The sequence below is a fragment of the Lytechinus pictus genome, chromosome 4, assembly GCF_037042905.1.
Source record: "Lytechinus pictus isolate F3 Inbred chromosome 4, Lp3.0, whole genome shotgun sequence".
Classification (NCBI taxonomy): domain Eukaryota; kingdom Metazoa; phylum Echinodermata; class Echinoidea; order Temnopleuroida; family Toxopneustidae; genus Lytechinus; species Lytechinus pictus.
Window position 1 is genome coordinate 429,229 of NC_087248.1, and position 72,089 is coordinate 501,317.

Sequence of the window (72,089 nt, forward strand, 5' to 3'; positions counted from 1 at the left end):
CTGAATGTATTAAGAATGCGCGTGTTGAGGAAGACGAGGAACTAGGATCATATGACGTGACAGCTCTTTTCACTTCAGTTCCTATCGACAAGTCCCCGAAGATTATCCAATCCAAACTTCACAGCGTGAACACTTGGAAAGATAGGACCCGCTTATTAGTGGGCCACACTGTGAAACTGTTGGATGTTTGCCTGCGATGTACTTATTTTGTTCACAATGGCACAGATCCATGGAGCAGCGATGGGATCCCCAATTTCCCCCATTGTTTGTAACATGGAACATTTTGAACAATAATTAGCTCTTGAGTCAGCACCTCATCATCCAATATGGTGGTTTCGATATGTTGATGATACACACACTAAACTCAAGAAAAAATTCTCGCAGGAATTTACTGATCATCTGAACTTAATTGATCCGGACATTCAATTCACCACTGAATGTGAGGAAGGACGGTCACTGGCATTTCTCGACACTTTGACGGTCATTCAACCAGACGGCAACTTGGATATCAAAGTTTACCGTAAACCCACGCACACCGACCAATACCCGAACTGTTCCTCTAATCACCCACTTGAACACAAGCTTGGTGTGATCAAGACTCTTTTCCATCGAGCGGAAGCGGTTATCACGGATCCAGTCACCGTTTCTGAGGAAAAAGCTCACGTTAAACAGGCTCTCTCCAAGTGCGGCTATCCTAGTTGGGTCTTCAACAAGATCGATAACTCAGCTAAAGGAAAGTCTCCGCCTAAAAGAATAACCCCAAGCCACCCAAAGGACAGATTGTACTTCCGTACGTTAAAGGATTATCAGAAGCCCTTCGTAGAAATTCCAGTCAATTTGCCATTAGGGTGTGCTACAAACCGTTGCGCCGAAAGATAAGACAGAGCAGAAGGATATCACCGGTCCTATTTATTTGATTCCTTGTCAAGGACAGCCGACCAAGGGTTTATGTCAGGAATCATATATAGGAGAGACAAAACGTTCCCTTAAGACAAGATTCCTTGAACATCGACGCCCTAGCTCCACTTCCTCCGAGGTATCTCAGCACATCCACATCGAATCCCCTGGCCATCGTGTTGACATCAACAAGGTACACGTGCTGGACAGGGAGCCGCGGTACTTCGAGAGAGGTGTGAAAGAGGCCATCTACATCCGGGCGTTCAGACCTTCTCTCAACAGAGACGGGGGGGGGGGCGATACAATCTTCCGAATATCTACGACCCGATCATCGACCATACGTCACTAAGGTCAAATCGGGTCACATCGCTGACAAAGGTTGCAGTTAGCTGCCGAAGATTTCGAGGTAACTCTTCGTTATTTTATGTTTTTGTGTTGTGAACCAAAGTTCAACAAAATCGTTATCTTTTACCAACACAGATGAACTTTCATGATAGAAAAGCTATATAGCTAAACAATTGATAATTTGATGCGAGCGCGAAGTGCGAGCGGGAAAAAAATCGTTATTTTATGTTTTTTGTGTTGTGAACCAAAGTTCAACAAAATCGTTATATAGCTATCCTGTTCACGATTACAAAAATTGATTAAAATTATCCATTATTTACGTAGAAATGTCAAGAATTTTAAGCTCGCATTATTTGATTGTTGAAATATGTAACGTCTTCATGGCTAAGTGCTAGCAGTCATCAATAGGTACCTTTTCGATCAGCTCGCATTATTAATGTAAGCAAGATCCCAATTACTCATACTTTTCATGATTTACAAAACATGAATAGAGCGTCTCGTTCAGTAGGTTTAAATCTCGAAATTTTCCGCTCGCGCTTCGCGCTCGCATTAATTGTTTAGTTTTTTATTTATTTATTCTGTTTAAGTTACAAAAAGTGCTTAGAATTTCCATTCTTTAGGTAAAAATGTCATAGAATTTTTCAGCTCACGCTTCGCGCTCGCATTATTATTTTTTTTTGAAATATGTAACGCCTTTATGGCTAACTGCATGCAGTCTTTAACAGGTACCTTTTCAATCAATTCATGTCTGCTTGCGCTTCGCGTTCGTAGTAACTATTTAGTTGCATACACATCTTTTTCAGGATAACAAACATTGCCCAGAATGTTAAAATTTTAGGAAAAAATACGTAGGATCTCAAAAAAAATTATCTCGCACTTCGCGCTCGCATGATATAAATAAGGATTAAGATATCATATATTTATGTTGATTTATAAGAATAAAGCTAAGAAGTGACTATTATGACTACCCCTTCAAAAAAACCAAAAATCATCATAGAACGGCCGATCGGGAAAAATATGGCTGAAAAAATCCCCCCCCCCTTTTGGCGAAGGCTGGATCCGCCCCTGATAGGGGACTTGTTTTTTCACGGATCCTCTACTGACTTAATTTAAGCTTCCAGCTCATTTCTCATGAAACCATCCAAATACAATTATACGTATCATCTGTTTATATTTCGATATATCTATTATGCTTTTCACACTGCACTTCCTTAACCCTGGACTATCCTTGACCCCATACTATTTTTTTTCGATTCACACTGTCTTTCTTAACCCCATACTATTTGGTTAGCCGGGGTTAACGCCTTAACCCCGGACTATGGCACAGCTCATGAATATTGATGATTTTACCTTACAGAGCGCTATAAACGTGCAATTTCGACTTCTGTGATTGGCTAATGCTTAGCTCCACTTTTCCTTAGCCCTGTTTTGTTTCACACTGCATCTCTTAGTACCGCAATTGTGGTGATAGCACCACAATAAGCCGGCTAACCCTGCTTTTTTGCAGGGCCAGATAGTACTGTATTATTTACCGTGCTAGCCCACTTTGCTAAAACGTAGTGTGAAAACGAAGTGGGCTAAGCTTAACCCCGGGAAATTGGTGGGGCTAAGACCCCCCTTAGCCCCACCAATTTCACACAGTATAGAATTATACAAAGAATAAAGTTAAGCTGGCGATTAAATCCCCATATGAACACAGTTGCACTCACTCTGTGCAGTGCACTACTATATAGTATTCCACCAATAAACATATTAGCCGTGTGAACATAACTACATTCCAACACAGTCACTCATTCCCGGGGGGGGGGGGGGCACTCGACCAAAAAAGTGGTAGGGGTGTGCCGCGGGCGAGGCAAAAAACGGGGGCCTTGGAGCGGGCTTATTGTAAAAAGGAGGGTCCTCGGAACGGGCTTCGGAACTACAAATGTTTGTGAAAACGGGGGTCCTCGGAACGGATCTCCGTATCTCTGTGAGTGCGTATGCATCCCTATGGAACGGGCAATCGTGCATGACGTAGCTAGCGCGGCCTCCGCCGGGTGCGCTCGCGCTTAGGCGATGGTCGAAAAGCGCTCTACGGCCGCTTTTCACCAAAATTGCAGCTCCTTGTAGCAGATCAATGCGACCGGAACGGCGTAACGAAAAATATGCGAAGCTTTGGAACGGATTTCTTTCTTCGTTTTTCTCGATAAGAAGGAAATGCTATGCCTTGGAGCGGCTTCCTTTGTTCTTTTTCTCAAAAAGACAAAAATGCTATGCCTTGGAACGGAAATTTGAGTGTAAAAATGGGGGTCCCCTCCGCGGCAAATACCCACTATGCATTATATACTGAGTGCCCCCCCCCCCCCGGGCACTCATTCAAGGTTTCTCCCTAAATCACTCACAATACAAAGGAAAGTTCTTTCTCCCCGAAGAAAGTCTTAGTTTTGGTTTAAATTACAAATTGATCATGAATTACATGTAAGAACAGTAATCTACATTACCACATATTAAACATTTGATCAACACTGAATCATTAACTATATAAATGCACAATTATACTTTATATCAACATAAAAGAAGGAAATCTACTCCATTCTGCGAAATACTTCGCACACAGTATGCATGACTCATCTCTCTGTCTACTACTAACAGGTAGGCTATATACTGGTAGCACCTCAGTAAAATTATATCTCTACCAAACCTTTCTGTATTCATATAAAATGACAATTATTTACAATAAATACTATACTTGAGGACAGTATTGATATATTCAAATTGCAGTTGGACCTTTGTCATGTTTGTAGATGTTCCACAACTAACTTTTAAAGATTTCTGATGCAGTGTTATATAACGTTAACCTTACTACATCACTTCGATAATGAGAATGACTAATACTCTTCTCAAAATGAAAGTATCTAGATGAGATGAACAAAGAAATTTTAACTTTGTGTGACTTATTAGTAAAGCCCATAAGGAATTTTCTAGAATTTTCATTGTAGTCTTGTCTTAAGACTTTTTATAACTAAGATATTACATTTTCATCACTACATCCTGATGTAGTCACATCTATATACTTTTTAGATATAGAAAAAATACATCAAACTGAATTATAATAATCTTTGCTAAGTTTCTGTAAAAGGAGCAATATGCCATTTATTTGCATTTTCTTTAACCAACTATACATACAATTTATGTATATACATGTATATGGGTGCACGTTCATGCATTGTCATGGAAGGATGCATATATCTTTTAAACCCATGTTAATAATTTGTATTTCCTTTTTAACTGTTTTTCTTTCGTTTTTTCTGTATTTAAATGAAAATTCAAAGCTGTATATATTTTAGGTCATAAATTTATCAGTCTTCCGCAATTAATTACTTACAACTTATGCCACCGTGGCCTGCAGTTTTTACAAGCTTACGTTTATGTATTGCCATCATATTTCTCTGACTTGAATTAAGCTTTTATCTTAAAACTCAACTTATTGCATTATTATATTATGATATTGTATACTTCTGAGTTATTCATAACTTAAAAAATTATGCACTATTGTTACAGCTATTTATGTGAATCAAATATCAATGAGAAATGTGAAAATGAATAAAATGATAATGAAATACAGATCTTTAATATCTTAATTTCAAGTACTGTCTGCTTGTAAGACACTTGTTGCTTATGTGGTACAGCTGCTGCTACTACTTTACTACGGCTATTAGGCAGCGTAAAGGTTTATGTTGAACACGAATGCCAGCTGTGGTTAAAAAAACAAAAAAAACGTTTGAATAGATAGCAATAAACTGCATGCCAAAGTTTGTATTTATAGATGCCATATTATTCTTATCATGCTTATAGGAATGTTTAATTCGGGATTCCCAAAATGGTATACGAAACATATCGAATACAGTGAACAGGCCAAATTTTTAACTTCGGGGCCAGCATCGCGCGCAGGTGCAGCGCCCGTTTGCTAGTGTACTGTTATATGAGTGAGATGCTTCAAAAATGCAAACGATTTGGCAAAAGCGTAGGACTCACCAAAAACGGTCTAACTTTCGTCAAGAAATATGCGGCAAATATCTCTTCCACCCCCTTTTGCAACCAAACTGAAATGGACCTAACCCCTTTTGAAAAAAGAGTGATTTTTCTTTGCCATTTTAGTTCACTTTTTAATCGGAATTTCAATTTTTCTTTGGTATGATCTTATACAGCTAATAAAAAACATTACATTGAGACAAAAAAATAATCAAATTTGATGAATAATGGACCTAACCCCTTTTGCAAGTGAGCTCTCCATATGTTAACTTTTATTTTCATCATAATGAGGGTGAAATCATGTCCATGCATAAACATAATTGTATGCATTGAGAGGCGGAAACAATATATTTCATCAGTTCACACAAAACTTTGTATTCATTTCCTGTGGGAACTTCATTAGTTTTGTCTACGCCAATCGATATACACATACCCAATCGCTCATATCATGATAACCGGCACCGTTAACTTACACATAATATTAATTTCCTGCGAAAACCTATACCTGTCCATATGCTTTTTGTTTCACGTCGATAAAAATGGACACACACCCATGAACAGACTTAATTATTATTATTTTTCTTTTGGTAAACACAATTTCCGTTTTGGAATTAACAAGAGAATATTCAACGTTATAATGATACCAAGTCTGAAAACGTATATTTCAATGTTACTGCAGTAAGTTCACTTCGAAGTTGTAAATATAAATTTTTACAATTATCGGATATCAAATAGCAACAAATTTTCAGTAAGGGATTTAATAATTATCATAAACCTCTCTTTAAGAATGTCGAATAATCCGTTCCTCTGATTGGTCAAAACTGAGGTCATGTAAACGACCATGCCTTCAAAACAACAAGCTAAGGTGGTAACCAAGGGCAACGGGCATAGTTAACAAGATTTCTGCCCGTTGCCCCCTGACCCGCCCCTTAACGACAGGCATAGCAAAATTTGGCTGAGATCCCCATTTGATTGCATGGAAAATGTTGCTTTCTGCGGTGATTGCGGATACCATAAATATCCGCGCGATTTGATCGAAAGTTTGAGACAATTCGCGCATTTACGCGCTTATTGCGCAAGTGCGCCCAACGGATATATCATATCATTTCAGGTTTTTGCCACGCGAGCCGATTCTGCACCTCGAGCTGTGACAGCGTGCAGTGCAAGATAAACCAAAAGCCTATACTGAATCGGCTTTTGGTTCTGAACCAAGAGCCGATGCACGTGTAAACACGGTACAAGTTGAGACAACGCTGGACACTGGGTCCCCAGGCCAGGGACGCGTCATTTTACATACATCACACTAGTAAAGTTCAGGGACCCAGTCTGCTCAACATGACAAAAAGATTCCCGTTCTTAAACTACAAAATATCTACATTTTCACGATTTTGCTCTAGATGTCCGATTTGGTTAATAATAGCAATATTGACTATCCTGGAGGCGAAAAGACATATATCGCCCTAACTAAATTGATTTTACCCTCGTCTACGACTCGGGCAATATAAGTCTAGTTTCGGCGATATATGTCGTATCGCCCCGAGGCCAGTCAATATGGCTCTAACATTGTATCATGCAGAATGAAGAGAGCAATATCTTCATTATTCTGTAAATTGATACCCTCTTTTTTTTTATAAAGTTTTTATTGATTTAAAGCTACGCTTTAAGAAGGCGTATAAAAACAACCAAAGCTCAAGCTCAAGTAAAAGTCGGACTATAGATACCGGTAAAGAGTGTTTGGCTAACCTATATATATATATAAATATATATGTACCGTAATATTTGGTAATTATGAACACATTCTTTATGGCTAAACATATATTCACCACCATGACCAACACTCCACCTTTTACTGCATCAAATCAGATCCGACATTTTCTTCTAACCATTCACGTGCTTCATGTGTCATCAATGTTGAAGGGTCTTGCATTTGTTCTAAGATGTTTTTACCAAAATACACGATCTTCCCTTCGCGGATAAATATCACTCGATCTGGGTACGCGTTGAACATTCTAGAGAAAAGGTTGTCCATTTGGTCAACGACGATACGGAACTTTGACACATCAGTGACGTCATCGGTCATGCAATTGTGTGTGTCTGCATCAATCTTCAGAAGGTTTCTTCAAAAATAAAAATAATTTCATACAGGGCAAATGACACATATGACGATAATTGCTTAAGTAGTGGTCACACCGCCAGAACTTTCCTGGAGCGGGACTTGAACGGTAGGGAGAGGGGGGTCGAATTTCGACAACGCTCGTTACCGCGCGCAAAATGGGGGAAAAAACAAAACCTAAACATGGGCGTTGCTTTTAGCGTAAGCACACCTCTATACCAACGCCAAACCAAAGTACATCACCGCAATTGATCGGTGCTTCAACGCCCGACACCGTTCCAGCAATCCCGTGTACGCTCGTAAAACGCATACGACCGCTCTACCGATGTTTGTGCAACGTTTAATCACCGCAGCGGTGGTCAAGCTTTCAAGATTTCTGCGTTGGCATATAGCGGACCCAAGCGTTCACGAAATTGCGTCTAGCGGTGCCAAACTTTGGCTGGGCGTTGTTGGAGCGGGTGTAAACTTTGCGAGAGCGGAAAATTGCTGGCTCCTCACCGTTCGCAATATTTTGTGTAGCTCAAAACGTTCGGAGCGGTATAGGTGGGACCATCGGCGTTGACCGAGCGTTTAATACGACGTTGCCTTCACGGTGCCCAACTTCGGTTAAACGGTGGTTAATGGTAACGAGCGGTGATGATTTTTTTCCCGCTCCAGGTCCGCTCCAGCAAAGTTCTGGCGGTGTAACCACTACTTTAGATTGAAAATTCTACAACAAACTGGCACTATTAGATCTTGCTTAATCCAATTTCAGTTGTGATTAATCTGCTCATACATGTGAAAGGTGCTTGATAGGATTTTTTTAATGATGTTCTGAGGAAAGTCATGAATCTTGCCGGTGTATCTTGAATTTTAACATGTTCATCTGCATGTTCATATGTATCGATAGATAATTGAGAGAAGCATTTTCAAGATTTTGGGTTGGTTTGGTTTTATTTACCGTATATAAATCACAATAAAATACATTGTACAAGATATGAGATTAAAAATATAAATTTATAAACATGCACATACAAATATGCGGATAGATCACTCTATTCAGAGCCATTGATATAATGGCTCTGTTCTTCCTCGAGGTCCAGTGAGGAAAATAATGTATAAAAAGCAGATTTAAAGTTATAAAATGTTTATGTGTATGTTCATCTCTAAAAATGTTTATCTGCACTGTTTACCCTTATATGACTAAGTTGATAATAATAATAATAGGCATTTATATAGCGCCATCTATCTAGAAATATTCTATTCCGAGGCGCGTTGTTATTATTATTATTACCCCGGCTTTAGCTCGAGCTGCCATTCAGCGCTCATGCATTCAAGGAATTAATCCTGCCGGGTACCCATTCACCTCACCTGGGTCGAGTACAGCACAAAGTTAATATCGTTTGATTAACTAATTTTGTTTTATTATTGTATCAAGGCGTAGAATTGAATTCATTTGAAGGAAAATAAATTAATATACTTGTGCTTGTATACGTGATTATAAACATAAATAAACGCGACCCTGAACGTACTTAGCTGCAGTGATTCTTTCTTGAAGAGACTTGTGCTCTTTCGTGTAGCTGTTATTACTTCCTAGAGGCCATTGTCCCTCGGCATGGGCTTCGGCGAGATAAGAAATTGACCTGGATTCGGTAGTCACGAACAATATCTGCAAGCGTACCACCTATTAAACAAGCCTGCATAGGATAAAAAGTTAAATAATTATGTTCTTCGCCGCTATCATAAGCCTTATTTTTAGAGGTTTACTAACAATTGTAATTGTATAACATTCTATTTTTCATGAAATTTTATTGACATTAATTTGAATTGAAAGGCGGTCCACCTCTGAACAAAAAATCTATTAATAACTAAAAACGTGATTGCTTCAATTGATTTGAATGAATGAAAAATGTGAATACCATTGTTTCATTCATAGCGACACTCTTATTGGATTATAAAAAGCAAACTTCTTTCCGAAAACTACTTTATTCTTCCATTATAGCAAGCAATTCTCAATATTATGACTACCTCCCATTTACATTAGAGTATTTTTTGTATAGCAAATTATTGGTTAAAATAGGCGGTGGTAAGAGCGATAGTTACGAATGGTGGTCGTTAAAACCTCAGCCACATTTGCTCGAAGGCGAGCCGAAAACAGACACTTTATTTTTTATTCAAACCACCTACATGTAACAATTACCGGGAGCAATTTACAACAAAGGATTCACTTGTAAACAACGCTACTGCCGAAGTTACTACCAGTAAATCGGAAGAGGTTCCGTCATGTAAAGTTCAGGTAGAGCGGCCAAAGCTGCCTCGATTTATTTGAGACGTACGAGATTACGTGACATTTAAATCAGATTTTAAGCACATAATCAACTCGAGGTATAGCAAGAGAGATCTGCTCTAGTGGGAAAACCTCTTGATCTCATATGTGGTTTTGGGAACGATTATGACTCTGCATGGTTTCATCTTGACAAAATTTACGGAGACCCGATATTGGCAGCTGATGCTATGACTTGGAAGAAGTTTCGACCTCTCAAAGATGGAGGTGACCTTGTCCATCTTATCAGGAGAAGCAATAACTCACTGCAGGAAGTAGGAAACGCGAATGATATGGACAACAATCGTAGGATTTCTTTAATAGAGAGAAAATTAAGCAGTGACGACAGGAATCTATGGCTGATATTAATTGACCGAGAGCGAACAGATGCATCACCCCCATGCACTACTTCATTGAATGAAATGGAATTAAAGACTAGAGTAAGAGCATCTGCTCCGCTTCGTGACAGTAGAAGTTCTAAAATTGGCCATATCTCTCAGGATGACGGAAGCGATGAAAGAAAGCCCGACTTTAAATGCTGGTTATGTGAGACGTCTGATCATTGGATCGATCAGTGCAAGAAAGTGCTTTCGAAAACCCTCGAAGGGCGATTTCAACTGATGAAAGACAACAGGGCGTGCTTCAGCTGCCTCAAGAGAGATGATAAGGACCACAACGTGAAGACATGCAAGCGCATGAAAAGATGTAACAAGGTAATCAATACTGGCGAGCAGTGTTCTTTTTTTTTTATAATTCTGTTTTTATTATACAAATTGAAATAAATCACAAAATTTACAAATGATTAATAGGTGATTGCAAATCACATAAACACAATTTAGTTACACAAAAAAATAACAACCATAATAATAATTATAAAAAAAAAAAAAAAAAAAAAAAAAAACCTACCCACTTATCCTCCCCCACCCCCCCAAAAAAAAGGAATGTGGCAATGTGTTTGGTAAATATACAAGCTATGATTATATGAAGTGGTTTCCAAACAACTATTCATAGGATTAAAAAGCATAACTGGTTATCCAAGACGACATAATTATAGAGGTTTTTAAACGAATACTAGTAAGTATATCAAGGTGACTGAGATACAAGTTGCATGAAAAAATGGGATCTGAAGTCTACAACCATATAACCAATACAGTGCAGTATTATTAAAAAATGGGACACTAAACCTGTTATACAAAATATACAGTGTTAGTTATCGTGTAACCTGCTGACATTTTTGACAACCAAATTATAAGGTGAATCGCCACTTCTTAAAGTGAGCGGGCAACTTATTTTTTTTCTTAGCTATCAAATATTCCAAGTCTTGTTGCAGTGTTCTTCTTATCACCACCCTTTACTTCATAACCAGATTGAGACAGGGAGTGTGGGTATTGCCAGTATTACAGGAACATACGTGCTTCTGCCTGTCATGCTTGTGGGCCCGAATGGAAATCGCTAAGGAAATTGTCTCCTAGACTCGGGAGCTCAGATGATCCAGTCTCGTAAGAAATGCTTAGCAGGAGAGTAATTTGGGACTGAAAGGGAATCCCATTGTCGCGATTGTTACTAAGGTAGGATATGAAGCAGAGTAATACAACACTATGCTGTACAAGTTGAAAGTTCAAGGGATTAATGGTCATCAAAATTATACTATTTCTGCGATATGACTTGATGTCATTAATAACGGCATTACCCGAAATAGTCCCGACCTTTCGTTGGAGAACGCGAACGCTTATTTGCGATGGTAGTTGATTTTGGAAGAGACTTTTGGGCCCGTCGTCATGGTCGTAAAACTCTGTCCTGCAATGCAAATTGTGTGACATGAAATTTTTTTTCGTTTCGCATCTGGAACGGAAACATTCACTCTGCGTTTCGTGTGCAAAATTCTTGTTGCTTCTATGGTAACAGCGATATATCCGATTTAGGACGACTTTCCAAAGCCACATTTGGTTCCTCCCAGAGCTCGAGAGGCCGCCCGGGGGGCCCACTTCCATTGAAGAGTGGATACCAGGCGCGACCACGCGTAAAAAGGAAAGAGTGGGCAAGTACGTTACGTATAGGCCTATGTAACGTTATAAGGGTGTCAAAAACGTTGTTTAAAATACTGAAAAGGAGGATATGTTTTTAATACTTGTAGGGTTTCACAAGCTAAATACTTGTTAAGAGATGCATTTTCATAATCTGGAAAAGCCTTGCTTCCCTTGTTTAGGGTGCTTTTCGAAACCGCATGGTCGTGCCTGGTATCCACTCATCAATTGAAGTGGTCCCCCCGGGAATTCGAATCTGATCCCCATTTCTGGGGAAAGTAAAACATAATGCCCATTACATTGTGTGCTAGGGGCATATCGTTTGTGTAGGAGTAAACAAAATAAAAACTGTGTTCAGACGTATACATGCTGTGTACATTATCAACGCATGCGAAATGGTTTCGGCTGGAGAGGTGATTTGACCCATGGAATCAATTGCCAGAGATCCACCAATAATCCACATTAAATGCAATATCGATTCGATGGACTGTAATGATCTATATCTAAGCCTTAATTCAGTAACTTTTTCCTCTCTCAATATGTACTCGATTTGTTTGAAAAACCACTTTCTTATCCATGTCATAATCTATTGTAGGTCCTGCATTTCGAATATCTCCAGCCATCAGTCGTAATGTACATGCATGTATGGTGCGAGTGTCGCGGGAAAGAATTTTGCACACGAAAAGCAGATCTGCAGGGCCTGTAACCCTGTAACACAAAGCTTAGCATTGATTGTAGAGCAGATTTCTACGTTTGATTTTATTGACTATAATGTACAATCAATCTTAAAAATCAAGTGTATGATTAAGCGTTAACTTTTGTGTTAGGGGACCCTAACATTAGCGTCCGTGAGGATGGCGAAAGGTGGCTAGTGTTGAAAGACTGGGGCGGATCTTCAACCTGAGAAAAGATGAAATTCACAGGGTAGGTGGGCCGATTGATATCCTCATGGGAATTGACCATTGCATGTAGGGTACACGATAAGACAAGGGAAACTCGTGGCCCGTTGCTCATCGTTAGGCTGGGCCATTTTCGGAAATACTAAAGAAGGATACTCGGGAGGAGCAGTTCTCCATGTCACGGTACACGATCCTTTAGATCTCAGAAAATTCTGGACAACGGAAGGAATGAAAGTAATCCACAATATGTCAACCCAGTTTCGAATCATCAGTTCTTCCTGTGAGAAGATGTAAAAGCAATGGCTCGACCGATATCCTCGGCGGAAAGACCCTGGCCAGTGGTTGTAACAAATTAACTTCAGCAAAGGTTTTAGCCTGGACAAGCTAAATGGTAGATGGAGACAAGGTCTTGACTTCCTTCGTAAACGAGTGACAGAACGGTCTGCAATGGCAAAACCAGAGGAAAAATGTCCCAAAGGTTCAGAAAGAAGTGCGGAGGGAGAAACCAGTTTTGACTGTACAATATGAAAATTCCAAAGATGTGATCGACTGTAAGCAGTTATATAACTGGATGAGATTCGTGAGGGTGACTTCATACGTCCTCAAATTCATTAGAAAGCTAAAGTCAAAGTCGAAAATAATGGTAGATGGGGACGCAGACGTTCCAACTGGTAACTTGACACCAACTGATATACATAAATAATAATAATATGGAGCTTTTATATAGCGCTTAATCCAAAACAGTTTCTAAGCGCAAAGGAGGGGACCATTAAAGCGTGCTCAGGTGTCTTTGAAGTCTAGAGTAGACATAGGAGAACTGAAGACACTCAGCCAGTATAGGGATGAAGCAGGAATTATCCGAGTTCGATGGACAGTAGATCGTTTTGACATGCCCTTCGTAATGAAACACCCAGCTTCACTCCCTTGCGAACACTGGATCCCAACCTTGAATATTAGGCATGTTCATGTGGATGTCATAACGATGTTGCTGCGACTACAGCAAAGGTCAGGAGAAAATACTGGATCTTGAAAGCTCATAATCTGGCCAAGACGGTAAAGTTCAGGTGTACAACATGCATAACATTTGAACACAGGCTAGAATCCCAGGAGATGGCGGAGCTACCGAGGGAAAGGCTACGGCAGCGTTTACCGCCATTCCACTACTCATTTTGTGATTATCAGAGGCTGATTGGCACAATACACACATACCCTGACGACGGGAGCTACTTAAGTCCTAATGACATGCTGTTAGGACGAGCTTCAAGTGGTGTAGCTCAAGCACCATTTAGAGAAATCAAGGAGATATCACCTCTCCATCTGTCCTGCGGAAGGTATGAAGACTAAACTCAAGAACAGAAGATTCAGAAGAAGAAGAAAACAAACTATAGTTAAGTTTAATGTAATGTACATGTATAAATCGTAAGACTAACAATATATAATATATCTCGAACTAATCATGACAAAGTCTAACAAAAAAAAAAGAGCCTAAGATCTGGAAACTCGAGCCTAAGATCTGGAAACGTTATGTCGACGACACCTTTATCATCGTCAACAAGCACAGATCTAAGGATCTCTTGGACTTCATGAATCGAAGGGAAACCTACGGAAGCTTAAACGTGCAGCGCGAAGGCTAGTTGTTCAACTCGCCAAGGCGCCTTGTTTCGGCAAAAAAGGCGAGAAGGCGACTTGTACAAACTCGCCAAGGCGCCTTGTTTAAGACGAGAAGACGAGAAGGCGACTTGTACAAACTCGCCTAAGCGCCTTATCTAAGACGAGAAGGCGAGAAGGCGACTTGTACAAACTCGCCAAGACGCCTTGTTTAAGACGAGAAGACGAGAAGGCGACTTGTACAAACTCGCCTAGGCGCTTTGTCTGATAAGAGAAGGCGAGAAGGTGACTTGTACAAACTCGCCTAGGCGCTTTGTCTTTGATGAAAAGGCGTCTAGGCGACTTGTGCAAACTCGCCAAGGCGCCTTGTTTTAGACGAGAAGGTAATAAGGCGACTTGTACAAACTCGCCTAGGCGCTTTGTCTTTGATGAGAAGGCGTCTAGGCGACTTGTACAAACTCGCCAAGGCGCCTTGTTTAAGACGAGAAGGCGAGAAGGCGACTTGTACAAACTCGCCAAAGCGCCTTGTTTAAGACGAGAAGGCGACTTGTACAAACTCGCCAAGGCGCCTTGTTTAAGGCGAGAAGGCGAGAAAGCGACTTGTACAAACTTACCAATAGTGGAGCGGTTATGTGACAAAAAATGGCCAAGATGCTCGGATCTGGCAGAAAGTGTAAAATTTGGCATACAGGGGTATTTTTGGGCGCTTATTTCAAAATAATTATTTTGCCGGCCCCAAGCGATTTGACCATCGGGTCGGCCGCCATTTTGTCCAGCAGCAAAATGGCCGCCATCTTAAAATCCAAGATGGCCGCCATGATATATTATTGCAATCATTTTCTCGAGTTTTATATGAACTGCGGTATTGAAATTTGGCATATAGGCTTAATTTGGGGTGCTGATATCAAATATTGCGGGCCCCAAGTGATTTGACCATCGGGTCGGCCGCCATTTTAAAATCCAAGATGGCCGCCATGAGAAATCATTAATGTCATTTTCTTGAGTTTTACATGACGTGTGACACTGAAATTTGGCATATAGGGGTATTTTTAGGCACTGATTTCAAATATTGCCGGCCCCCAGCAATTTGACAATTTGGCCGGCGGCAAAATGGCCGCCATTTTGAAATCCAAGATGGCCGCCATGAAAACTCATTAAATGTCATTTTCTTGAGTTTTACATGATATATGACACTGAAATTTGGCATATAGGGGTATTTTGAGGCACTGATGTCAAATATTGCCGGCCCCCAGCAATTTGACCTTCAGGTCAGCGACAAAACGGCCGCCATCTTAAAATTCAAAATGGCCGCCATGAAAGATAATTTGCTCAAGTCTTACGTATGGCCTGTAACACTTTAGATTTGGAGAAAAACTTGATCTTTGCATCCTTAATCAATGAAAAGAACATAATAAATAGATGCTATTTTGAATTCCAATATGGTTACCAAGTATGAATGATGTACAACATTATAATGGTGAGTAAAACCCATTGTATAGGCACTGAAAACAAACCCAACACAAGCACATCTTTCTCTGTTGCAAGGATTACAATACTTTGGCACCCTTAATTGCTGATATAGATGTTACTTATATATAAAGCACCATACATACACAAACCAGCTAGCTTCTTCTGCAGTTACACATTTGAAGTGGCTTTGGTTGAATAATAACCATCCGGAACAATCATTTTTCTGTTGAGAGGCTGTAAATTATTTCTTCATATGATCTGCAGTATTGCACTTTGACATATCGACGTAGTGTGGGGTGCTTATTTAAAATATTGCTGGCCCTCAGTGATCTGATCCCGAGTCAGAAGCAAAATGTCAGCCATCTTGAAATCCAAGATGGCTGCCATGAAAAAAAATCATTGAAAAAAATCACTTTATCTAGTATCACATAACGTATTATTTTAAAGTTTGGCATCTAGGGATATTGAAAATGCCCCCAGTAATCTGTCCAATAGATATGCTGCAAAATGGCCACCATCTTGAAATCTAGAGAGGATCTACTGTCATGAAAATTCATCAAAATCTTTTTCTTGGTTTTAAATAATTTGAGGCACTGCATTTTAGACATACAGGCAAGTTTTTGGCCTGCTGGTTTGAAAATATTGCTCCAATAATTGCAATATTTCATTACAAATCAACATGAAGAAAACCAGTGGCGTAGCTACGGGGGAGCCTGGGGGGGCACGTGCCCCCCCTGAGATCTGGTGTGCCCCCCCAGGTGCCCCCCCCCAGAGTATACTGTAATAGTCAAAGCATACAGCCGATAATGGATGTACAGGAAATATTACAGATTATTACATAATTATCAGACACAAATCGACGTTTGAATCAAATCAAGCCCAAGTCCGTCCATGCAACACTTCATAATAGCTAACCCCTTTCATACAAAAAAAATAACTGACAATACCGTATTTTCCCACAGCAGTGAAGATACTTGTTCGGTGTGGCAATTGACTCACTGACATAGACTAGTGTGACCTAACCTAACATAAACATGCCTTTTGAACAGCAATATTGAGATAACAAATAATTCATATAGCCGACGCCAGTTTGTGTATTGAAGGCACAATGATAACAGTGTGAATTCTCACGAGCAATGTGAACAATATATGTAAAATATACAGCTCTTACAATATCTTTAGTGTATGGCTATGATATTTTAGATTCCTCTCCTGCAATGTGGCACTGTCATTAGGATATTAACATGCCCTACTTATTAACAGTTGAGAATAAGTTGGGTTTAGATATCAATGAAAACACAAGGAGAAAGAGGTATATATATTTGCATATTTTTCTGGCAGCCAAGCCAAAACATTTCACAAATTATGCTATTTTAAAATCAATTAGGGGAAATTGTTAATTGTTGAAGTTCTTGTAAATAGATTCACTTTATACTAGAATAAAAAAACTTGTTTTTCACCTCACCACCTGATTGCCCACCTCGTTTATACCATGCCTAAATGAATAGATGATTTTCATATGTACAGTATGACTGAAAATGATCAAATCGTTTGAAGATTTCGGGGGTTGGATCCACACTACCTCTGTGACTAGATATATAGGGCTACCTAATCTTGTGAATAGTAAAATATGGACGTATATTTACCATGCTTACCACAGTGCTATTGATGATTGAATCCACAGCAGATTAGGGGAAACAAGGACAATTTAAGACGTAAAAGGGTCATTTATTAAACAAGGAGGTAACATGGATGACAAAATAGGCAATACCAATATACTTAGTCAAATGATATCTACTGCAGGGATCACAAATGCTATTTTCCCACCAGGTTAGCTTCTAGTCAGCCCAATACCTTTTATTATTTGTTTACGTTACCTGTGCCTGGGATACGGGGTGGGCTTACAAAACGCTGTTTAAAATGAAGAAAGAAAAGTTTACTATACGAACCCGACAGTAGTTGAATACAGCAAAGTTTAATTGTAATATTCAACTTTCAATAAAGTAAAAATGGTTGTTTAAACTGTTAATCAACTACTAATCAGGTTAATATATTACTAGGGGTGCATTCAATAAAAAAAAACGGTGACTGAATCCCCCATCCACGCAATAATCAATTGGGGTGTGCAGTTGGACCACTGAATCGTAAAATAAGTCTTTATCTGTTCGTCTGTTCATAAACTTTTACGGATATAGTAAAATATTGGATGCTACTAGGTTATTGGACGTACCAATGACCCCTGTGAAAGATATAACTTTCGGAAAAATAGAACTCCAAGAACCGTAACACATAATCGTTCATTTTAAAGAGCAATTCTTATTGGTTTTTAATCAATATACTGAGCAAATTGCGCGTACAACGATTTCATGTTGTATTGTAACTATGTTTTCACTCTTAATCTTTTTGTACCTTGTAAATATGTATACGTTTACTTTAGTTATTTAGCATTTTTTTGTAATTTGATTTTAATATGAAAAAAAAAAAAACAATGATAAGACCTCCATAATCATGTTTTAATGACGTTAACTGGCAGTTGTTGGTATAATTAGTCTTCATCCTTCACTGATTCTAATGTGTTTGTCTATTTCTAAGTATTTATATTTATTATGCTGGTGTTATTTTTTGTTTTCTGGTTATAGTTGATTACATTTTCTCTGTATGTTGTTTGTAATGTTTTACTCTCTTTTATTGTATATTTATTGTAATATGTTTGTATTTTAACGGAGCTCTCTTATAAAGCAGTTTTGTACTGAAGAGACCACCGTGGGTAAATAAAACAAATAAATGAATGAATAAATAACATTAGCGATTTATCGCTAACCTTTGTGTTACGAGGCCGTATTACCATAATGACCTTGTATCTCAGCATAAGAGACAGCTCTGTGACGTCTATAAAGACACTGCAAACGCGGGGAACATAACATTTATTTCGGTCTATCATCATGGATATCTAATGGAGATCTCATGGAGAAAAATAAAAGAAATATGGCTCTTCAATATCCTGTAATGAACATCCCAAAATGTATGAATTAAATGGAGATCATAAGATGACAAAGTCGGGTGTAAAGCGCAATAAAGGGCCTTGGCAAGTTCATTAGGGATGTTTAAGATGACTCGGGGCCTATTATTTATTTATTACCAATGGGTAGATTTTCTTGACGATTGAACATGAATAGACTCATCCACCAATTTGACAAAGTACAACATTATGTTGATCGAAACTTTACATTCCAGATATCATGAAAATGTACTTCTTTAAAATACTGCTCACGCAAAATAGACAAGAATGAACACATCTTAAAAGGCACTAAATATTGACGGAAAATGAAACAAAATGACAAATGCATTATTGTTGTTCTTCGTTTATTGAATATCAAAGCACAAAAATGTACGAGCGACAGAGGATTTTATTTCATACAATATATTGACCATGACAAATGTGTGTATCTGCATCCAAGGCTTACATTTTTCCTCGGACACGTCATTGAAAATGTCATGTCAACCAATATGAAAAAATACCCGCTTATCGTACATTCCAATAAAAACACAATTTACCTAAATTTACCATCAAGAATGTAAAAACAAATTATCAAACTCTTCTTACTAGTACATACCCATTAATAAGATACAGATATAGCCATATAAAGAAGAAATCTGGGGAAAATCACCCGGTAACGGTTGCCTAGTAATTCAAGACTGCTGTATTACAAATAAAAAGCAAGTACAATATCATACTCTCCCATCATGGCCATGTTCACTCTGTCAATGTACAAGTAAAAAAAATGAACCGACATTTTCATATTATTGGGTTATTTATTTTCATTTTAAACGATTGCAATATAATGCTTACTTTCATACATCTTGATAAACATTAAAACAAAAATGATATGGTCAAGATTATCATACATAAAGTTTGGGAAGGGGGGGGGGGGGCTGCTAAAAGGCGCTGGTGACGTGTAAAACAGTGAAGGATGAATAGTTGTTTCCTCTCAGGACGTAAAGTGTTTTAACATTTGGTATATGAGGTAAAGTAGGACATTTTATGGGGCCTTTTCTATAAAGCGGTTGAAATGACCCTAATAGGTCACACCGAGATACCCTATTTCGGAAGAAGACACCCGATTAGTATAATTAGGGGTACTCCGGGCTGAAAAATATGTATATCTAAATAGATAGAGTAAAATTCACAAAGCAAAATGCTGAAAAGTTCTTCAAAATCGGAAAACAAATAATGAAGTTATTGAATTTTAAAACTGAACATTATTTCGTGAGCATGAATATGCACGTCATCATGCAAATTCATTAGGTGGGCTGATGATGTCACATTCCCACTTTCCTTTTGCTTATGTTTGAACATGAAATTATAATTAATTCATTTTTTATACATGTGCGAATAATGTGTCTCCTTTATAATTAAATATGTTGCAGCAATGAATATCTCAACCTTACCCTATGGATGATCTTTTTCCAGTTCTCTGTAGAAAAGATTTGAATAAACCTAATTTCGAAAATGCAAAAGAACAAGTGGAGATATGACATCATGAATATGCTCATTAGTTGAATATTCATGAAGACATGCCTAAAACTGTTTTACTGAAATGATGCAATTTTTTTAAATGCCATAAAATTTGGTATTCTGTGTTCTCCGGTTTTTATCAAGTTTTCAGTGTTTTATTTGTCTGATTTTTACGTATCTTTTGAAATCATATGATTTTCAGCCCGGAGCATCCCTTTAAGTTACGAGCGACCTTACAAACAACTGGTGATCCTTTCTTGCGTTTACAAAAATCTTGGACTTACCAAAACGTTGTCGATCCAACGTATACTAACCAGTGGCAATAACTGCTTTATAATATACACGAATAATAGGCCTACTTATATGAAGACCAGACCCAGGGGCGGAAATCTCTCCCAAAAGGTAGGGGGGACACAGGGGCGGATCCAGCCTTCGCCAATAAGGGGTGAGCGGAAATTTGTTTCAGCCATATTTTCCCCGATCGGCAGCTCGAAGATGATTTTTGTTTGTTTCTTTGAAGGGGTAGTCCTCATTAGTCACTTCTTAGCTTTATTCTTATAAATTAATATATAATATCATAATCCTTATTTATATGGTGCGAGCGCGAAGCGCGAGCTAATTTTTTGGGAAATTTTATGTATTTTTTCCTAAAATTTGATTATTCTGGGCAATGTTTGTTATCCTGAAAAAATGTGTATGCAACTTAATAATTACTACAAACGCAAAGCGCGAGCAGAAATGAACTGATGGAAAAGATACCTGTTAAAGACTGCGTGCAGTTAGCATTTAACAATCAAATATTTTCGAGCGCGAGCTGATTTTTTTTGACATTTTCACCTAAAGAATGGAAATTCTAAGCACTTTTTGTAACTCAAGCAGAATAGGCATATACGTCAACAATTAATGCGAGCGCGAAGCGCGAGCGGAAAATTTCGAGATTTAGTCCTATAATATTTACTGAACGAGACACTCTATTCATGTTTTGTAAATCCTGAAAATTAATAATGCGAGCGCAAAGCGCGAGCAGAACAATTTTATATACGTTTTGAACTGGTACCAGTTGAAAAGGTACCTGTTAAGGACTGCTTGCACTTAGCCATGAAGGCGTTACATATTTCAGCAATGAGCGCGAAGCGCGAGCTGAAAATTTTTGAACTTTCTAAAGAAAAAATGGAAAATTTTAATCAGTTTTTGTAATCGTGAACAGGATAGGAATATAATTTGACGATTGATGCGAGCGCAAAGCGCGAGCTGAAAAAAAAATCGAGATTTAGCCCTAAAAATGGGCCACTCTGTTCATGTTTTGTAAATCATCAAAAGGATGGGTAATATGGGGTCTTCCTACATTAATAATGCGATCACAAAGCGCGAGCAGAAAAATTTTGATATTGTGATCTGAAACTGGATAATGATTTGAATTAGAGAACAAGTTGAGTATCTGAATAAACATGCGCGAGCGTGTTTCATATTTAGACCTAGAATCTAGGCATTCTAAATACAACTTTAATCATGAAAATCATGAAACTTTGATATTCCGATCTGAAAAAAGAGTCAATTTCAGCTTTATATTTCAAGCACTTTGTATAAAAATTGTAAGGTGGATATGGATCGCACTTAAAAAAGAGCTGATATTATTATTACTTTGAGTTTTGACATAGGACCGGGACATCCTTACGACATGTCATCATATGAAAATGATGACTATCCTCCTATTCCTCTTGCTAAGCGCGAGATGAAACAAAAGGGACAATTTCATTATTAAATTAATATCATATTGATCATAATGAGGGCGCGAAATCTGATGATATCATGGCATAAAAACTGGACATTTCACTTTTGTGATTATAAATAGGATGCATCAGTTAATATATTTCTAACCATTAATGCGAGCACAAATCGCGAGCTGAAATTTTTGATAAACTGTAATGAAAAGGGGATTTTAAGTAGTTTGTTGTATAATCAATATTGAAACATTTATATAACTCGCCAATCAAAATGCGAGCGTGCAGCGCGCTAGCTGATACGTCTTGACAATCAGACCTGAAAAGGGATATTTTGAAAACTTTATTAAATACACGAAAATAATAGGTACCTGATAAATCAAAATTTGCGAGCAAGCAGCGCAAGCAGCAAATGTTAACATTCAGACCATAAAACTGACATTTTTACAAAGCACTTGTTAAAAACCAATTTGTAAATTACACAAAATAATGAATGTTCGATTTCCGAGGTGAAATATGTTTTGTATATTGACTTCCAAACATGATATTCGAACTCCATATTGAACAAGATATGTTAATCACATAACAGGCAATGCGAGCGCGAAGCTTGAGCGAAAATTTTATATAGTGGCACGAAATATTCTTTTTATTTTCCAAGTCTTCCCCTCATCTTATTTTAAGCACTCGTCGTCCTTCTCTTCTTTTTCTCCTCTCTTTTCCCTCTTTTTCCTTCTTTCTTTCCCTTTTTTCTTGTTTTGCTCCGCCAAGAGGGGGGGGGGGGGGGGGGGGGGGGGGGCTTCGGCCCCCGGATTCGCCTATGGGGACAAGGGGCGGGAAAATTTGACAAGCAAAAAAAAGGTTATCATCGCCAAAGTAAGGTCATCTTGTCCCAAAATACATGTTTTATTTCGATTTAGAATGATGTATTTCTTACCATCATAAAAGACCAAAATAGTAGGGGGGACATTTGATATTGTGTCCCCCCTACTATTTTGAGTAGGGGGGACACGTCCCCCCTGTCCCCCCTGGGATTTCCGCCCATGACCAGACCTAATACAGGCGTTCCTTGGTAAGTATAAACGTTGAATGATTTGGAACAGTACGTTATGATTTCATTTCTATTTAATTTTGGCACAATATAACACGTTAATCTTTTTTCTAATGGAGACAAAATCAAACTTGGCCTATTGCGTTAAGGCAGGACCAACATTTTCTTCCAACCATTCACGTGCTTCGTGTGTCATCAATCTTGAAGGGTCCTGCATTTGTCCTAAGATGTTTTTACCAAAATACACAATCTTCCCTTCGCGGATGAATATCACTCGATCTGGGAACGCTTTGAACATCCTGGAGAAGAGGTTGTCCATTTGGTCAACGACGATCCGGAACTTTGACACATCAGCGACGTCATCGGTCATGCACCCATGTGCTATTGTATCTATCTTCAGAAGATCTCTGGAAGAAGAAAAAAATTATAAAATTTCTTTGACCCAGGATTGCCACATAATGCTCCACCAGCGGGCCTTGTACTAATATTTTATTGCTACCTTACAAAATAATGCTGAGCGCCTATTAAGGCAGAATGATGTTTTGGTAAGTTCTTGGTATGACCATGGACCGAACCCACGATTTTTTCAGCCTAATTTCCGCCCTGAGTTACCATACCCGGTTTACATGATCGATATGATCATTCATGTTTTCACTTCGTTCGCAGATTTGTTGTTTTACAAACACTCATGTTTAAATGTATATTGACACATTACGATGATCATGACGTTGACTTTAAACAACGTCAACAACTTCTTCTTCTTCTTCTATTTCATTGTCTTATTATTGTTGTCATACTTGTCACGTATTGTCTAATTGGTTATGCATCATTAATTTTATTTTGTGTTAGATTGTTAACATCAACATCATTCTTGAATTTGATCATATTTGTCTCTAATGATATGAAAACATGTGCTGATATTTAATTGAAAAAAAAATACATGCGGGCTCTTTTTTGATAAATTTCAGACGATTTTACGCGTTCTCACTAACCTTGCTGCAGACATTCTTTCTTGAAGCGACTTATGTTCCTTCATGTAGCTGGTGTTACTTCCTAGAGGCCATGTTCCCTCGGCATGAGCTTCAGCAAGGTAGACGGCTAAGAAATCGACCTGGCCTCGGTAGTCACGAACAATATCTGCAAGCGTACCACCTACTACACAGGCCTTTGAGGAGAAAGAAAGGTTTCTGATGACAAGAAATGGCATAGAGACAACTCTAACGTCCTGTACTTTAATATATATAATATAATTCTATTCGAACTATCACTTTTTTTAATGGAGGATTTCATAACAGGCCTCTACGATGGGAGAGGACAAACAAATTCGTATTTAAATGAAATAAATGGCTGAAGTATGAATATAAAACGCCAAAATGTATTCTACCACATGCAATGAATCTACGGTAAATTGTCTCTTGCTTTAATCTTATGTCCTTAGTTCGGTCTTATCCTATATAGCTTAGACCAAAACCAGCTTTTCAACTTAAATTTACTAATTCTATTTTACCTGTTTGTCTCATTTATTAGATAGGCTAATACTCTTTTGGCTTAATGTTAACTTGGTCATAAACAACTTCATATCCATGATTAAATAGCTAAACTGGTGTAAGACGATCTGAAACTTCTGCAGTTATGCCATAGATCATGTAGATGGTAACCTATGTTGATATTTCTATAGACCATGATAATTCTTACCCTAAGCGGGGGTCAGGAGGCTGATGAAGACATAATCATCATCGGTCTATCCTTGTTGATATGAAGATCAGAAAGTCCTACAGTCTCGCCGGCCAGGGAGATCAGAGTGAGCTCCGGCAAGTTACTTCCAACAGTGACCACATTTGGAGGGGGTGTTTGGGCATAAGGACCCCGTATAAACGCCCCTAATTTAATCACCTTATGGAAAATAGAAGAATACACAATAACTCCCAATCGTATCAATTTACCATCATGACTATCGACTCTCCAAAAAGCAAGCCTTTTAAACCGATTCTTGGGTTATTGTTACTTTCACAATTATGTCATTTCAAATTTTACATCCGATTTCGATTTTCGATAATTTGCTCCCCCCCCCCCCTCTTTCCCCTTTATCGCTCCTCATTATTTCAAATCAGCTATGCAATGGGTGGTAGTCTTGAAATTTAAGCCTGATGCATCATATAGTGGTAGTGTCTGTTTAATTTGCGTTTTATATCATATATGCACAGCATAACACCAACATTTACAGTATTTTAGTTACGTTAAGACCTTCCCTCCAAATGCGACGATGAACATGATGAACAAGATAAAACAAAATAAAGCTCCTATCTGCAGATGTCTCTAAACATTTACACCATCATTTTTAACAGGGTTGCTAGCAATGTGATAGTAATATTCTTTTTTCATGAAGTTCATTCCTACAATTACCCCTAGGCCCCGTAACAAAAAGGTTTGCGACGAACGCAAATATCCAGTTCCGATTGGTTCCCAAGATGTTTTCGTTTCTTTTCTTTTTATTACACATATACAACGATCTTTTAAATTTTGTTTTATTTGGTACCTAATACCCATTAAAAATGGTCTGCATTGGATTTTACCTCTGGACAATCATTGTACGCCATGAACATCAGTTTAAGGAGGTCTGGTATTTTTCCTGGTCCTAACATATCCTTCAGGTGACCGAATCCAGTGTTATCCAGTGCTTTATAGCTTGCCTGTAGCCAGACACTCTGAGGAGAAATATTAATATAAAACATCTAATGGTATTAATATTTTACCATCATAATCATGATCGTGACAGTGGGGATTTGTTTCGTTCTCCATTTACATAAATTCAGGAGACATCATTTCCTTATATCATGCGTATTCTATCAAAAACAATATTTTGATGTACGAGACTATTGGTAAGATAGCACATACATTTTATCAGATTAATATAAATTGATATTTAACTGGCAAGTAAATACAGTAGCAATCAAATACAATATTCTAATTGTGGTTTCCTTTGTCAGCCAAAATAAATAAAAGAACAAATACATCGAAATAAATGAATAAATAAGTTAATTAATTGATTAATTTATTGATATTGTGTGTCAATTACCTGTACTTTCACTAGGACATCTGGCTTAGTGAAATCCAACCTTTCATTAAAGATTTGCTGAAACTCATCTGAGAATGCGAGTCTATTGTATTCTGAGAATACCTTAACAGCCTGCGTTGCATCGCCGAACACTTTCGGCATGTTTGGGACTCCTTCAAAATTCTCAGGCCCTTCTGGAACCTCCATCTTCTATGCATTAATCAGAAAGGAACAAGATACGAGATAATACTGTACATGTAACATATTGAAAGATGTTCCTTTGTACAATTGGGCATCGTGCCTTTCAGTCAGCAGCACCTGTACTATGGAATGAATTGCTGAAGGCCATCACTCCTAATTTCACATTCCTTTAATCGTTAAAACATTATTGTTTAAGAATGTTAAAGTTAAATTTACATTTAATAACTATGTTCTTATAAGTTAATAAAAATAATAATATTTATATGTAAAGCGCCTAGAGACTGTTGAATGTTATGTGCTATATAAGTATCAATTATAATTATTGTCATTCTTCTTATTATTATGTACTTGACGTTAGTGCTACAAAATAATGATAGCATTAGTAATAATAATGATAATAATTAAAATGACAGGTTAGTACATTTATTTTTTTATTCCCTGAAATGTCTTATTATAATAATAATAATAGAATACAGAAGGTACATTCCACCGGTAAATTGCCAATTCGTCCACCGCCAACTCGTCCACTCATCACATCGGATACCTTCATTTAGTCTAATGCCATTCCATCCATCAACATTTCGTCTAAAAACCATTTGGTCCAGTAAGCCATTGGTCCAATCATAACTTCGTCTAATCACCAGTTGATTTATGACCATTCCGTCTCATAACCAGTTGGTCTAAAGTACTCGATTTTCATTCATTTTTCAATTAACACTTAGTCTAATTAGATCAAATGTTATATGAACTAAGTGGCTATTGGGCCAACTGATTGTTAGACTAACTCGTGATTGGGCGAAATGGCAATTAGACCATGTGGATATTGGACGAACTGATGGAAGACCGAGTGATAGTAGACGAGTCGGCAATAGGACGAATTGGCACTGGGCCAAATGATAATAAACCCATTATACCACTGTCCTGAAAAACGGACCTGCGAAGAAATGATTGCAGTGGGTCATGAAGATGATATTTCACCAAATAAATAATGTGAGCACAAAGCGTGAGCTGAACATTTTTAATATCCCAAGAGAATAACTGGACGTCCTAAGCACTTTTTGTTATCATGAACAGGATAGGTTTCTTAACTAATCTACCGATATTATTAGTAAAAAATAAAATGTCCACTTGTAACCCTCTCCCGTCCCCCGAAGTGAAATAAGTACCTCATGAATAACTTTAAGTTCCCTTCCTGAAATGTTTAACCCTCTGTGTACCACGGACAGAATTCTGTCCGTGGCACACTGATAGAATAAGAAATTAATTCTCTCAATAAAAGAATTCCCACACCTGGGCATCATGAAATCTACCGTAAATGAACAATAGCATAGCAATCTTACCGCCTTTTCACACATTAAAAACAATTGTAATTTGAATGATGACTCCAATGAACAATAAGGCTAATGGCGATTTTTTTTTGCACGTGTGAAACCAAACTAGAATCACCAACGCTATTCACAATCACGAATTCAAATTTTACTCGAGGCAAATTCCAGTTAAGTTTCATTCAAATTACGGTACAAATTTTATGTGTAAAAGGTCCGATGATTCTTAAGACGAATTGCAATCATCATTACAATGATGATTCAAGATTCACATGTGAAAAGGCCCCTAATTACCTTGTAGTCCTTATAGCCTTCCTAATCACGCGAAATCATCTTTGAAGGCTTTAGGGCCTTTTCACATGAAAAATGTTGAATCATCATTGTGATGATGATTGCAATTCGTCTTTAGAATCATTGTACCATTCACACGTTCACTCGAAAACTGCGATTTTAATACGAATTCCTGAGCGAAGGCAGTAGAGTGTCCTTGGTGACTTGTCAATCAAACCCGATCAAAGCACTGCATCGCAAAAAAAAGAAACTACGAGCGCATGACAATTGTAATATCTACGGAAGTCCTTGAAAGGTCACGTAAGCCCCACCCCCCTGAAAAAATGTTTCGGAGGTCAATCCTTTCAGACGTAAAATTCGTACCACAATTCACCTCCAGAGTAGAATTTGAATTCGTGATTGTGATTACCGTTCGTGATTCTTTTTTGGTTTCACACTTGCTAAAAATTCGCCAATAGAATTATTTTTTTTCACGGGAATCATAATTCAAATTACGAGTTTGGTAACGTGTGAAAGGGCGGTTAATTGCCTGAAATCAAGTTCGCATTATATTGCGTGTTGCTATGCCAGTCATCCAGCAGATGTCACCGATTCAGGATGTTGGTATGTAATAAGTTTAGTTTTGCTCATATTAATATCAAGACGCATACTTAAAGTGTTATATTACTTGGATCAAAATTCGATCTGTGGCCAAAATGTTCGAGTGACATTTTGCAACGAACATTAAATATGTAATATTTAATGAATAGATTAAAATGATATATAAACGGGGTAAATCTTACCTGTAAAATGCCTTCTATTCTATGTGATCCTTCCACACACTGCCTTGCTGTGCCACCTCTCTGAACGGTAATATGTAAATGAACACGTGACCTTGATAGCCAGCTCCTACATATACAGTAAATGGCGTCTTAATAGTGAACAAACAACGAGCTAAGAACTACTCAATAACAAAAAAATGAATTATGTTTTCATGGAATCCTAGCGTGTACACGAGCATGACGAGTAGGCGACCTTTTTCCAATCTGTTTTATTCAATTCAATCTGCGTGCACGTTGCTGCTTGGATTGTATTTACAGAGACAGCGATTGATCTCTTAAGCCCATTTCAAGCCAGACATGTCTGCACATAACAAAGACTGGAAATGTTACATTACAAAACTAGTAATTCAATATTTTTTTATCGGTTACTCCTCTAGTTTAAGCTAACATTCACGGAACGCTTGATATTCGACCCGGTTTTTTTTATAGGCATATCATCATTGTTGACATGAAAAAAAGTAAGATAAGAGAATAAAGGAAACTCATCGACAGTTCAAAATTCGGGAATCGTTGGAAATTAGCACGGATAATTACGTTTGTTTTTATTTTTCATTTTGGCAATTGAAAGTACAGCACAGAATCTGATGTCACCATATAATACACTACTTATGGCGCAGTCACATTTACCCTACGGCGGCCGTACGGCGAGACGAAAACAGCCGTTTCAACATTTATGTACCAGCTACCTATTAGTTTGAATAAAAATTAATAAATTTGATGTTTTCGCTTCGATGTACGCCGCCGTAGGGGAAGTGTGACTGCAGCATAAATGAACATAACAGAATATAGATTGGATGTGCTCTAACCAGCCAATTACACTCAAGGTTGAAATAAAGTAGGACGAAAGCAAACACCACACGTGATAGATTCTCTTTTATAAGAAAATTCTTTAGAGTAATGTTAACAGCATGGAGTCTTAGCAGGACCATATATGTATTGTCTGCTAACAATAATGATGGAACGTCACGTATTGATATTATTGTTCAGTGCCACAGGACACCGTGCAAGAAGCCTTGCCAAATTAAAGGCTCACCGCTTGACAACAATGTATACGCATTTTATCAATAAGTGCTCTACAGTGCGTATCAAAAAAAAGTTTACACTTTGAAAAAGCTCTGGGATTTAAAAAATATACAACATGTGGGTCAATTTTTTCACATATAATCTTGGGTTTGGGTCTCATCTATCCGATGACAGTAAAAGTTTTGACAGAATGTTACACTTGAGTGAGCACTGTCCATTTTTGTAAAGCTCGCAGAAATCTGTTTGCGCAGAAATGCTTGTTTTCACGCTGTGTCAAGGGGAAATGGTGAAATCAAACTTACCTTGCGAAACATTTCTCATGCAATTTCCTCGCACTTTTAGTCAATTGAAAGAAAACGGATACATTCAAGCATTTTGTAACAATTTTGCCACCCAAATTGAAATTTTAACACTTAGTAAGCACAACATTTACCCTTTTTGTGCCAGCTGAGTCTGAGGACATAACTGAGTCTGAACAGAAGTTTATAACAGACATCTCCAGCATTTTTTTCACTAAGGTTTTGTCATTCAAAGTGGGTTTACATTTCATTTTTCATTAAATACTTGTTTCTCCACACTTTTTACATGCTTGACAATCATTAACAAAATGAAAATCGAGCCTAAGCCATTTCATGTAAATCATAGCTTAGTGTAAAGCAAATATCGTCACGATGGCCTCAGTGTGTGTGGGAGTTGGGCGGGGCACAATGCACTCTTCAAAGGGTTTTGGGCAAGGAAACAAGTTAAAAAAGGTAAAAGATACCTTCAAATCAATTTTACTAGCTAAATTACAAGTGTTCTTCATGATTAAGGTCTACCTTTATTCGCATAACCATTTCAAAGTTCTGCGCAAATCATTTTTCACTAACTTTTCAAAAGTAAGTGGTGCTCACTCAAGCGGAAATATTTTTCGACAGTTATATCGTCACTTGCTTTAATGGATCTGTACCAATGTTAAAATGTGGAAAAATCTTCAGGATATTACAAATGTATAATTTTACAGGATTTTTTCTAAGTGTAAACTTTTGTTTGATACGCACTGTATAATGATACATTGTATTGATATTTTTCAGAATAGTCGAAATATTTATTGATATCACGTATGATTTATCGCTTTTCAAAAAGGTGCATATCATCTTTTGTTTGCACGAAATGCTGGGCATGGGGTCAATCTAAACGGAGACAGAGTGCTTCCAAAAAAAAATCATAACCATCGATCCTTTTCACGTAACACTTTTAACGATTAAATCTTCAGTGTATTGATTGCCACCATCCTTTGTTGCCCCCTGTTAATCAAATGTATGTATACTGTATTTTTTCATTGATATTATTTACATTCACCACCCTCTTCTCCTTTCTCTCCCCCTATTTCTCACTCTCCGCATATCATCTTTCTAACCTTTGCTATAAATGTCAGTGCATTGTATTAGCCTGCTTTATCTAATCATACATCACCTTTTTTGTATTCCTTTTCCCCCACAGTATACCTCAACTCTAACATTTCCACTTCTTTGCATTTATTTCTCCATTTCTTTTTACGGGATAGTACAAAAGTTTAAAGACTGCAATTATCACTATGGGGGTTCAGCTACCCCACTTTTTTTCTTGCGTAAACGTGTACATGATTTCATGTTATTGTTCTGCTGCCCCTGTATACATGTATTGGCCAGGGGCGTAACAGGGGTCGGTGGCCGGGGGTGGGGGGGGGGGGCAAGAGCCAAATATTTCCCGGTCATATCATGGTATGAATATGATTTTTTTATGATTGTGCCCCGAGCATTAGGGCGAAGCTCAATGCGTGATAAGTACAAACTAGGAAGGGGGTACAGCATGGCGCGCGCAGCAAAATATTGCTTAATATAAGAGACCTGAGCAAGCAAAACGAGCGAGAAAAAAATCACCTTTTTCATGAGAATCTAACTTTGAGATTGATTTTGAAAAAAGTAGAAAATAGCATCACTTCTGTTCTCGCTTGTACCACTTTCAGGGGCCAGTGTCATGCGGATCGGGTCCGGGGCAATGGCGGCAACAGGATTTTTTATCTTGGGGTGCCAAAAGGACATTGGGGGGGGGGGGGGGGACACACAGATATTTTGCCTATTCCTCAAAATCGAGCATAAAGCGCGAACTATTTTTTTTTCTGATAAGGACTACCTGTTTGCATTAGATCATGAGGATGATTTTTCACCAAATAAATAATGCGAGCGCGGAGCGCGAGCTTAATTTTTTTTTAATTTCGAAGGTGGGGCCAACTCACTGGGGGCAAATGCCCTCCTTGCCTTCCCCCCCTTGGCGCCGTCACTGGTCTGGGGCAGAGCCCCCGGAACCTCATGATATTTTTAAATATTACAGATGGCCACTAATTTATCAAATCACGGCTACATACACAACACATATAACTTAAAAGCAGATGCGGATAATAAACGAAGTATTTTGAGGCCGCACAACATAGCAAATGTGGAAAAGTTAATAAAAGTCGCCAGCGAGCGAAGCGAGCTAGAAAAAATAGGCCTTTAAAAATTATCTTGAAATTGAATTCTACTTATGTGATAGAAGCTTTGGAAATTTAGCCAAAGTAAACACTCAGAGGCCTTTTACGGTAAATCTAGCCAGCATAAAACTTTACTTAGGTTAGGACATAATATAGGGGGATATAACTAGCCCTTGGCTAACCCTTGGCCAAGGATTTTTTTTGTCCTGATTGCGACCATTATTGCATAAAATTTAGAAAGCTTAAAATAGACTAGACGTCATCCACCTTTCTTCCCGTTCTTTATATTTTTCAATCCTCGATCGGCAGCCCGTTTGTGTTATTTATAATTTCTTCTCTTTTTTTCTTGTCCCTTTTCTTCATATTCTGATTTTCCAATTTAGATATTGGCTCTACCTTAATTTCCCGTTTCTTTTTGCCTTTATCTCCCATTTTCCCGTCATTCTTACCCGTGCCATTGAGTCATATCTTCTGATTTTATATCCCTCTCTTGCTATCATGCTTATGTTTTAGTACTTCAGGATATTTTGTATTTCCTCACATGTTCTTCTTTCCTTCCTTTTCCAGCTTTCCTTCCATCTTCCTTATTTGTGTTCTTTCTTTCTTTCCCTTCCTTTTCATATTTCCATTTCCATTTTCCTTTCCCTTTTCCCCCTTTCCTCTCTTTCTTTGTTTCTTTCCCTTTCCAAATTTCTTTCTTTCTCCCTTCCTCTTTTTCCAGTTTTTTCTTTTTTTTTATTTTCCTGGTGAAATCCGCCAGGCCCCCCCCCCCTGCCTGTTACGCCACTGGTATTGGCGTGATCATATGATCTTTACCTGTCTTTCTCACTGCAGACAAGCAGTAGTCTAATATTTCCTTTTAATTCCAGCTCTGTAAGTTCTACCACTGTCTGAGTGAATTTGTACATGACGTGTTTGTGATGACTGTGTGTGTGTGCGTGTGAGAGGGAAGTAGAAAGGGTAAAGGAGACGAGGGTGACACGACATATGCTCCTGCGACAATTGCTCCGGGCTATATTTTCATTTAAGATATAGGGTTACGGGTAGGATTGCAATAGGGTCTTTTATGTTAGGTTTAGGGTTAGGTTTATGGTAGGGTATACTGTACGGTAGTTGGTCATTCGATTAGTGTGTGGAATTTAGAGGGGAGCAAATGTCAGGATCCAGGAAGAGAGAGAGAGAGAGAGAGACTCCAAATAATGCTGTGAATGCCCTCATTCTGCTGAAAAAGCCCCAATCTACCAGCCATTCGTATGTTTATATAATCTTCAAAGAATCCGATGAATAAATTCTTACATATTTTTTTTCAATTAAAAAAAATTAAGAACAAATTCTTAACGTAACGAAACGGTAAGTATTCTCATAGTCATAGCTAACATTTATAGTCACAGATAACATAAGACAATGAATTGTTTTCGTTACAATATTTAATAGAAACAAAAACATCTACTGGCAATGGTGACGAATGAATATAAACAGGACATCATTTCATATTAATCATAAACGACACAAATCTTACTTTCCGTTTCCCCAGGTTTAAATTTTCTGTTGAAACTTCATTCACTTTGTTTTTGCTATATGTTATAAAACAACATCCTGTTTTGCAAAACTTCAATTCGTGAAACACCTTTTACATGCTCTAAACACTTAATTAATCATACCACAAGAAAACTTCAATTCGTGAAATACCTTTTTTCATGCTATAAAGACTTAATCAATCATACCTCAAGAAAACTTCAATTCGTGAAACACCTTTTACATGCTCTAAACACTTAATCAATCATACCACAAGAAAACTTCAATTCGTGAAACACCTTTTACATGCTCTTAACACTTAATCAATCATACCACAAGAATGTAGAACTACTAACGATCTTCAGATTTTTTCCAAAAAAAATAATTAATGATAATATAGTCTTTAATAGAGAAACAGGTATTGAGCAGGGGCTGCACTTTTTTTCCAAAACCGTGTACAAAACGTAAAAATGACCATCTGATTATGATTTTTTTTGCATGGTCAGTCCCCCCCTTTCGGCTCAGCCCCCGCACTTTCGAAACCGTTCTGCGGCCCCTGGTAAGTGTAGGCCTACAACGAAAACCTTCAATTTGAGAGATTTGTTTTACGGCTTTCATATCTATGCCAGGAACAGTTTCATGGCGTTTTGTAATGCTGTTCTAGCATGATATCTATAAAGTGATCTATGCAAATACTGCCCAGATCCCAATACACAGCCCTTACCGTAACCTGGCTGTATAACCCGTAAATTGATATTTGGGCTACTTTTCTTTGGTCCAATAATCATGATTCTTCTACAACCATCTTCTAACCCTGTGTTATTATTGACAGTTAGCCAATTTACCATTTTGTCGAATTACCAATTAAGCTTTCAACCTGCTATACCCTTTTCAGATAATATTTACTTAGTGTTTAAGCAATTAGTCCAAATTTACATTTGAAAAAAAAAGATGCATCAAAAAACAGAATGACAAGTAGACGAGGTGGGAATCAGACTAACAGTTACACATTCTTGGCGGCCTTGGCCTCTAAATAACTCACGTACACACAAAACTGAGTACAAGTGTAGATAACATTATGGATGAATTAAAGAACGATTTTTTTATGATTTATGTATTTTTAATATCAATATATAGAACCGATTTGACCATTTGTATATTATTTGCTGAGTGGAGGACCTACGTTCTTTTCTAACCAATATCGTGCTTCGTGCGTCATCAATTCTAACGGTTTCATCATGTGTTCCATGACAGTCTTCCCGATGTAAACAACTTTGCCATCTCGTAGAAATATCACACGATCTGGGTGCGCCTGGAACGTTCTGGAGAAGAGGTTGTCCATCTGATCAGCGACGATGCGGAACCGTGAAACATTAGTGACGTCATCGGTCATGCAATCGTGTGTTTCTTCATCTATCTGTAGGAGATCTCTGGAAAATTATCAAACGGATATCCATTGATCTAACGCTGAAGTAATATGGGATATTTAGCATTCAAATATCCTACTTTCGATTTGTTTGATGAATACCATGTTTCAGCATTAATATTGTGTTTTATTTATTATGTCATGGATGCCATATCGTGAAATGGTATCCTAAGTTAAGGTGTGTATTGGTTTTCTAATGTACCCATATTTTGAATGCAAAAACTTCTTGTGTGGGGGTTTAGGGCGAAGAAGTGAGTATCCCTCCATGTCTGTAATTGCGGAAAGTAACTTCACTCTCACTCTCATAAGGTATAAACTTGACTTGTTCCGGGTATACCCTGGGTATAAGGCAGGGCCCTGGTAACGATTTTTATTCACTGCATGGGGGGTGCTGATGTTAATTTGAAGAAAAAAAATATCATATTTTCATTACAAATTCGAGGTCATTTTTGTCCCAAAAAAATTGAAAAGCCCCCCCCCCCCCTCAAAAAAAATAAAAAAAATTAAATGAATAAATGTAAAAGGGATTTCATTAAAAATCCGAGTTCATTTTGGTCTTCTTTAATTGGTAAAACGTTTTCTTTACAATATGTAAGTCAAATTGGTACCAAGAATTGGAAAAGCGAAAAAAAGGGTTTCACTGAAAAATGAAGGACATGTTAGTTCCATTTTTCAAATTTTATACACATTCCAGAATACATGGGGTGCTGCCTATATATAATGATACACGCGGCATTCCCAAGGAAATTTTTGGGGTATTAAGCATCCCCGCTTCCGAGGGCCGTGATCTAAGGCTTCCTGAATCAACTTACTTTGCAGCAGAAATTCTTTCTTCAAGGGTTTTGTGCTGATCAATGTGACTTATATTGGTTCCCATCGCAGCAGGTCCTTTCGGGTGAGCTTCGGCTAGATAGACAGCAAGGAAATCGACCTGGCCTCGGTAGTCGCGAACAATTTCAGCAAGCGTACCACCTACTACACAGGCCTTGGTAAATACAAAATATGAAGCATTAATCAAGTAAACTTAAGGAGGGGTAGAAATCGTCACCTAACCGCAGAAAGGCCATTAACGTATTTTGGCGCCAAAAAATCGTATTGTGTTTTATTGCTGAAATGAAAAAAAAAAACATGTCATAAACATTCTTCTGGTACCATTCTGGAACCTAAATTTGACTTCATTGTGACATATACCGTGTTTACACTTAATCGGCTTTTGCATCGGCTCGTGGTTCAGAACCGGCGATTTTGCACCACCAAAGTAGTAGGTTCAGAACCGCGAGCCGATGCAGAATCGGCTTTTTTACTACGTGTAAAGAGAAAGCCAATTCTTCATCGGCAATTGGTGCGCATTTCATTCACTTTTCCATTGTGACGTAATTATAAGCGCACGGATCCAGCGTTGTCTTTATTATGACGTATACTGTTGGTGCTCGTATCATTTCAGGTTTTTGCATCGGCTCGCGGTTCTGAACCGCGAGCTGTAACAGCGTGTAAACGCAGTGCAAGATAAACCAAAAGCCGATTCTGCATCGGCTTTTGGTTCTGAACCAAATGCCGATCAAGTGTAAACACAGTAATTATAAGCAAAAGCGTTTCCATGTGCTGGACGCGACTTTTCTCTGGGAACATGACGCTTCTTCGTTGAACGTTGCGTACGCGCATAAACCGATTCGCGCTAGCGGCCTTTCTGCGGTCACTGGATCAGTGGATTGCGTATTTTTGTTACCTGGAAAAGGGCGTAAGGTATTAATTCTTAACATTAGAATGCGTTTAGAGTGTTTTAAATAATATATATATATATATATATCATCAATTTTTCCAAAGGGTAGATAGCACTGGGGAACCTTGATTTAAGCTACGCCTACCATTGTTCTCTTCATCCATTTCTTTACAATATTTAAATAAAAGAGTTGCCAAAGCTGTTGTACATGTATAACTTTACACATTTGTATACTTTCTCCCATACGTGTACTGTATCAAAGCAATAGCTTTGATCCAGCTGAAGCATGGCGGCTTGTCATTGTTCGAAACCCACCTTCACCCGACAAAGGAAATTATAATTGGTATAGTGTCGAAAATCTGTCTATCTGACGGTCAATCGGATCGGGGTCGCCCTAGCCACTAACCCGTCTCTGTGGTCTAGTGGTTAAGGCACCGGCGTTCAAAGCTGGGGGCCCGGGTTCGATTCCCGGCAGAGACATTTTTTCGGCATCACCAATTTTTCCAAAGGGTAGATAGCTCTGGGGAACCTTGATTTAAGCTACGCCTACCATTGTTCTCTTCATCCATTTCTTTACAATATTTAAATAAAAGAGTTGCCAAAGCTGTTGTACATGTATAACTTTACACATTTATATATATATTCATATATCAATGAAGAAAACACATTGCTTGGTCAGAAAGTAAGAAAATTAGGACAGAAAAAAATGCACTACTAGTAGCTGCTAAAAGCACAAAAATAAGGTCAAAACATAATTTGCATTTTCTCGAAAATGTACGTTTCGCGCACGTGCGCACTAACGGCCTTTCTGCGGTAAGGCGACGAAATGATTAGAGGCAAGGAAGAGACAGCATAGAAATAAAATTGGTTTTCACCATAATCGAATTCGAGATTGACTGGAGCATTTTCGTCAAACTAGCGCCCATTATGGAAAAAAGTTTGGTTTCGCAGCCCCTGCACAATGCCAATGCTTTACATTATCTTACCCTAAGCGGGGGTCAGGAAGCTGATGAAGCCATGATCAACATTGGTCTGTCCTTGTTGATTTGAAGATCAGAAAGAGTTGTGACGTCACCTGATAGAGATACAAGCCTCATGTCCGGTACATCATCGCCAACTCCTATCAGGCGAGGTGGTGCAATACGCAAGGCTGGATTCATTCTGATTTTTGCAACAGCTTTCATCACCTAAAATTGACATCAATAGACATAATCAGAGGATGATAATAGAGTACCGAAAAATATGACGTCATCAACTTTCATTTTTTTTTGCATTTCAGCATTTATGATATCATATTCTGGTAGAGCATGATAAAAAAACCTATATGTATAACCCGAATTAGGTGAGAATCGCGGTCCACTGGGCCCCAATATATGACCTCATGAATACATAATTAGCCCCATTGAAGGCAATGTATTATTGGCCTGGTTCTAAATGTGAGACATTTACTATAATAGGGATTAAAAAAATATATATATATTTATTCATGAGGTCATAACTAAGGCCCCTATAGACCGATTCCCACCAAATTTGAGTTATAGGGGGGTTTTGTCATGCTCTGCCAAAATATGGTATCAAAACCGCTGTCAAAAAAGTGGTTTGTGACGTCATCACTTCGATACTCCATAGTTGAGTCTTAGAGGCCTGTACGATCACATTGGGTTATCGGGTCGGGTCAGCCCGGGGGGGGGGGGGGGGGCACTTACATTGACGAGTGGATACCATGCGCGACCAAAAAAAACACGTAAAAAGGATGTCTTTTTCAAGATAGGGCACGTTACGTACGTAAAGTGATAAGGGTCTCAAAAACACAAAAATATTGAAAAAAGGGTATCTATTTCGCTCGGAAAAATAAACGTGTTTAGGGTCAAATATGCGGGGATGATAAAACAAAGTCAAAATGTTTTATAAAGGATGTCCATTTTGCCCCAACACTACGTGTTTAGAGTCCGATTTGCGCGAGGTGTGGAAGGTGGGGCCATACTAAACCAAAATAATGGTGTATAAAGGTAAAACCGACGGACGCGTGACATAACGAAATACCTCTGTACTTGTTTAGGGGGTTCATTTCAGGGAATACTTGCTAAGAGTATCGTTTTGTTTCCAATACTTGTTAAGGGGTGCATTTTCAGAATATGGAAAATACATCGCTGAACTTGTTTAGGGGCTCAGTTCTGGGAATACTTGCCAATAGTATTTGTTTCCAATACTTGTTAAGGGTAGGGTTTCACACGCCAATACTTGTTAAGGGGTGCATTTTCAGAATATGGAAAATACGTGTTTAGGGTGCTTTTCAAGACCCCGTGGTCGCGCATGGTATCCACTCGTCAATGGAAGTGCCCCCCCCCCCCCGGGCGGGTCAGGCAATCCCGTAACCCGACCATTCGAGAAAAAGGTCCCCTAAACCCCCGAATGGTCAGGTTTAGTTAACCCGATTTTTTGTGAAAATTAGAGCAAAAAATCTTGAGTGATCGGGTAAATTGGACCCGACGTTTCGGGAATTTAGAGGGCCCTTTTTCTCGAATGATCGGGTATGTGCGATTGCCGGATCCGACGCGATAACCCTATGTGATGGCACAAACTATCCTACCAAGTTAAATTACTCCAGAGTCCAGACGGTAACATTCTTAGCAGTCATCCGTGAAAAATAATAGGTTTGCGCCAAATATTTACATTTCAGCCTTAAAGAGAGCAAGTCCATCTGTCCATGAAGAGAGCAAGAGAGAGAGAGATATCCTCATTTCTTGGGTATGTGTGACCTTATTCATGATATTTTAAATGTTTTTTGTGTTCAGTATTTATCTTTTTATTAGCAATCTTTTAATAGGATGCCCAATCAACATAGAAATTGCTCTCACTAAATTACTTTGAATTACCTCCGGGGAATCCTTATATGCCATGGCTGCCATCATAATATTTGGGATCTTATCAAGTCCAAACATCGGAATCAAGTGATTTAAGCCAAGGTTCTGAAGCACAGTAATGCTCAAATCAAGTATTATTTTCTGGAAAAAAAAATAAGATAAGAAGAAATGTAGACATCCATTCGTGAGTCAACATTAAATTAAGGGCAAAATATGAATTACTTGTACATTGATATTCATTGACAATATAACACCCTTGGGGCGGTATTCTGATGTCATTAAAATATCTTATTTCATCTCTTAAAATGAGTCAGATTGGTATTCTGAGATGACATTTTATCTCTCAGATCAAATTTTATATTTTATCTTGTGCATTATTTTTATCTTGCATATCTATAGATGATACGCTACAGAACAATGCCTGCGTATACATACACATCGCGTATCTTACCATTGCAACGCGGGTGATGTGCTTGCGCCCATGCATGTTACTTTGAAGAAAAAATATAATAAACTTAAAAGAGGGTAGGAGATATTTTACATCCGCGACGTTGATTTCATCAATATTTCTTGGTGAATTAACTCCAAATGTTGATTTTAAAATGAGGAAAATTATACATTCATTGAGAGTACCACCTTAACGTTATTCCTGTACAATCAGGAATGATTTCATAAGACTTCTTGACTAATCTGGGGTGGTATTCTGAGAACCATTTTATCTCAGATAAAATAAAATATTTTATCTCCGTTAAAATCAGTGAAATAAAATACCCTTAAAATCTCTCCGAATTGGTATTCTGAAAACAATTTTATCTTCATTTTATCTCTGTAAGACACACCTACCTTTTAATCAATATCCAATTAGAAACGCGCTTTTATAGCTCTTTCGTGTCACTCAACCAATGGAAATCCATTCCACAAGGAGGTGTGGCAAAGGGGTGAGATTGTATCAAATTATTGACTTCAAATACGCTTGCGCGTCTTTACAGAGATTTCTTTTTAACAAAAAGGACAATACTTTCATCTTTTTTCGAAGTCTATATAGCATCTTTTCAAGCATCATTTCAAAGACAATATTAGTCAAGACAAGTCTTATGAAATACTTTCTTATTGTACAGGAATAACGTAAAGGTGTTATTCTCAATAAATATATAATTTTTCTTCATTTTCATGTCAACATTTGGGGTTAATTTACCTAGAAATATTGGTGAAATCAACGTGCGGAGATAAAATAGCCCCTACCCTCTTTTATGTTTATTTGTTTCTTCTTCAAACTATCTTGGGCGCAAGCACATCATCCGCGTTGCAATACCCAGAAACGCGATGGGTATGTCTACGCAGGCACTGTTCTGTTGCGTATCATCTAAGTTACGCAATATAAAAATGTTAATTTTATCTAAGAGATAAAATGTCATCTCAGAATACCAATTTCATTTTAAGAGATAAAATAAAATATTTCAAAGATAAAAATGACCTCAGAATACCGCCCATTGTCTCTGAAACGATGCTTGAAAAGATGCGATACAGACATCGAAAAAAAATGTGTCTTTTTTCTTTAAAGAAATCTCTTCAAAGACGCGCTAGCGTATATAGTGCAAGCGTATTTGAGGTCAATAAATTGAAGCAATCTCACTCCTTTGCCACACCTCCCGGCGGAATGGATTTCCATTAGTTAAGTGAGATGAGAGAGCTATAAAAGCGCATTTGTCATTTGATATTGCTTCAAAAGTAGGTGTGTCTTACAAAGATAAAATTAAGATAAATTGTTCTCAGAATACCACTTCAGAGAGATTTTAGGGGTATTTTATCTCACTGATTTTAACGGAGATAAAATATTTTATTTTATCTGAGATAAAATGGATCTCAGAATACCACCCCAAAATTATTGAATGCGTGTGTTCATAGGTATGTGAGAGTGCATGTGTGTTTGTGGGTTTAACTTGATAATTATAGTATCGTATTTATTTCGTTATTTTGATATGGAAATCAATGCTTGCTGTGTTTTACAGTTTAAGAATGCGTTAGGTTTTACATTCTTTTTACATGTGTTTTTATAAGCACACTCTAAAAACGAAGAGTTAATTTAGCTCCTAAGCAGTGTGTATAGTGACTGCACTTCGGAGTGCTGATTTGTAAACGTCGAGTCCACCACTCTCCCGCTCTTGCTACCACTTTACACGCCGACTCAAGCCAGCCATCTCTCACCTACTCAAGCCTTCCTACTACTCAGCTTTCCACTCCTTTTGCAGGGGCCGCGGAACGGTTTTCAAAGTGGGGGGGGGGGGGGGGGAGCTGAGCCAAAAGTGGGGGGGGGGGCTGACCATGCTAAAAATCACAGTCATATGGTAATTTTTACGTTTTTTGTACACGGTTTTGGAAAAAGTGGGGGGGGGGGGGGCTGAATTTGTTTTGCTTGCCTGGGCGGTATGGGTTGAAACCAATTCGTCTGCTGCTAATTCCTCCACTGCAGGGTCGATCTACATTCATTAAGTCTTATGCAATTCTGTCCATTAACTTTTCGCCTAACAACCATATGGTCCAATAAACATTTGGTCCAGTCATCACTTCGTCTAATCACCAGTTCGTCTATGACCATTTCGTCTCATAACTAGTTGGTCTAATATCAATGTAATTTTCCTTAATTTCGCCCAATTTTTAACAAAAAAGGAGGGAAAAGAGAGGAGAAAAAAAAAAGAGGAGGAAGACGAGTTACAAAAATAAGATGAGGGGAAGACATGGAAATAAAAAAAATCTTTCATGTCACTATATAAAATTTTCGCTCGCATTGCCTGTTTTGTGGTGCAGGGGCGGATCCAGCCTTCGCCAATAGGGGGGGTAGAATTATTTTTGAGCCATATTTCCCCCGATCGGCCGCTCGAAGATGATTTTTGGTTTTTGTAAAGGGGTGGTCTTCTTAGCTTTGTTCTTATAAATCAACATAAATATATAGTATCATAATCCTTATTCATATAATGTGAGCGCGAAGCGCGAGCTATTTTTTTTGTTGAAGTCTTATGTATTTTTTCCTATAATTTGAACATTCTGGGCAATGTTTGTTTTCCTAAAAAAGATGTGTATGAAAATAAATAATCACTACGAACGCGAAGCGCGAGCAGAAATGAACTGGTGGAATATGTACCTGTTAAAGACTGCATGCAGTTAGTCATGAAGACGTTATACATTTTTAAAATCAAATAATGCGAGCGCGATGCGCGAGCTGAATTTTTTTGACATTTTTACTTAAAAATGGAAATTCTAAGGACTTTTTGTAACTTAAACAGAATAGTTATATAATAAACAATTGATACGAGCGCGAAGCGCGAGCTTAACAATTTTGACATTTCTACATAAAGAATGGAAAATTTTAATCAATTTTTGTAATCGTGAACAGGATAGCTTTATAACTAAACAATTGATGCGAGTGCGAAGCGCGAGCGGAAAAAAAATCGAGATTTAGACCTAAATATTGGACACTCTATTCATGTTTTGTAAATTTGGAAAAGACTGAGGAATTCCTACACTAATGATGCTAGCACAAAGTGCGAGCAGAAAATTGTTTGTATTGTGATCTGAAACTGGATAATGATTTAAATAGAGAACAAGTTGAATATCTGGGGTCCTTTGCAGAAAGAGTTGCGTTTAAATGCAAGCCAAACAATCAATCGCAAGTCCCAAATGCGCGCTGTTGCGCATGATTTTTAGAGTTGCGTTTGATTGCAACTCTTTCTGCAACGGGCCCCAGAATAAACAAGCGCGCGCGTGTTTCATATTTAGACCTAGAATCTAGGCATTCTAAATACATCTTTTATCATGAAAATCAAAGCGAGCGCGAAGCGCGAGCTTAAACTATTTGATATTCCGATCTGAAAAAAAGAGCCAATTTCAGCTCTATATTTCAAGCACTTTGTACGAAAATTGTAAAATGGATATGGATTGCACAGAGCTGATTTTTTTCATTATAATTACTTTGAGTTTTGACATAGGACCGGTACATCCTTAGGACATGTAGGACATGTCATCATATGAAAATGATGAATGTCTTCCTATTCCTCTCGCTAAGCGCGAGATGAAACAAAAGGGAGTATTCAATTATTAAATTAATATCTTATTCATTAATGCCTAATGAGGGCGTGAAGTCTGATGATATTATGGCCCGAAAACTGGACATTTCAAGCACTTTTGTAATTATAAATAGGATGCATCAGTTGATATATTTTAACAATTAATGCGAGCGCAAATTGCGAGCCTAAATCTCTGCATTGTCATGAAAAGGGGATTGTATAATCAATATTGAGACATACGATCAAAATTCGAGCGTGTAGCGCTAGCTGATACGTTTTGACAATCAGACCTGAAAAGGGATATTTTGACAACTTTATGAAATACACGAAAATAATAGGTACCTGATAAATCGAAATTTGCGGGCGCGCAGCGCGAGCGGAAAATGTTCATATTCGGACCATAAAACTGTCATATTTACAGAGCACTTTTTAAAAATCAATTTGTAAATCACGCAAAATAATGAAAGTTTGATTTTCGAGATGAAATATGTTTTGTATATTGACTTCCAAACTTGATATTTAAACTACATATTGAACAAGATATGAAAATCACCTAACAGGAAATGAATGTAGATCGACCCTGCAGTGGAGGAATTAGCAGCAGACGAATTGGTTTCAACCCGCATACCGCCCAGGCAAGCAAAACAAATTCACGACGAAATTGGCGACGAAATTCACGACGTCGTGAAATTCGTCGTGAATAATTCGCGACGAAATTGGCGACGAAATTCACGACGTCGTGAATTTCGTCGCCAATTTCGTCGTGAATATTCGCGATTTGGTCTATTTGCGATGTCCCTTCAGGGCCACCATACTTTTCAGGACTACACTCATTTTGAAAAGAATACTCTACTTTCAAACCTCCACCTTCTCGCCTTTCCAATTCTCCTCCAATTCTATCCACTTTCTTATCTCAGTCCTTCCAGGACTTTACACATGGTGTACCGTAAACCTCTTCCGCAATTGTTCATACCACCATGAAACATTCAAACATCATCTAAATAGACCAGTTCGTAGTTACTTCAATGACAATTTTGGTCAAATGACTTTCATTATGATTGGCAGATTTCAAAGCAAGATATTACGAATGAATTCCTTACATATCAGGATGAAGAAATTGAATAGACCGGGTGACTAGAATAGAACACAGATAAACACTCTATCATGTCTATGAAGGTATTTGTTGCATTTATACTTTGAATGTATGTTATAGCATGCTGTACAATGTACTTGGCAAACTGTGAAATACCAGTCGTTCGTGGACGCATTGTTGTTTTTGTGATGACGTAATTGAAAAACAGAGTTCAAAAGAATATATGAATAATCAAGATATCAAAGTTGGTGCTTATCTCATTTAAATCTAAACCACCATGTCACTATACTAGCTCTTCCTTTTAAGAGTGTGCAATTGCAACTGGTATTCATTTAAATTCGTTTGTGTTGATAAACAATATGTAATGTCTTTACGAATCAAAAAGATGCTTAAGACTCACTGAGAACAGCAGGTGAAAAAAAAGTATAGTTATTTTGGCGTGAGCTTTCATTTTTAATAGAAAATGAAGGCTGGAGAATTGTCATTAGTACTGATAATAATGTAAACCCAATTGCGTCATAAGTTTAAAAGTCGCAATCGCTTTATAAATAAGCCTAAATGATTCATATCACAATTACTGTCAGATGTCGTTTTGAAAGAAAAAAATCCTAATCATCTTGCCTGAACATCTTCCTCCTACCCTCTTTATATTGCAGTAAATTAACCTCTAGCATCATCCACTAGCTCTCAGTCCAGGGACGGCAATATTCCCAGATGTATTCATCTGGGAATACAACCCCGCCCCTCACCCACCACCGCTACCATTGGAAAGAAGCTCAATACCTTTATATCGAGCATGACTTCGGGACTAGTAAAGTCAAGCTCACTGTACTTCTGCTGAGTCTCCTCTAACGTCGCCAATCGATTAACCTCCATGATAGCCTTGGTCGCTTCTTCTGGAGAACTAAAGACTTTCTGTGGAGCTTTGGATTCTGCCATATTGGAGTACGACCGTCGAAGGTCCTCTCCTAAACCTCAAAACGGGCCTGCAATGATGTGTCATTGATTTAACATTGAAAAGACTAATTAAATATGAAAAAAAAAATATTGAGTCGTTTTAAGACAAAAATAACATTGATAAGCTCCGACGAAACACGGCATTGAGAAACGAGGCACCACTGAATTTATGGAGATCAAACAATACTACCAAATCATTTCTAATGCCTGCGATCATAACAGTCATATTAATGCTCAATATTCTCTATTTCGATAATCACAAAGTGGCCCTTTTCATTAACTATGGGCTCAATCAAATCGTGTTGAATTCACTTTCAGTTACAAGTAGCTTTAATAAACATTTTACCACGTCAGGTGTGTAACCCTCGTACTAGTACTAATGGTGTGTAACATGCAAAACAAGGTTACTGTGAAGATAATACTCATTCAATTTATTAAAAGAAAACATGATATGATTATTGTTTTTATACTGATACACTCACCTATGACTTGTCACTTCATCCAATATTGAGTTCTTCCTATACACACCAACAACTCCTTTTCAAATGGAAGGTTGTAGCCCTTCTCTCTATGTTTAGATTATTGTTAACACTTGTCAATATGTGAAAAGGTGTATCCACCAAACAAACATGGCCGATGGAACTACAAACATGGCATGAATTTTAGCTCACTCGCGGCGGCCGTAGAGGAAGTCGAAAACGGCCGTTTTTACATTATTTGTACCAGCTACATATAGGTGGTTTGAATACATTTAATTAAACGGCTGTTTTCGAATCGCAGTGTGGCGGTCGTTGGGGGAAATGTGACTGCACCGCCCGGGCCTCATCAACTTCCCGCTGGTCACGCTATCTAAATACAATGGGTCCGTCACTCTTGCAGTGTATAATAGCTCCATGAAACAGCGCCCTGTTATGACTCTCAGAATGATGGTAACAACCAGGGACAAAACAAATCATCGTTTTTTATTTTTGCAAATACAAATGTGTATAGACGATCGCGCAGCTGCGACTCAATTTAGAACCAGCCGGTTCGTTGTCATGGCATCGTGACGTCACACTTCGGTACTCTATAACTATGACCCGTCATTTTGAATTGTTTTATTAACGCTGTGTTTGAAACTACGACTTATTTATTTGCTAATCACTTTTGAATTGAATTGAATTTATTAGAACTTCACTGGCAATTGCCAGTATTTTGTTCATAACAAGAAGTACAAAATGATACAAGACAAATATACAATGCAAGGAATATAAGCAAATAAACAAAAACAAAATAGTATTTCGTCAAAAAGAAAAAAAAAGAAAAAAGAAACAACTTGTAAATTATTTACAAATATACACAATAAACATAGGAATCATTCGGATAGATATTTTGACAATGAATATAGAGACTGATATCCAAGAAAAGATAAAGAAAACATAAAGAAAGTGAGAGAGGAAAGGGAAATAAAGAGGAAAGAAGTTCGAAAATGGAGAGAGCGGGAAAGAGAGGAAGAATGAGAAGAATGGCATTACATGTAAACTCATTGTGTAAAAATATTGCGAATATATTACTTCAAAGTGTTTACCGGTTGATATTTTTAGTACTTAGAAATCACCCCTAATAGCAATTATGTTTTGGACAAAAGAACAAAACAATTTAATCAAGGCTTCAGTTTCCAATTTCATGATGTAGATAAATTTTTCCTGGCACTTTTGTATATTATTTGTAATTGAAATATCCCTTATAACATCTATTCTGTTTTGTATATTACGTATAAACGAGAAAGTGGGGTAAAACGGACCCTTGGGTATAAGACAAACCCACCCCGTTATCTCCGTGAATTGCCTGCACTGTGCCTAAATGACATTATTGCGTAATTTGTCTTAAAAAATATGGACCTGACAAAGTTTCAATTTTCAGGAGATAAAATATGTTTGTACAGTGGTGAACACAAAATGAGGGGTACCTGATGTTGTTTTGGGGTCTAAAGACCTTAAGGGTTACTTTTGTGAAGAATTTGCCATTTCCATTTTTATTATTTTGGTGAGCATTAATATATCGAGTAAAGTATGAATTGACACATGTTTCTGTAGGGGTGACCGGCGCGTGTTATGTCCAGAGGGTCATTGAGGGGTAAGAAGGACTTTGGTCTTGGGGGCAAAACGTACCATGTGTCCGTGTTTCCAATTCCATTGGGGCAAAACGTAGCATGGGTCCGTTTTGCCCCAATGGAATTAGAAATACTTCTGACAAAGGCTCACTCAAGTTTGCAGATTTCAGCACAAAATGTGCCAAAACAATACATATATTGCATTTATATAAATATAGGTAAGATAAAGATAATTAAGATTTAGCAAGAACCCCTGATAAAATCTGACAATAAACCCTGATTATGAGACGATAAGGCATCTTTGTTTTACTTAGAAAATTGTTAATATAAAAAGTATATTTTGGGGGAAAATATGGTATTGATTGAATAATGCATTGCATAGCAAATTTAGGTTGATGACCTTTTATTGTGCAGGTAACGCAGAAAATCCAGGTGATAGGCTTACGGATGCAAACTGGTCCGTTTTGTCCATATAGCTGGCTATCTTTTACCCAGCCCATGAGGTAAAACGGACCTTCACTCAAAATTCTTTGAGCTCCATTTTCAAGAAAATTATTGTGAATTGAAGAAAATGAGGGCCTTTGTAGATTTTACCCAATCCTATCCTGCGTTGCCTTTAAAAAAAACTTATGGCATTTTGTATAACAGAGATATGACCAGCCAAATTTAGGTAGTCCGTTTTACCCACTTTCCCCTATACATGTTTGCTTATATGTTTATCATCTGAAAATGAAAATAATATAAATCAAATTGAATTGAAATATCATTGTCTGTGTAATGATATGGTTTTAATAAAGATGTTATACCAAAGTTATCTGAACCTAGATGCTTTATCCCTGAAGAAAAACATGAAGTGCTCAACCAATTGTTATGCCATTTTCTTTTGAAGAACACATAAAGGTCTCACAGAAGTTTGACTTTGACAACACCATAATGAGGATTTGTTTTAAAATGCCGTATACATGTATAATTATTCGACGGAAGACTTAAAGTATACACACAAAGAAAATTCACGAAAGTGATGATTATAGACAAATTATATATGAATGGAAAGGTCTTGTCTTTTTATACACAAATATGTCACTAAAAAGTCTTATCGATGTCGTGGAAATGCAAGAAATGAAATTATTAGAGACCATTCTAAGCCCCCCAGCCGCCCCCCAGACCGACAGTTCACGCAGTGAAAACAGTCGAGAATAATGACGTCACACAATAATCGAGCTCATCATCCCTCTGTGCATAATACACTGAATCACCTTACTGACCTCTTCAATATCTTCCGAATTTACCGTTTTCTTCATGTAATGTGACATCCGAATTCTGTTTTCGACAACTTCAGACTATAAGGGAACCAGAACTGTGTTATTTTGCCCGTTTTTTATTGAATTGTGAACTGGAAAGATCGATTTTGTCCACTCGACAGTCTTCGTTGTGTTGCTCTACTAACTATTGAAAAACTCCAAGCTGCACGGTCCCATTCACTTGCTCCCGATGCATGTTGCAGGCTACGCTGTTTGATCCAGTCAAAAGTCAAGGTAAGCATGTTTGGAAACTGTACTTGTTCTGACGATGCATTCAGGTCAGATGACAGATACAGATCTGATATAAGTTTAGAATCATGCATTTTGGCATAACTACTATTAAAATTAAAAAGTTTTTATTTTAAAATAATGTTTTTGTACAATTCCACCCAAGGCCAAGGCAAGGGTTCATTACATGCCGCCACGCACAGAAAAATCAAGCCATAGAAGTCGTGTGTTGTGGACCCAAGAAGTGAGATCCCAGACGCCTCCAGGCTAAGCACGCGCGACCCACTAGTTAGAAATCCACTGCCAAACGCGGTTCGTGGTGCGGGGTTAGTATACTTAATACGTGTGAGTGGCACAATTCCAGCAGATTTTTTCTTCAGATTTCTAAAACTGGTCAGGACTCAGGCAGGCAATTAAATTATTTAGGAGCACTGAGTGGTATGGACCATGGCTGAAAATCTGCTGTTTCAGAGGAATGTTTAAGTTTTTATTATACACAGAATTATATCACCATGATGCCGATGTCATGAAGCCAGACAAATTTTCAGCAGTGATTACCCTGATTCCTGGCCAAAATCACTCACACGTATTGCGAGGTTAGTATTAGTATACTACTAGTACGTATTGCGAGGTTAGTATTAGTATACTAACCACGAACCGCGTTTGGCAGTGGATTTCTAACTAGTGGGTCGCGCGTGCTGGGATCTCACTTCTTGGGTCCACAACTTCTATTGCTTGAATTTTCTGTGCGCGGCGGCATGTAATGAACCCTTGGGTGGGCCAAAATTAGAGTCTGGTGTTTCTTTCTGATTAGAGTGTTGCTGCATATATGTATGCGTAATGCCTTCAACAATGAAGATAAATGCAATCTTTGTAATGACACAGAGACTCAGAGAGCACCGTACCTCAAGTGATGTTCGTGTAGTCTCCACTTCACTACTGGAGTACTGCTACAGCCTACACTACGCTACACACTTACCCGGGTAGGTGTGGCGTACATGTACGGTAGTGTAGCGGTAGTGAAGTGGAGTGGGGCCTACACAAACATCACTTGAGGTAGAGCACCAGTGTACTGAGTGGAACTTTTCAGGTGTCTAAACCTACTATCATTTGTTGTTGACCGGGAATTACATGCCACCGCACGTCATCAATCATCACGATAATTAAATTCATACTTTGATTTGATTATTTAAACTATTTCTCTTTTTCTCTCTTCTACACACAGATCTGCACAATTGCTAACTCTGGTGACTTCTGGTCTCTGCTTGCTACCTCAATCTGGGAGATTCCATCATGTCCTTTTACTATGATTTGGATATAGCCATTTTTTTCTTCACTCTTTCCAGGACCTACGGTTTGCAAGTTGTGGAATGATAATGATACAAAAGAAAAAAATTCTTTATCAATCTTGGAAACAATTTTGAGCACAGTTTTGGAGAGAACTAAGAAATTTTACTCGGATAGGAATACAGCTTGTCAAAAATAATAACACACAATTTAAAACGAAAGAACAATTTTAATGTTACTAGGGCATTTTGCGAGAAATGTTATACTCAATCACACGTCCCAAATCAAGGGAAAGTCCTTTGATTAAACATGTAGTTGAATTGCGATTGCAACTCGACCTTATTACGCTTGAATTTGAATTTAAGACTTACGCTTGATTTGCAATTGAACATAAGTTTCTTGCAGTGCCCCATAATTATGTTTTGTTATCAGATATTTAACGTGCTGATTTTTCTCGAAAGGTATAATATATTTGTCCTTTTAAACGGTATTTGAATATGGGTACGCCTTTTATTTGTTTTCCACAATATTTATTGCATGTATGAACAGAAGTGAAATATTTATTGTGAAGCACTGTGAATGTTGTGTGATGGTTCATCATCAGACTGAAAGCCTGGTGGATGTGAGGAAGTGGCCTGGATGAAAGAAAAGTGAACATGTGTCCAATTACTGATTTGCATATTCTAAGACAATTTTGTTTCTGGATAAATTTTGCTATGCATTCCCTACATTAAGAGTAAAGGAGAAGTCCACGCAATCAAAAATTCATTTGAATTTAAAGAAAAATAACAAGATATATTGCAGGAAATTTCATAAAAACTTTGATTCAAATTTATATAATTACTATTTTAACAGTTCCGTAAATATAACCTATTGTGATCAGATGAAGAGTTTCCTATCGTCAAATCTGCAAAGAATAAAAAACAAAATGCCACAAAAAATAGAAACGAATGTGATGTGAGTGACAACTCTAATTTGCATATCATTGTTTTGTGTATATGACTGTTTTGAGTAAAAACAACAAGGGAAATCACTCTATTCAAATAATTTTTAGTTGATGTTGACTTGACTTTTAACTCTACCCCTCCCATCCCAAATAAGAGTAGAAATAATCTAATCAAGAACTTGAAAATCAAAAGCAGCAATTAAGAAGCAAGATTTGATAAATACAGGTCTGAATAGAATTTCACAAGAAAATAAAAAGAGAAAAAAAAGATGGGTAGGGACGGGGAAGGAATAAAAAAAAAATACCCAGAAAAAAAAAATCCGAGTTTCGAACCAGGGTCCTCGCACATGACAAAACAATGGCCAACGCATTTGGCCACAGACCATCGCCCTAACACGAAGGCATTTTTAAGATATATGAAAGAAAGTCCGCTCGCCGCTGTTTCCTAATAATGCTTCGGCAATTCAACTGCAATTTCAGTCATTTCGCGATGGATATTGCCGTGTTTTTTTTGTGATTCCTGACTTTGCTACTTAATGAAATTTCATAATTTTTGTTCAGTCATAAAGAAGAATGTCTATGCTTTATATTGACTATAACATTAATGTGACGCAAGTGTGATTTCTACGTGAAAATATGCTTTGTTTATTCACCTATATTTCTTGAAAAAAAAAAAAATTCTAAGCTAAATATCGGTCACCAAAATACGTTAAATGTGCACTTTTTTTCACTGTTCAGTAAATTCAAACTTTTATCTATATAACAAGACCAATCTTAAGAGGAATAAACAATTCTAAGAGCAAAAAACGCTGATTGGAAAGATCGTCTCCAATGTGCTGCTGTCAGCTCAGCTGCTCACTGCTCATTGTGTGACGTCACTCAGCTGGAGCTCGCAAGAGGACCGGTGGAAGGCAGAAATATGGCATGAAAATAAATCATTTTTGAGAGCTGATTTCTGCAATCTCTGATCACTATTTTGAAAAGTGAAGTTATATATCTGATTAGTAATACTTCCCCTTTACAATGATGACCACATAAAGTCATTATAAAATACTTTTGATTCTTTGGATGTATACTTTAAGTATGAAGCGGTCTGCATTAAGTGTCTGGATAATTTTTTTTTGTTAGAATTAGCTAAAAATTCGGTTACACTTTGAAAGCTTATTGTTTTTCATTTTTGGCATGACAATTCATGGAGTAATATATATGTTTCAATTTTGTGACATATTAATTGTATTGAAAATTCAATAATGCTATTGTTTAAAAATGTTTAAGTGGATTATGAAATAAAGGGACCTGGTGAAAGGTTAAAAAGGGGGGAAATGCTTTGTTATCACATGACAAGGCGCTATGTAAACCGTTTTACAGTGTGGCTAATGTCATGAAACTGTATCATCATAATCTTTTATTCGAATAACAAACAGCGGATTACATATCACCAATAATGACAAAGCATTCTCTCGAGATGTACTTGATCTTGTCCTTGTTTTTATACTGAACAAAGTTCTATTTGAATAGGGCTATCACTCTTAGAAAGCATAAGGATAAATAATTTGACAGTGATAATGCTTACTGTTTCCTTATTTTACCATATCATCAACATACAATTGCACGATAGACCTGAAAATCTAAACAAACACGTACCATAAGCAGGTGAACCAGGCATAAACATGCAAACTTTATGCATGCAAAGTGATTTGTGTTTCTGTTGTGTAAAGTGTAATTGCAGGGCATTTTATAAATATTAATGCAGTCCTACATATTTTATTTTAGACAACCATTAACATTGACAAGCAACATGAATATCTTCGAAATGCTGTTTCCGTCTTGTCACATTGTGTTTTACACTGTGGTCTTTCTAGCAGTCTACCTTCCTTTCCCCATTTTATTTTATTTTTCTCCATTCCCCCCGTTTTTCGTCAGCACATGGGGGGGGGGGGGGCACATACCACCCGTACCCCCCCCCCCCGTAGCTACGCCACTGGATATACCTTTGGGGATATTAATAAGGATATACTTTTAGGGAAGTGGATCGCTGTAAGAATACGAATGTGATTTAGGAGCCGCCTAAGTAGACGATAATTTGTATTAAAAATTGCAGGGAGAAGATACATTTTATATTTCACTCAAGGATCATGATCAATAGACAACAGAAGTTCAGAGGAGAAATTTGGCATTTGGTTTACAAAATCATTTTTAATCAAAACTCGAGTGGGTCAGAAACGTATTTTATAAAAAGGAAATAATTTCATAGTGAGCATGAACGAAACAAACTCCTTCATCCGTTCCCACAGATTAATCTTTGCTGTGGATACTTCATTTGCTTTGTTTCGCCATGTACTATGAAACAATACCTTCTTGACATATCAATTCAGCCTACTATTGATTACCACAAGATAAATGCTAATTGTGTTATAAAAGGCAATTCATAATGAAGAGTGTTATCGTGTATTATTGCTAACCTCATAAAATCTTTCTCAGGATTTGGTAATATTCACAATATTCATTTTATTCATACTTAAAAAAATATGTATATTGCTTTTCTACTTCTTTTTAAAGGATCAGAAATTGTTTTCAAAAGGAACTGCTACCAAAGCATATCATACTTGTGCAGATTGTACATATATATTGGAAAACAGCATGATTTTATTCCTCAGTTTCTATCACAATTAAGCCATCTGGAAGCCATCAGGGACGACTTGACAGGGACACAACATTGTTAATTTAGACATTTAAATCGTGTGTTTCGAGAGTGAATATCTACGCCTACTTTGCACCGTTATTAACAATATTTACGTGTATAATACAAATGTACGGGGCTACTAGATAAAGCCCATAGTAATAAAATCTTCATATCAATTAATCTAAATTAATTTAGACGTATGAACTATTAGCATTCCACCAACATACCTGAGTTTACTTTTTTTTTTATCACAAAATACAGTTTATGTGTAGTGAAATCGAGTTTTATGAATCATAATTTACTTAATCGTTCATGTTTTTTATCATTTAGCGTGTCCATGATACTGATCATGCATTACTAAACTTCAAATCCAAATAGCATCACATTTTTGTAGAATTGTTAGCGTTGAGCTTGTTAAATTATACTTATTTTATTGAGACCTACTTATTCTCAGCCTGACGAACCGCTTTAAGTTCTTTTTTAACATAAATGAAACATGTGATATAACGCATGATTCTTATCACACCGATTCATATGTGGGGGTCCGGATACGATATAATTAAGTATATTCCTTTCTTGGAGCTAACTGTCAAAACAACTTTTATTTCTTTTCCACTGGATCGACGTTTTCTTCTAACCAATCACGTGCTTCATGCGTCATTAATCGAGTAGGGTTCTTCACCTGTTCCATGATATTCGTCCCCATGTAGACAACCTTTCCATCTCTTATGCAAATCACACGATCTGGTTGCGCTAGAAACATTCTGGAGAAGAGGTTGTCCATCTGATCCGCGACGATGCGACATTTTGAAACATCTGTGACGTCATCGGTCATACAATCATGTGTCTCAGTATCTAGCTGAAGAAGATTTCTGGAGAGAAAATTGGCTATGTAATGACTTTGTAAAGCTTTAGTAGGCGTGCTAAAGCCTGGGTAATAATAGCAGTATCATGTTAAGTAGGGCACGCCGGAAATAGTTTTCAGAACTGAAGTGGCTACCCTGCGTAAGATATGACGCTATTATTACTATTATTGATAAGAGGTTAGTAATGTGATATACACGAGTATCATTGAACATTACAACGTTACAATCCGTAGTAGTTATCGATTGCATTTGTAACCCATTCAAATTTGAAAAGGGCATTTCCGGCAGGTGGGATCTAAATCAATATCTAGCGCCCTCTCTCGGTATTGTTTATAATCTTCTTTGAAATATCCATCGGAACACTATCTTAACATATTTATTAATTTGATATTAAATACAAAAAATGACAAAGATCACATCATGACATTTTCAGCCAATCCCATGCTTAATAATCTTTCATATGAATACACAAGTATTTTATTTCGATCCGGCACCTGACTGAATATAATTTTGATTTCAACCTCAATGATGTTTAGTTTATATCATTCAGGCCAACAATGGGGCGTGATCTAGTAATGAAATTTAATAGTGACAGGGATTACGGGGGTTTTACCAAAAGTAAAGATAGGTTTACCATTAAACTGATGACCATGTCGACGTAAAATTTCAACAAGTGACGGTATCAAGGAGATATCATCCCTGTCCCAATGCCGTCAAGATGGTGCTTTTTTAAGGGGTGAAAAGGGAGATGTGATATACTTTTTTTTTTTTTTTGGGGGGGGGCTTCAGTAATAAAAAAAAAACCAAAATCTACTTTTGGGAGCAACCTTCACCCTACCAGAAATTAGCACCAATACATAAACTCACTTTGCTTCGGCGATTCTCTCCTGAAGTGATTTGTGTTGATCTCTCGGACTTAACTTAGTTCCCCTGGTCCAACCATCTTTCGGGTGAGCTTCTGCGAGATAGACGGCTAAGAAATCGACCTGGCCTCGGTAGTCGCGAACAATTCGAGCGAGCGTACCACCTACTACACAGGCCTATATACATATAGAGTGTTACGCATCAAAATGGAAATTAAAATATTTGTTACTATCGAAAACATGAAACAATGAGATGCTAGTCATGTCAATTTTAGCTAATTTAAATGCAAAATACTAGTAGGCGTATTATGAGCACCAACATTGGATGTTTTATAGAAAAAAACAAGTTGGATTTCAAGGCGCATCTCAATTCCAATACTTTAATCCATCGCGGACTTACAGTCAACCTTGTGATCCAATGAGATCTAACAGAGGTTCAAATCTACTGACGGTGTTATCATCTAAATTTTAGTTCGGTTAACTTTATTGAAGTTCCATAGAAAGTCTCTCAAATCGTACACCCACTCGAACCATATATGAGACCTAATGCACATAATGACCCTAAATTATCATTCTCATCTATTTCTGAACGATATGAAATACAGCACATAGCATTAAATATGAATGAGGTTTACCCTTAGCGGGGGTCAGGAGGCTGATGAAGCCAGGATCATCATCGGTCTATCCTTGTTTATATGAAGATCAGAAAGCGTCATGGCTTTCCCAGACAAGGATACCAGTTGAAGATCAGGGATCGCATCACCTACCGTCATTACGTGCGGAGGAGCTATATTTGGAGTTGGATCGATTCCGACTGCCATCATAGCTTCCTTCAACTGAACAAAAATATTCATGCAAAAAATAGTTTGCAAAGGTTTCTGATCTTCTTGTAATCTCCTATTTTCTTTACTTAAAATCACAACATTTGATTTACCAAGTTCATTCTCTTCCGGAATGATGCTTAAATAGTTTCAGGTGCATGATTTTGACAGTAATTGCTACATGAAAGTTAGGGGAACATGAAGTAGGAATGAAAAACATTTACTCTAATCCTTTATGATTAATTATCCTGATAATCAGTAAATATAAATAATAAAAGGTGTTTGCAATAAAAAAAAGATGAACATGATGAAGAATGAATATAAATGAATGATTACACAGATGATTACTTATATTTCAACCATAATTGTTAGACTTTCCAAATGTAAATGCTAAGCTGACCATTCTGAGGTGTTTAATTATTCTTTTAGTGGCCCAGACCTTGAGTAGGGTGTGTGCAGCGCTTTGTAACTGAAAGGAAATGGCGCTATATCAAATGACCTTTGGATTGGATCGGATCGGATAAATATGCATTTATTGTCAACTTTTACCAATGTAAACCACTTGTAATTCAACCTTCGAGCTGCCATATTTTGTTTGTTTTAAATATACAATTTAACTTCTCTTAATACTATGATAAAGTTAGAAAGCCTACCTGTGGGCAATCACCATATGCTGAACTGACAGCCATCAGAAGGATGGGAATTTTATCAACTCCAAACATCGATGTCACGTGATGTAACCCAACATTCTCAAGGGCAGTAATGCTCAGATTAACATTGATTTTCTGCAGAAAAGAATGAAAAAATATGATATAATTCAAAAGAGCTATGTATAGGCCAACACAATTCAGATTATAAACCGCGACAGTTCGTTGTGAGATTTTACGCCAGGATCCCATGATCACAGACAATTCTAGGCATGATACTCTTTCGCTATTCCGTCTGTTACAAACCAGGGTTCTACTGCTCAAACACTTACCATGCTTACCGTAACGGTATGTACTCATTTCAACGGTAAGTCTTAATTACAGCGGTAACTTTAAAATCAGCGGTATCCGTTTGGAATAATAATAATAATAAAAAGATTGACACAAAAAATGAAAAAAAAAATAACTGCTTGGCTTGAATGATACGTCTGTCAAAATCAGCCGCTGATCTTCTCAAACGGATCATTCCGAAACACATAGATTATCTTTATACACTACTCAAAAAAAGTTAAGGACCACTTTTTAAAACGTACATAAAGATTTTATACAAGGTGTTTTATTTCTGGAAATACCTCGGTACAACTGTCCTAAATGTCCTTAAACACGCTGTAATCAATTTCACGCATGGGTGGTTTCAGTTGTTGCACAATGTCTCTCGCATCACTGCACATCCTGAAAAGTGGGCCCCGAGGGGTATCAGCTATCGACATGAAGTGGTAAAAACGAATGTCTGAGTGTCTTTCAGGCAGTTCAGTAACGAGTGTGACCACCTCCTGCAGCAATAACGGCTTCACAGCGCTGTCTCATGGAGCTGATGAGGCGATTGATGTATCTGACGTCCAGTGCATCCCATGCAGCCTCCAGAGCCACACCCAGCTGCTGCAGTCCAAGTGGATGGGCTTCGAGCTGCTCGAGACTCCTCCCCATCATGTCCCAGACGTGCTCTATCGGGTTTAAGTCCGGGGACCTCGCTGGCCACTCCATTCGCTCAATCCCCTGGCCCTCAAGGAACTCGGTCACCACCCTAGCTCGGTGGGCACGGGCATTGTCATCCATGAAAATGATGTTTTGTCCCACATTTTCTGCAAATGGCACCACTATAGGTTCAAGGACCTCATCCCTGTACCTCACTCCTGTCATTGCTCCCCCTGGGACCACGTAGAGACGAGTACGGTTGGCGTAGGTGATGCCTCCCCACACCATGACGCTGCCTCCCCCATAACGGTCATGTTCTGCAATACAGGGGTCTGCAAATCTCTCTCCTGGTCGCCTCCAGACTCTCGAACGTCCATCATTGTGGTCAAGGGAAAATCTGCTCTCATCTGTGAACAGAACTCTACGCCATTGCTGTCTGGTCCATCTGACATGCTCCCGGGCCCAGTTGAGACGAATTCTTCTGTGAGCAGGGGTGAGTGGGACACACTGAGCTGGCCGTCTGGCATGCATATTGGCTCTGTGAAGTCGGTTACGGATTGTTTGAGTGGAAACAATCACTCCAGTTGCTGCAGCGAAGTCATTGTTGAGGCGGCGTGCACTGTGAAAGCGGTTGCGGAGGCTGAGATTCGTCAAGTAGCGATCATCTCTAGGGGTTGTCGAAACTGGTCGGCCACTGCGGGGTCTCTCGGAGTATAGCCCTGTCTCTCGGTGTCTTTGATTTGCTCTGCTAATGACACTGTGTGACACGCCCATCATTCTGGCTACTCTTCGCTGACTGAGGCCAGCTTCCAGCATCCCTAGGGCTCTGGCTACATCTGTTTCACTTAGGTGGTGTCTTGGCATTGCTGTTGTAGGCAAGTTGTTGATTGTACAGACTAAAGACGGAAAATGCTTTGGAAGACACTTGTCTTATGGCCCACTGCAATGATGCCAGAGACATCATGAAAGAACTGCATGTGTGAAATTGATGTCATTGTGTTTGATGGCATTCTGGACAGCTGTATCTTGGCATTGCTATTGTCAGCAAGTTGTTGATTGTAGAGACTAAAGACAGAAAATGCTTTGGAAGCCACTTTTGTACGGGCACATTGCAATGATGCAAGAGACATGAAAGAACTGCATGTGTGAAATTGATTTCATTGTGTTTGATGGCATCCTGGACAAGTGTATCTTGGCATTGCTGTTGTCAGCAATTTGTTGATTGTAGAGACTAAAGACAGAAAATGCATTTGAATCCACAGCCAGAGCCCTAGGGATGCTGGAAGCTGGCCTCAGTCAGCGAAGAGTAGCCAGAATGATGGGCGTGTCACACAGTGTCATTAGCAGAGCAAATCAAAGACACCGAGAGACAGGGCTATACTCCGAGAGACCCCGCAGTGGCCGACCAGTTTCGACAACCCCTAGAGATGATCGCTACTTGACGAATCTCAGCCTCCGCAACCGCTTTCACAGTGCACGCCGCCTCAACAATGACTTCGCTGCAGCAACTGGAGTGATTGTTTCCACTCAAACAATCCGTAACCGACTTCACAGAGCCAATATGCATGCCAGACGGCCAGCTCAGTGTGTCCCACTCACCCCTGCTCACAGAAGAATTCGTCTCAACTGGGCCCGGGAGCATGTCAGATGGACCAGACAGCAATGGCGTAGAGTTCTGTTCACAGATGAGAGCAGATTTTCCCTTGACCACAATGATGGACGTTCGAGAGTCTGGAGGCGACCAGGAGAGAGATTTGCAGACCCCTGTATTGCAGAACATGACCGTTATGGGGGAGGCAGCGTCATGGTGTGGGGAGGCATCACCTACGCCAACCGTACTCGTCTCTACGTGGTCCCAGGGGGAGCAATGACAGGAGTGAGGTACAGGGATGAGGTCCTTGAACCTATAGTGGTGCCATTTGCAGAAAATGTGGGACAAAACATCATTTTCATGGATGACAATGCCCGTGCCCACCGAGCTAGGGTGGTGACCGAGTTCCTTGAGGGCCAGGGGATTGAGCGTATGGAGTGGCCAGCGAGGTCCCCGGACTTAAACCCGATAGAGCACGTCTGGGACATGATGGGGAGGAGTCTCGAGCAGCTCGAAGCCCATCCACTTGGACTGCAGCAGCTGGGTGTGGCTCTGGAGGCTGCATGGGATGCACTGGACGTCAGAGACATCAATCGCCTCATCAGCTCCATGAGACAGCGCTGTGAAGCCGTTATTGCTGCAGGAGGTGGTCACACTCGTTACTGAACTGCCTGAAAGACACTCAGACATTCGTTTTTACCACTTCATGTCGATAGCTGATACCCCTCGGGGCCCACTTTTCAGGATGTGCAGTGATGCGAGAGACATTGTGCAACAACTGAAACCACCCATGCGTGAAATTGATTACAGCGTGTTTAAGGACATTTAGGACAGTTGTACTGAGGTATTTCCAGAAATAAAACACCTTGTATAAAATCTTTATGTACGTTTTAAAAAGTGGTCCTTAACTTTTTTTGAGTAGTGTATAAGACATTCATGCCTTGAATAAAATCCCAGCTAAATCCACACACCAAGCTATTTAAGTTCAAGTGAATTTAATAGGGAAAAAATTGGGATGCAAAGATTATATCCATGAATACAGAACTTTAGCAACAAAAACAATTAAGTATCCGTTAAAATTGTTTTATAGATGTATACTCATACTCTCATTCATGTCTTGGCAAATCAATGTGCTCTTTTGTGTTTCCAAAGGGACGCTAAAAATATGTTTTGAGACTAAAAGTTGAAGATTATTTTGATCAGTCAAGATTCTTTGCAAAAACAAGACCTATTGTCTTATCAAAGGAAATAAAAACTATTTTTCAAATTATGTTCACTATTTGATCTACATGAATAGGTTATGGGTCATTTAGCATGTTAGTGAAATAATATTATGAAACTAAGATTAGAAAGAATCAGGTATTTCTAACCTTTATATCCAACAAGACATCTGGACTTGTAAAGTCAAGATCATCAAACTTCTTTTGAGTCTCCTCTAGCGAGTTCAATCGAAGGAACTCATTAACAGCATTTAAAGCTTCTTCAGGTGAACCAAGGATCCTCGGTATGTCTGCTTTCTGCCCTTTGGCATTGAAGGACCGTATTGTTTGGTCGACGATTTTAGTGTGGATTTCCGCCATTTCTGAGGATGACAGGACTTCATCCGATATTCCTGTAAATAAAGGAAGACAATAATTTAAGTTCTTACTTCTGGAACACTGTTTGTTTGTAAATTCCTTAGTGTAGTGTGGGTTATGGTGCTTGTGGGTTAGTAGAGTGTAAGCGCGGGTGTGTGAGCTCCATCACAGTAAATTCTAAATTTACAAGTTAAATTGCAGATACCATATCAGTATCTATTATTCGGATAAGAGAGAAGCGGTTTCCTAAGTCCTTCCAATATGTCCAACTTTTCCCAATTGTTCCGTCACTATACCCGTTCAACAACAGATTCATGAAATTAGAAAACGATACCTTCATACATTTACGATTTTTCAAATACCTAACCTCAATATCACTATTAGAATCAGTTAATCGGACCCTGCAACCCTCCCCTAAAAACATTCAAGAGCACGAACAAATAATTTATACATGTTTCGTAGATTTTAAGATGACTTTAAAAAAAAACCTGCTGCACTGTGCTTGTATAGTGACTGCACTACCAGTGCTGATTTACTCGTTGAAATTTGAACTAGAAAATCAGCACTCGAAGTGCAGTCATTATACAAGCACTGTAAGTGTTGAATTAGCACTTCATTTTTTACAGTGTGTCATCATCGGGCAATTGATAATGGGCTAATACAGGCACGGTGGTATGGCCAGGTGCATAATGTTATGTTATATTTTATTTAGTGACACTATGTTTCTTATTAAAAATAATGTCGGTAAAATGTATAATCTGTTCCCTATAATATAATACGAAACATATTTGGATACGTACATACAGTATACTAACATAAACATGATAAATAGATCGGAATCAATTTTTTTTGGAGCTGTCTTTTAACGTACCTCCAAGAACAAGAACATGTTGGGTGCGAGCCTACTGAATGAACATTAAGAAGGTTCCGATGACGGTTCTTACCGATCTCGCATTTTAAGTTTAAAGTTCGTATTGGTTACTATCGTAATATCACACCGCAACGCACGACGAATTCAAGAACATACTAAATGTATTAAACAATGCCCGTCAAATGACAAAGACAGTCAGATGTGAAGTCTTTGTCGAAAACTGGTGAACAGAAACAGTAGTTTCTTCTGAAGTTTCGGAGCTGACGAAAAATTGCAGATGTGGCGTTTGTCCAGAGTCAAGGACGAAACTGCTGTTTAGATTTACGAAATTTTTTCACAAAACATTTTGGTTGTTCATTGTCGTGAAAGGCATTTGATAATAGATTGTCTATGTTCTTGAACCCAATTTGTATCATGGAGCGAAAATTCCTTAACAGCGCATTTCAAATGGTAATCTCAAAACCAAGTAAATTTGTCACACCTACCTTTAAACTACGTCGTCACACATGAGTGTCAAACACGAACTGTGCAAATCTCTTGCCCGACAGTCGAAGCTAAAGGTTATGCGATGCCCTGCTTATTCTTACAATTATTATTTTAGATGATATGATAGACGGTATGCAAATAGTACAGGAAATATCTAAGCAATAATGTGTTATTGAGAGACCAGGAAACTTCGAATTCTATTCACCTTTCCATGTGAAGTTGAAGGTAATAGGTACTATGTGTATATCGGTATAGGATATTGAAACAGGAAGACATTTGCCTTCATTACCAGGGCATATTTAGTTTCAATGTATTAAACAGCCACAGTCAACTCCCTGAAACCCTCCTCTTTTCTATGTGTTTTACATTGTATCAAATAATAAAAGTGTCATTTTAACTTCGTTATTCGTGATGTATTGTACAGTATATTATACAACCTATCCCTACACATGCAGAAAAAATGAGTAATTTAATACAACACTATGTGCTTTCTTGCCGGCCATCGCACACCTCATGACTGCTCCACGAACCGATTATGAAACAAATCGCATTTTGCTCATTTTCTGAATAAAAAATACATTTTTATTTGCGATAAGATGTGTTTTTTGGATGATTGCAAGCCTTTATTTCGGAGTAAAGGTCAAATTAGTTTCAAATTGTACACTATCGTACGATTGCTTCAACGTCATTACGACTAGATACATTAAAAAAATGAAGTGCCAATTTAGCACTCGTAGTGCAGTCACTATACAAAAATTATCACTTCATTTTTTACAGTGTACTACATTTGATTTTATTCTAATAAGGATGATAGCATAGTCACAGATTCGAACATAGGTATTCGTATGATGATTTTGAACATTACTCAGTAAGATATTTCATGTCTCAATATTAGCATCAAATTGTGCGGTGGATTTTAGAATATAACATAAATATTACATCGAAAAAGGCGCATTGTTTTATCTTATAGGATGCAAACGTGAATTTCGGGATCAAACTGGAAATGAAAGAGCCCAAACGGTAAACTTGGGATAATTATGTGCAGAATTTGTCTTGCTCCAGTGATATTCTTTTACCTCTAAAGCTGTAATTTCTGAAGGTTTCCACGGTGAAGAAGAAATGTGTGATAGGTTTCACGGTACACCATGCATCTTTCTTGGGCAATTGTTGGTCCTAAAAAGGACCACCCAAACTCGGCGTTTTGACAAGCATGACAAGTGTGTTCTTGTCGTCTCCAGGAGAATGAAGATACCAAAGAATCTTACAAGAACTTTAAACCAAATAATTTAAAATGAACTGTAATTTTCGGATATTTGGAGTAGACATTGTGTAATAGAACAGGTTCTTTTGATTTTTGAAATTTAAGATTATTTCTTTCGCTTCTTAGTAAACCTGATAAACAAAAATACAACGAACTCCAACAAGATGAGGGAGGGTATGATATTACTGGGACTATATTATTTATACTGAAAGTGGGCGATGTTTACATTTTAGGTGAGTAAGCAATCCTGGGCCATAGACTTTGACACTGGGATTATTATGTTAAATATTTTGCTCGTTTGGAACCCCTAACTTTAATTAGCAACAAATGTCATGAAAAGTTTATCATTTACACCATTAAAAAAATATTGTACGGTTAAAATATGTTTTTTTTATGGAGTCTCAGTGAGAGGATTCAAAATTGATAGAAAAAAGTGAGGGTGGGGTTAATTCTCATTACCAACTCGCCCACTATCATCTGGTCTATCATCAATTCGTCCACTATCCACATGGCCTAAGTGCCAATTCATCCAGTCACCATTTCATCTAATAACCAGTCGGTCCAATAGCGATTTAGTCTACATGTATAGACCATTTGGTCTAATTGAACCAAGTGTTAATTGTGCAAAATAACCGAAAAGGAAATGAATATTAGACCAACTGGTTATGAGACGAAATGGTAATTAGACGAAGTGATGATTGGACCAAGAGGGAGAGGGAGATTTTTCAGACGAATTTAACAAGTATCTGGGAACAGATTGAAAGAAAGAGATAATGAAATGTACGTGATATTTCTCTCTAAATGTGTGTAAACTTTTACGGTCTTCAACTTGGTCATCTCTACTTCCTTAACTCTGCATGTTTATTTTCTTCCCTTCTTTTAATTCTCCCTTATTTGCGTTGTATTACCTGTGTTTTGTTGTCTAGCTTCAGGTGTATCCAGTTTAAGCCTTATGCTGCCAGGATAAATAACAATGTCTACGTACTACTAATTTATATACTGTATTATATTGATTTATATGGAAAAGATTGTCAGTTGGAAGAGAATGTTTTCTTGAATTTATTTAAATGAGTCATGGCATTACAGTGAGAATGGAGGAGAGTCTGTGTGATTGAAAACATAAATTGTGAAATAAGGCATATCCTTTCCCTTCACCCCCCCCCTTCCCTCTCCCTTTTTCAATAGCTCTCTCTCCCTCTCTCCCTATCTCAATCTCACATACACACCATTATATACACCCTCCCACTCTCCCTCCTTCTCCCATCTCTCTCCATTTTATCGCATCTCTCTCTCTTCATCTATATATTTACCATTGTTTAAAGCTTGTGTGTTGTATCCTTGCCTCAATGGAGAGGCGTATCAGGATACACTTACTAGCGAGTTTTTGCACATGGTCGGAGAGCGAATTCAAGAACACGGCCCATGTAGTGGAAATTGCCGTCGAAATATATAGATAAGAGGAATTTGTCGAAACTTTATGAACCAGAACAGCAGTTCTCACCAAAAATTGCAAATATGTGGTTTGTTCAGAGTCACAGAACAAATGCTGTTTAGATTACACATTTTTTGACAAAGATATCTTATTTGCACGTATACATGAAGGGCATTGACAATGCATGGTCTTGAAAGTGTTCTTCGTCGCGGTGCAGAAACTCTATAACGGTTACAACGGCGCTTTGTGTTTCCTATTGGTTTCCACGGGAATTAATTGGTTAAGAAACCTATTAGGCATTCTCTGCTTTATCTAGAATTCTTCTTTGCTTTGCCACTTCTTTTCTTTTTCGGAGGGAGGGGGTATTTTCCTCATTCAATGAAATTTGACATGAATCATTTCACATTTCTGGGCAAATGAAAAAAAAAAATGTGACCGTTTCAAAATATTATGAACTATATAATTCCAAAGGCAATATTGCTTTCACTACTGAATACAGAATGTATTTTTAATGAGGTATTAACAAATATGGATCTATTATGAAAATAAAAGCAATAATAAAAGTAAAAACAAAAAGGAAAATTTATTTTTTGCATGATTTAATCACCAAATTTAGATGAACAAATAGTTTGTAAATTCGTTTCATAATAAAGCTTGGAAAATAGTTTACTTTCATCCGTCCCTACAGGGAAGTTTTCTGCAGATGCTTCATATATTTTGTTTTTTCCTGGTTACTATGAAACAAATACAGTCTCTACATACATTGGATGTACGATTATATACAATTAATGCTACTACAGTAGTTCTGAAGGATTGTTACTATTTCTTTCTCACTATCTTTCTTACTGTCTTTCTTTCTTACTTTTTTATACTTTATGTATATCTAGGAGATCTAGGAGTATTCAAGCTTAATGAAAAAACAATTTAAAAATCGCAAGTAAAATCACATAATATTATTAGGAAAATGCCTTTTTCGTCTTTTTGACCCTTATGTTTATTGATTATTCGAAAAATTATGTAGTATTGTATTTTCCTTTGTTTACAGCGCATATGGTTCCGTTAACATACAATAGAGCATTATACAAAGCAAAAACATTGTATAAAATTTGTATACAGCGCTGTTTACCATATGAGTCTTACAGTAGTTGTTTAAACGATTTAATCAAGTTTTTAAAATCTTAAACAACGAAATTGAATATCAACCATTCAAGTCACGATAAGTGATGAACGATTGTTTGAAATGAAAAAAATACTGAAAGGTACATAGAGTAAACAGCGCTGTATAACATTTAAAATAGCAATTTTTTACTGTGTAACTTTAATCAATACGGCGGGTTTTTACGACTGATTCCACACAATAATCAATCATATCTATAGTAGATATCAATGGAGCAGATTTTACAACTGATTCCACACAATAATCAATCTAATCTATCGTACATGTAGATATCAGCCCGAAGATCAATCGATGATCTTAAATACGTCATATTTTCAAGACATATACCGAATTAGCCAAATATATAACATTTATCATTTTGTGCACGATCTAAAATCCTTATTTCTTCATTCCTGGACCGACATTTTCTTCCAACCAATCACGAGCTTCGTTCGTCATCAATCGTAATGGGTTCTGCACATGCTCTATGATGTTCTTCCCGATGTAAACTAATTTGCCATCATGTAAGAATATCACACGATCTGGGTGCGCCTGGAACATCCTGGAGAAGAGGTTGTCCATCTGATCAGCGACGATGCGGAACTGTGAAACATCAGTGACGTCATCGGTCATACAATCGTGTGTGTCTGCGTCTATATGGAGAAGATCCCTGCAGGAGAATCATGCAAGTGTGTAAATTAGGTAATCCTTTTTAGCGGGGTTCAGGGTGAAAATTGTCTAGTATCAGAGCTTTCCCTTGTGTGTAGGCGAATGCTATCATGTTGATAGCTTGAACACAAACTAAAAACAAACATAATTTGATGATGATGCTGATGATGATGATACCGAGGCTTACCGAGGTTATAAAGAGGTTTTCTTTTTACCCGACTGCTAAGAAAGCATGAATGCCTGTGAGCAAGCAACCAGGGGACCAACATCTTAACAGCTTAAGATCTTCTCTGAGGGACCTGGTAATGAGGATAAATGCCTTACCAAAGGCAGTGGCGTACCTAGGATTTTCCACAGGGGCGGGGGGGGGGGCAAAACCGTCCGCCAAAAAATTTGACAAGCAAAAAAAAAGGTCTTCAAGTCACAAATAAAGGATTTCGTACCATAAAAAAAATTGACAAGCAAAACAATAAATAAAAAAGAAGTCTTCAAGCTCGCCAGGGGGGGGGGGGGCAATAAAGGTCTTCGAGCTCGTCAGGGGGGGGCAGGGATACGTCCTTTGCATGGGTTATGTCTCGCCAGGGGGGCAGACCCCCGTAGGTATGCTAGTGACCAAAGGGCACTAGCGCACCACTAGGGATTGAACCCGTGTCACCGGAATCCGAAAACCCTGCTCTACCGACTGAGCTATCAATGATGATGATATTATACTCTATTTTACATGCTATACTTACGATATTTAACTTACTTTGCCGCAATAATTCGTTCTTCAAGGGAACTATGCTGGTCTAGTGAGCTTAACTTACTCCCCATTGCATTTCCTCCTTTCGGGTGAGCTTCGGCGAGATAGACAGCTAGGAAATCGACCTGGCCTCGGTAGTCGCGAACAATTCTAGCAAGCGTACCACCTACTACACAGGCCTATATGTGAAAAAAAGAGAATTATATAGAAATATGACAAGGAGTAGTAACAAAATGTCATGGGAAAAATACATGTAGTATTCATAATATATTAATTCACTTATTTGTAACAATTGAATTGATGCGTCAAGTCACACTGCTTACCTGGGCACACATCAATATTCCCAATATTAGGATCGCCTTTTAAATTGAATTCATAATTTAATGAGTTCTTCATTTCCCTAATGAAAAATATTTCCAAGGCGTTGGGGGTTTACTTACTCGCGTTGATTTATTTCACTAAATCTTTTTTTATTATCGTTACATTGCTCAATCACTTTCGTTTCCACTAAAACATGATCAATACCTGGCAAGCTCTAAGACACGTTTAATTTATCGTGTGTTCAAGTTTACGAATTTGAAAAACGTCACAAGTATTTGAAAAAAAATATTCCGTGATTAAAATAGACGGCTTCCCACGGCTTTAAAACATATAATTATCCTCAAGCTTGTCTCTTATTTCGTGATGGTTCCTATGTTGAGCAAATTGCATTATAAAACTTCAAATGCTGACGCATGAATATATAAACCTAAGCCAAATAATCTACAACTAAAAATATACGAAAAATAATAGTTTATTGTTCATATCCAAATACGTAATCCAAAAAAAAGAAAAACCAAATTTTCTGCATGCAAATATTACGTTATCACAATTATGACGTCATATAACATATGCCATTGACAAACTGCTATACAACCTTTTCCGAAGCTCGCGAATTCGAGCTTTTATACGGCAGTAGGAATAGTAGGTTGCAAATGGAAAACATTTAATTTTATATCATTGTATTTTTTTTTCTTTCCGCAGGCGATTAATTTTATTTTTGCTCTTGCCATGGTCTTTGATATCTGCTGTTATATTTATTTTACTTCTTAACCTAAGCGGTGGTCAGGAAGCTGGTGAAGCCATGATCATCATTGGTCTATCCTTGTTGATATGAAGATCAGAAAGAGTGGTGACGTCACCAGATAGAGATACAAGCTTCATGTCTGGTACATCGTCACCTACTACAATCAACCGAGGTGGTGGAATACGTACAGTCGGATGTGAGTAATACGCTGCAGCTTTCATTACCTAAGGTTATTCAGTAGAAATAATTACATGAATGACTGAAATAGTTTCATCCACTCATTTCTTAATCGTGTGTACATCTGGGATAAAATGCATCCATATGATCTGTATGCATGACAAGCCTTCTTGGTTTATGAAATATTAAAGTAAACGTGGATAAACCCCAAGGCGCTCGAGCGCAGAGTACATCCTTGCAAGAGTGCCCCGTTAAATTATAATTATGTAATAAGCACAACACAATCAGAAGTATATGGTGAATATTGCTCTCGAATTAATGTTAACGATATTAATCAAAAACCAAGAAACGCTTGAATAATATACATTAATATAGGCCGTGACGCTACACTTCTTGGCAAAGAGATCAATAAAAACTAAAATATTATTTTCAGGTTCCGAGTCGGTTTTTGTGAAGTAACATTGACGTACTAAGTAACATAAATTCAGGTATCAAATTAAATAATGGATCTAAACAAACTTACTTCAGGTGAATCCCGATATGCACTGATCACTACCATCATAAGATGAGGGATTTTATCAAGACCAAACATTGGGGTCACGTGATGTAAACCAAGGTTCTCAAGGGCTGTGATACTTAGCTGGAGCATCATTTTCTTCAAGAGAAAAACAAAAACCTCGTGATGATTGGGACAAGTGGTTCCCATCGCAATTTAAAATAAATATATATAATCCTACGATGGGTAGGATATATTACATGGGTGTTGTTTATGGATACAAAAAATACATTTAAGGGTTAACATCAATAATATTCGTATTACTATGTTACCATGCTTACAGGTATATGATATAAAACGAGATGCATATATCAGATCCATGGCTCTACCCCCAATTTTCATTTTCTGATTATTATAGCTCTAATTGGCACACATATTCAAATATTATACCATTCACATTTTTTTTATTGGAGACCAGTGATCGAATAAATGAGCTCATTATATATTCGTTAAAGATCTAATATGACCACTATTTTAACTGGGAAACTGCAAATTACATTTTTTTTTCAATTGAAATATCAGAGCAGCAGTGTCCTTAGTTCCTCTCGGTCTTTTAAAGATGCAAAAGAGCGTAAGCTCGCAATATATTTGTGCGAAATCCAGGTGGGCATTGTATAAGTTATTAACGACTTTACAAACCTTACATGCGATTGCTGACCATATCTCGGTAATTGAATACACACCTACATGTATGACAATCTTTGGTATACACCATATCCTAAAAGAAAGGGTACCAATCGCATTAAAGTCGTTCATAACCGGGTTGTGAAAATACGAGAATGACTCTTTACTAAGACCTTTTGTACATTACTTCTCTTTCATATTATGCTCATAATCGGTTCTCAGAAAAAGATCTAATTGATTGATTGATTGATTTTATTCGTCAAGAATATCACAAGAGGTTACAATGAAATTGAAGAATACCTTGACAGGATAGCCCATGAAAGCCGAAAGGCTTATTTCCAATGGGGTCCTATAGTTATTATAAAATATTAACATATTGTAACAAAAGTATAAACTACAACAAGTACTGGAATATGGTTTACAAAACACATACATACATATCCATCAGTCAAATATGCAAACATCTGAAGCAAACAACAATTTTCCTAGTATGTGAAACAAGATTATATTTTAACATACCCTAATGTATACGTTATCTACAATACTAGAAACCAACTGTACAAAATGTTTGATTTTAATGTTAATAGTGCTCTCGAGTAGCTTCCAGTTTTAGGTGCTTCTTTAAAGCACTCTTAAATTGAGAAAATATTTTAACTGCTTTTACTTTATTAGGAAGAGCATTCCAAGATTGGATGCCATTAAGATAAAAAGTGTTCCCTATATGTCCTTCACGTTTTGGTAACACAAAATTGAAATTACTATTTCGAGTACCGTACCTATGGATATTTGATACACGGGTGAAATTATTTGCTATATAATGATCTAATGTATCCGAATAGAATATTTTGTGCACGTGGTGTAGTACTAATTGTTGTGATCTGTGATCTACATGAAGTAAAGTAATCCTGCCTTTTCAAGTTCGTTACATCCGACATGTGCTCTTGGTCCTAAAACATTTATGTATCTCACAATTTTACTTTGAATTATTCTTAGCTTTTTCTTATCCGTAACACCCAGACTACCGTACCAAGCCGCATTAACATAGTCGAATAGACATTGTATTAAAGCAAAGCATAAAATACGTCTAGACTTCATATTCAAACAGGTTTGATATCTATACAAAAATTTCAAGCGCGAATTTGCCTTTTTGACGATTGAGTCTACCAAACCCGTCCATGATAGGTTACTTGTCAAATTAATTCCTAAATATTTCACTGAATCTTTTCTGTCAATTACCTGATTATTGTATGAAACCTTGAAATCGTTTGTATATCTTAACTTTCGTTTCGAACAAAATAAAATGCTTTCTGTTTTCCCAACGTGTAAACTAAGCTTGTTGTCAGACATCCATTCAATGCAATTTGCCAAATCTGCA

The 72,089-nt window shown here is 37.7% G+C and overlaps 4 protein-coding genes and 1 long non-coding RNA gene across 13 annotated transcripts in view; all 5 read right to left on the reverse strand.

Annotated features, from left to right (window-relative positions):
* Window positions 1-23,985: 23,985 nt before the first annotated feature.
* LOC129259210 (uncharacterized) lies at window positions 23,986-28,967 on the reverse strand. Of its 2 annotated transcripts, none has more exons than XM_064098039.1 (5): window positions 28,609-28,967; window positions 26,031-26,216; window positions 25,528-25,659; window positions 24,650-24,847; window positions 23,986-24,119 (listed from the first exon to the last, which is right to left on the reverse strand). In XM_064098039.1, exons 2-4 carry the CDS (start codon window positions 26,214-26,216, stop codon window positions 24,662-24,664), a joined length of 504 nt encoding a protein of 167 aa, XP_063954109.1. In that variant the 5' UTR covers window positions 28,609-28,967; the 3' UTR covers window positions 23,986-24,119; window positions 24,650-24,661. The 2 variants fall into 2 exon arrangements, with proteins under 2 accessions (XP_063954109.1, XP_054753488.2); XM_054897513.2 differs by having other exon boundaries at window positions 26,031-26,219; window positions 28,609-28,966.
* A 4,551-nt stretch (window positions 28,968-33,518) lies between these two features.
* On the reverse strand, window positions 33,519-34,005 carry LOC135153851 (uncharacterized). Its single transcript, XR_010293301.1, has 2 exons — window positions 33,914-34,005; window positions 33,519-33,850 (listed from the first exon to the last, which is right to left on the reverse strand). It is a non-coding gene; the product is annotated as an uncharacterized LOC135153851 (long non-coding RNA).
* A 1,991-nt stretch (window positions 34,006-35,996) lies between these two features.
* LOC129258599 (uncharacterized) lies at window positions 35,997-46,783 on the reverse strand. Its single transcript, XM_054896841.2, has 5 exons — window positions 46,280-46,783; window positions 45,624-45,826; window positions 39,699-39,827; window positions 37,809-38,009; window positions 35,997-36,087 (listed from the first exon to the last, which is right to left on the reverse strand). Exons 2-4 carry the CDS (start codon window positions 45,777-45,779, stop codon window positions 37,821-37,823), a joined length of 474 nt encoding a protein of 157 aa, XP_054752816.2. The 5' UTR covers window positions 45,780-45,826; window positions 46,280-46,783; the 3' UTR covers window positions 35,997-36,087; window positions 37,809-37,820.
* Window positions 46,784-53,743: 6,960 nt separating this feature from the next.
* Window positions 53,744-63,258, reverse strand: LOC129258592 (uncharacterized). 5 transcript variants are annotated; one of them, XM_064098853.1, is made up of 6 exons: window positions 63,031-63,258; window positions 61,468-61,709; window positions 57,538-57,669; window positions 56,699-56,899; window positions 56,068-56,240; window positions 53,744-55,206 (listed from the first exon to the last, which is right to left on the reverse strand). In XM_064098853.1, exons 2-4 carry the CDS (start codon window positions 61,675-61,677, stop codon window positions 56,711-56,713), a joined length of 531 nt encoding a protein of 176 aa, XP_063954923.1. In that variant the 5' UTR covers window positions 61,678-61,709; window positions 63,031-63,258; the 3' UTR covers window positions 53,744-55,206; window positions 56,068-56,240; window positions 56,699-56,710. The 5 variants fall into 5 exon arrangements, with proteins under 5 accessions (XP_063954923.1, XP_063954924.1, XP_063954927.1 ...); XM_064098854.1 differs by having other exon boundaries at window positions 53,824-55,206; window positions 62,673-63,055; XM_064098857.1 differs by lacking the exon at window positions 63,031-63,258 and adding an exon at window positions 62,546-62,959 and having other exon boundaries at window positions 53,824-55,206.
* Window positions 63,259-66,203: 2,945 nt separating this feature from the next.
* The window catches only part of LOC135153931 (type II iodothyronine deiodinase-like), an 8,378-nt gene continuing 2,492 nt past the window's right edge, over window positions 66,204-72,089 (reverse strand). For 2 of the 4 annotated variants that reach the window (XM_064098861.1, XM_064098860.1), the window contains exons 3-4: window positions 68,298-68,470; window positions 66,317-67,550 (exon numbers count right to left, since the gene is read on the reverse strand). In XM_064098861.1, the coding sequence (XP_063954931.1) occupies window positions 67,280-67,550; window positions 68,298-68,470 (444 nt within the window). In that variant the 3' untranslated portion in view covers window positions 66,317-67,279. Of the gene's footprint in view, window positions 67,551-68,297; window positions 68,471-70,057; window positions 70,190-72,089 lie in introns of all 4 variants that reach the window. The other 2 variants (XM_064098858.1, XM_064098859.1) reach the window with 2 other exon arrangements.

Bases quoted from the DNA above. Each gene is read 5' to 3' on its own strand.
- LOC129258599 (XM_054896841.2), bottom strand. From the start codon at position 45,779: ATGGCAGAATCCAAAGCTCCACAGAAAGTCTTTAGTTCTCCAGAAGAA. The intron at 39,828-45,623 runs GTATTGAGCTTC...TTTTTTTTCCAG, and splicing joins AAGTCATGCTCGATATAAAG to AAAATAATACTTGATTTGAG. The intron at 38,010-39,698 runs GTAATTCAAAGT...TGTCAATTTTAG, and splicing joins CATATAAGGATTCCCCGGAG to GTGATGAAAGCTGTTGCAAA.
- LOC129258592 (XM_064098853.1), bottom strand. From the start codon at position 61,677: ATGGCGGAAATCCACACTAAAATCGTCGACCAAACAATACGGTCCTTC. The intron at 57,670-61,467 runs GTTAGAAATACC...TCTTTTCTGCAG, and splicing joins ATGTCTTGTTGGATATAAAG to AAAATCAATGTTAATCTGAG. The intron at 56,900-57,537 runs GTAGGCTTTCTA...ATTTTTGTTCAG, and splicing joins CATATGGTGATTGCCCACAG to TTGAAGGAAGCTATGATGGC.
- LOC129259210 (XM_064098039.1), bottom strand. From the start codon at position 26,216: ATGGAGGTTCCAGAAGGGCCTGAGAATTTTGAAGGAGTCCCAAACATG. The intron at 25,660-26,030 runs GTAATTGACACA...ATTTCTCCTCAG, and splicing joins ATGTCCTAGTGAAAGTACAG to AGTGTCTGGCTACAGGCAAG. The intron at 24,848-25,527 runs GTAAAATCCAAT...ATTTTCCATAAG, and splicing joins CGTACAATGATTGTCCAGAG to GTGATTAAATTAGGGGCGTT.